Consider the following 67,741-nt stretch of genomic DNA (forward strand, 5'->3'; position numbering starts at 1 on the left):
AAATAAACTGTCTAGATCACAAGGGAACACCGAATAACCAATTCACTCACTCTAAACCAGAAAAGGTGTAATAGATCCCCATTACTGTTACCCACCAGGGAGTTTCATTTTACTTGGTACTTCAACATAAGTCAGTTAATCAATAATCCTGAACCCCAAAAGTGACATTTTTTTCCTTTTAGGATGATAACTTATACAGAAAGTATGTATTTTTAACTTACACAGAAAGTACATATTTTTTAACAGTAAAATGATTTTTCACTACATGGCATAGAAGTCTAAATAATTAAAAGCACTGATCCATAATTAGGGATAGACATGTCAATTCTGTCTAGTTTCTTTACCTGCAGTACTGTACTCATCATTTCCTTCTCCTGTACTAACTGACTCTGGTACAGAACAAAACACGGCACAAAAAGGCAGCTGAAGTAGCAGTGAGCTTCTTTAGGACAGCATTGTAAAACAGCATTTATGTCCATAGCAGTTCACAATTGGTAAATTGTAAACTTTCACAGGAAGACACTGAAGTGGAATTTCCAAGTGGACCATCTTTGCAAGTAGCTATTTCTTGGTACATCAGAAAATTGGATAAGTATGGGGATTATAGTCCAGTGGGAAAGGATTCCAGATAATTATTACTGTTTACTCAGATCAATACCTGGCAGTAAGAAAGCTAAATACAGCTGTAATAGTTTGGCTGTTTCAGAAGAGATGTTATGAATGAAGAAGAATGTGCAGAAGAACCAAATTATCACTTCAGAATTACCAGAACAAAATATAGAGAAAATTTTTTCTAGAGTTTTGATTCAGACCGGGGAGTGGGAAGATTGTGGGGTGCAACAAATAACTAATCAGTAATGCTTTTCTCTCTATCTGGATGAATTTCCTTTCTGTTAGTTTCATTTTTTACCCTGTCAGAGACCTAAACATTCTCAAGGTACCAAGCCCACCGAGACACTGCAGACATCTCTTAAGCCTATTACAGGTACCTGGTATTTTTTCTTCATTGTACATGGACAAATGCATGCAAAATTCTCTCACCTCTCTTGCCATTTCCACAATATGGAGTGAAGATCTTGAGCTGTCACTCAAGAAGTGGGGGGAGCGTGTGCAGGGCGTGGAGGAACATTTAATTCTACTGCATACTGGTTTAGGAAAAAGTCTGCAGAGGAGTATTCACACTCAGGTGCCTCATCCCCTGTCTTAGCCTGAGACATTTCACACCATCCTTTAGCAACATCAGCAAGAAATGGTCTTTAATTAAATTCAGAAGAGTTCTTCAGAGGATTCTTTACACTGGTCTTCTAATTACAACCTCTTCCCTAGTTTTGCAATGGTTTCAATTGGCTTTTCAATCACTAGTATAACTATAAAAAGTAAAACAAGTCCTCCTAATCCCATTATGATGAAAGCATTAAATTCTATTATTCATTTTTATTGGGTAGAAGCTAAACTCCCTCAGGAATCATAAAAAGTAGGTTTCTGATCTACCAGCTAAAGGAAGGTTGCTGCAGAGTCATTCCTTCAGCAGACTGATAAAGGGTATCTTTGTTTGTACTTGAGTGACAAGAGAAACATACATATTGCCCATTAGTATTTTTTTAAAAATAAATTCTTTCCTTTTAGACAGGACTATTTTAAAGGCTCTTCTGTTGTTTTGGTTTTGGTGCTGCTTTTTTTTTTTTTCCTTAATCTCTTATCAGTCTTTGAACAGTATTTAAAAAACAATGCACCATGAACCAAAATGACAAACTCAGACCAAGACACTCTCTTAATTGTCTGTTTAACATTTAGATCATCCTGCACAAAGGTAACCCATCTGCTCATCACCCTGTAACTCCAAATTGTAATATAACCTCTGCTCTATGCAGTGTCATTTCTCAAAAGCCATTAACATCAGTATTTATATTAAATAGTATATATATCAAATATATCAAAGGGTATATTTAAAAAAAACCCACACACAACAAAAAACAAACAATAAAAACTATTGCAAAGATCAAAGCCAGAACCAAGATGTAGACAGACTGCAATAGTTTCTCTTTTATTTGTCCCTAAGTGACACAAAACCAGGGAATTAACACCAAAGTAGCTTACATCCAATATAAGTTATATTGCTTCACTTCCCAGCAGGTTTTTAAACTCAACTGTTAGATGATGGAATACTGATCTATTCGTCTCTGAAACAATGAAATTTGACTTTCTTAAAAGCAGATCTTAAGCTATTTCTTGTTTCAGTGACCCTTCTTTTCATGATGAATATATTACACCACGTAAATTCTTTAATTAATATTTCACGCAAACACAACCATCTGGAAGACAAATCACAGAAACAAAGCAGTAGCTGCTTATGCCCAGAAAAATTACAGCTTTCAAAACAAATAGCAGACTGAAAAGGAAGAAGATATCCAAAATGAAAAGTAGAAACTTCAACTTCTATTTAGAATTACAAAAATGCTTGTATTTAAAAAAAACTCTTATACTCAAAAAGTGATCTACTTCCTGACTAAAAATGGGAAGAATTTACAAATCATACCAAGACTATGCAATCTTCTCTGTCATATGGCTTTCCCTCCTAGTTTTACGAAGTTCACAGTTTCGTAATGGTGCCATTAATAAAGCTGTGCACAAACACCCACTCAGTTGCTCCTCATATGCTCTAGACCTGTCACCATTTCATAGCCTTCCTCTTGGGTGCTTTTTAACAGTACTCGAGGTGAGGCCACTGCAGGTCAGAGCAGAGCAGGACAATCCCCTCCCTGGCCCAGCCTGCGATGCTGGGCCTCATGCCCCCCAGGACACGGTGGCTGCCAGGGCACTGCTGACTCAGGGCCAACTGGCCACTGACCAGGATTCCCGGGGCCCTTTCCTGGCACTGCTTTCCAGCATCTCATTTCCCAAACTGTACAAACCTTCAGGGTTACCTGTTCTAGGTGCAGAATCCAAACTTGTCAATGTTAAATTTCAGGATTGGTGATTGCACGAGTACTCTCTAACTCGCCAAGGTCTCACTGCAGGGTCCCCGCCCTTGAGGGAATCAACAACGGCTCCTCCCAATTTAGTATCATCGGTGAACTTAATTAGTATCCCTTCAAGTCCTGCACCAAACTTGTTTATATAGACAACGTAAGAGAATTTTACCAAATGTAAGTTGACTCAAAAAACACTCCAGCATTCAGAAAAGGTGCCTGTAGAACTTTATTTAAAGGATATGTTTCTACCAGTTTCCACAACTGTCAGGAGAGAAATCAGTGCTGGGAAGGCAAAGCATAGCAGGAAAAGGAAAGGAAAGGAGAAGATGGTCATATGCACAGCAACAGGAGTAAATGGAAATGTAATGCAAGAAAATAATAGAATGCTTTATTTGGGATACATCAACAGTACTTGAGAAAACAGAGCAGCTTAAAGAAGGCTCATTTCCTCTGCCGCTTTGTTCCGAAAATTAACTTGGACTCCAAGGAAAAACTACAAACACCTCTGACTGTCCAAATGTGCAGCAATAAGGGGGCTGGGGGGGAGTTTGTTCAGAGCGAGACCTACCTGAGACCGAAAGTGAGATGGCTTTGCGAAAGAAAGCGTTTTTTAAAGTCCTCTGGCAGGCACGTTACCAGAGCGCTGTCTACTGCGAGTGGGTGCTCAAAGCTAAAACCCACTATTCCACACCAAAGGGAACACAAACCCTTTGGTACACGAGAAAAGTCCACGCACACAGAGGTGTGGGGCCGTGCCCACTCCGAGCGACCAGCAGCTCCCAAAAACTGTCACATCGTGCACTGCTTGGGCCAGGTGGCACATTCCAGGCCTCCGGCACCTTGGGCCACGCCGGGACAAGCACCGGGACAAGCATTTCCCCTCAGATGAGTGATGGCCCAAGAGTCGCTCGCCCAGAGCCCACCCAGAGCCTGCCCGCGTCCCATCGCAGCCCCACGATGAGCGAGCGAGGAACTTAGTAACAAGGGACTTTTAGGGAGGTCTGAGGGAAAGAGAGGAAAGATCACACCATCTTCCAGCCAAACGATGGGCAGATTGAACCCTTCAGGACCTCAGAGGGACACCATCTTTAACTACTCTGCCCATCTCCCCAGGATCGGCCTTCCTCTCCATCCCTCTCCTGTGCTACAGCTAGCGGGATTCCCAACAGGAAACTCAGCAACCCTCGGTGGCAGACAACACAGTTCTGAAAGGTACCTTGCAAGGGATTGCTTTATTCTTCAACAGAACGAAATTTTCATTCCTTCTCCCAGCAGGCAGACCACCATTTTCCCTGTCCTCCCCTGTCCACACCATTCTTCTCCTTAGAACCACACATCCTCAGTTGTTTGCAAAAAAACTGCAGAGCATCTGTACCACTACAGGTTTAGAGGAGAAAAAGGGAAAAATAACAAGGCAGAAAGGTGAAGCAGTAGTTGATGGTTTCCTCCACAGTTTCAGTTCTTGTATTGGAGAGACCATGATATCGACTTCCCTTATCTCTAACAGGATCTCTCCCTGCAGGTCAGCATAGGAAGGGGAGACAGATCTCTGCACAAGGAAGAAAATAAAGCCTAATTCCTATCCCTCCTCCTCCGTGGCACCATAAAGATTTCAGCTGAACCAAAAACGGCCTCACTAAAGCAGCAACAGGTTAGTAACCCTCTACTTAAACAGCAGCATCTGACTTAATTCGGAAGACTAGTTCCAGTAAACTAAAGAAACACCGTGCTCCTTACTAGAGACAAATTTAACGTTTAAAGCTAATAGTGTGCAGGTAAGAGTGAAAATGACAGTATTCAGTTTTGACCTCCTACCATTAACCTTTAGTAGATGCAACAATTTCAGAGTAAGGTAATGTTGACAAAAAAACTCCAACCCCAAACAAAAAAAAAAACCTGCAAAAAATTGAAACACAGAAAGCCACCACAACATGCACAGCAGAAGGCAGAATTTCAGAACACAGTCTAAGGCTCACCATTAATGAAAACAACAGGACAAGTCACATGATCATTTATATGCCTTTACAGTCTAGAGTCATTTTCTGAAAATTGAGTATTTGTTTTGGATTCAGCTTTAATTGAGATGAAAGTTAAGCTTGACTAAAATTTTTGAAGTCTCACATAGAAATGTGGTATTTAACTTTTTTAAAATATACCATAAAGATAACATGGCTTTTAAAAATTTGCTTTAGCATATAGGCATTTATAGACTTTTGTCTATAAAGACAAGCAGAAACAATAGTGTTACAGTTTGCCTTTTTTTTTTCATTTTATTAGCACAAAATCCTGTAGTGAGTGAAAACAAAGAGAACGTACACATGTATTTAGAACATGGAAAACTCACTGCACAAATGGGAATTATTTCATTCTTCCTGTGATCTTGCCAATTATTTCTCCTCTTACCTTTAGTATTAGAACACTCTGACAGTGCTTGCAAACTACAAACCCCAATCTTACAAGCCTGCAGCACTTCCTTAAAAAAAACAACTCTGCAGTTCCATTACCAAAAAGGGGCTCAGCCTAGGTTTAAGAGAACTGACCTAGAGCACTTGAATTCCAAAGTCTCCTGCTGTAAAAAAACCATTTATTCAGTATGTGCATATACCCTAACGTTAATGCATGTATATTCATTTTTACATAGTTCAGTTAAAGTTCTTTCTATAAGCACAGACGCATTCCCATGGTTACTTCTGACCACATAAATACACCAGTTGCAGAGATTGCTTACAGTTAGTTCTTCTTGTACAAACTTTTATAGTGGCACTTGTATAGTCGGTCCAATGGCTTTGCAACACCTATACACACATAGGGACGGGTAAAGAGAGGCAAGATCTTTATGGGCCAGTGGCTGAGCTTACTGCATAGCAAGGCTGATGTATAGTATGATATCGACTGTGATAATACCAATATCAATAAATTAAAGAATTCAGATATACTGCCCATAGTATGAAAGTAAGCATTCACAAAATCAGAAAAAACACTGTTCTAGTCAGCCCGGTGACAAACAAGAAGGTGTTTGTCATAGTACAGAATCAACATGCTTTCAAAGTCCAGTATTATTAGTAGGTTATGGCAGATCGATACTTAATTGCCATGCATGGATAACACCCTCAGACATTTTCCTAGGAATTGTCCTGATTATCAGCCAGAGTGGAAAGAGATCCACCAGCAGAAGTCAGTAACTTTGTCATTTTTCTTTGTTTGGGAATAGCTGAAAGTGGTTGCTTTATTTCAACAGATGGCAGACATTTCAGTTCAGTTAGCCATGCAGTTTTGTTTCATGAACAGGATTAATCACACAGATTTATGACATCCATGTTTTTGCAAAAGAGAGCAGGTAGTTTATTTCTGATTTTAATACTTCCCTTCCATCAAAGGGGACATACCAAGAACTGTGGTCTGAAAGAGAAGTATCATGATCTCTTAAAATGAAGCCCCAGGTCAGTTCTCTAAACAAACATAATCACTAGAACAGAGCTCTACCTTGCATCCACTTAACAAACACAGAATTCACAAGAATATTATGAGCACACCAGCAAGAGCTACTTAATGGAATGATTCGTGAGACCAGCCTCAGCAAGCAAAAAGCCTGAGTTTCACAAGCCTTAATAACACTAATTTTTTCTTTTTTTGCATGACAAAAGGGTAAACTTAAGCAAAAGTGGATATTCTACAGATTAATTTAAAATAATAATAATAAAAAAAGTTGAGCAAGTGACTATTCAGTGTTTCACACAAAACTCAACTCAATTGTTTTTAAGTTTTGACCAGGCAATCAGTCAGAGACAGACTGTTAAAACAGGATTCCAAACCAAAAAACTACTGCATTTGCAATACAGCTGGTTTTAACCAGCATTTCTAACTCCACTGGCCTCAAAGTATTTTTACAGTACTTTCAGTTGTCCAACATCAGTTACAAGCCGCTGTTCCACAGTTAGGACCACTCTTCTCCTCTGAAACATACTTCAGGCTTTCAGACTACTCTTCTCTTGTTCCACAAAACTTTGGAGTGAAGAGCTGACAAGTCTATCCAAGGTCATTAGCTTTCCTCTAGACTGCATTCCTAGGTGTGCCGTTGTGAGTCACTGCTTTCATATTTGAGGTGCTTGATTGATGGTTGCAGATTCTGTGGGAGGCAACACCTACTTCGAAGACTTCATGAATGGCTTTGCGGAAGCAATGAAAATTGTAGTCTATCAAACCTATCAAGAAGGAGGGGGAAGGGAGACAAAAAACTGTGTTCAGCTTGGCATATTTACATAAACGGAGCTTCAAAATCAATATAAAATGTTACATTTAACCAATAGGTATTTTCCTACTTATTTTAGTATTAACTTGGGCTCAGAAGATTTAACAAAGTTTTATTGATGCTAGTATTTATTTGGACCGTCTCAGTTTTCTGAAAAAAAGGTACCAATTTCAAATGCAACGTGTATACTCATAATTAAACAGCAGGTAAGGGGACCATTACTCCATTCTACTTATTCCAGTAGAGCAGATGGTAGTGACAGTGATTAAAGCGGATTCACAAAATTAAAAATAAGACTTCATTATTCCTATCTCTAAGAAATAAGAAAATTCCTTCCCGAAGAAATTACACGAATTTAGTTACACAAAAATCAAGGTGACTTGTAAAGTCATACTAATATTTTGCAGTTGATAAAAAACATTAGATAAAAGCCTGTCAGCGGTGGGGAAGTCCTTACCTTTGCGCTCAAAACTCTCTTCTCTAAGAATGCAAACTAATGCCAAAAATTTTGTTACTTCCTTTAGGTACAGGACTGTTGTGTTATTGAGCTTGATAATTGCCATTGACTCTTTATCATAAGCACTTCCAGTGCCATCTTCTTTTAACCTGGAAAAAGAATGACTTAGCCCAAGGCATAATCTAACTGGCATGCATATGTAACTTCAAGACAAATACCTGTTAAATGCAGTTAGAAGAATATTACTCATACTGAACGTTGAGCAAGTGGAGAACCTGCAATGCAGGTCTTAATACTATCGTTGAGTAAGACCATTATCACACCTTAAGTTTCTCAGGAAAGCTAGACCTAAACAGAGTAGAGGCCTTCATTAGATACTGTCTGTCTTAGATGACCAGTTAAGAGCAAGCTATCAGCATGCATTCTTTTGATGTCAGTGGAGTGGCATCTCGGTGAAATTAATTTTGGTAAATTAATACAAAGGCTTCCTTAGTGAGGTTGAGTCGGAGGGTGCAACAGGACCCTTTTTGGTCTTAAGCTGAACCAGCCTGCATTTACAAGATCAGATTAGCATGCTGCTTTCTATCTGCAAGTTATTAGTGTTAGTTAAATTACTATAGAAGTAAATGATGTATCGCAAACTACTTCTACGTACTCCTGAAAAAAAAAACCAAAACAGCTACACAACCCTGGATCGATCCATCAGGAGACAGACCGTTAAATGTTGTGGTATTTCTTGGCAGCACTGTATTTTCCAGGCTACGACCACAGTTCTAAGAGAAGTTACCGCTTCTCCAGAACCACTTCAAAAATTCATTGTGAAGTATAATTCTGCTGTAAATCGTGAGACATAAGCACTATGTGCATCCCTCACTGAAAGTCACATATGCTATTCTGTTCAGATAGCAGCAAGTCTCAAAGCAGTATCACTGCAAGTTACACTTACGAGCCACGGCATGCTATTGACCCCAGTTATTTGCAGGTATTAACACACTTGCACCCACCATGCCAAACAAGATACAGCACTATTTATACTTTACATGAAACACAACTTTAACAAACATCAGACAGCTGTCTAGGGCCATGAGTGGTGGGAAAGAAACCGAGTAGAAATGTTCGATTCAGCTGCCAAATCATTTGGCTTTATTCTAATTACTTACAGAACCAATGTGCTCTAAAGACCAATCAATAGCATCTCGCCGCATGACAAAGCCAGCACGACTTGCACAGTTTGCAGCCCATTCTACAAATTTGAGGACTTTTTTTTTCCTAAGAGTATTCATCACTTACCCATATATACAGGAAACATCTATCACTACATCAATCATGTCACAGCACAACTCATATGACTGCATGTCCACAGGGGAACTGTCTGTTGCAATGTAGATTTTGCTGACTACATCGAAGAGAAAAGCTTTTTCAATGCCTGAATTCTTCAGAAAGAGAAAGAATTTGGATGAATTTTTAAAATCTCAAGTAGAATTCATAACTTTCACATTCTTAACAGCAGAAAATTGTTTAAACATAAGCAATTTAGAGACTCAAGACAGATTGAAGATTTAGAACACATAGTTTATAAATACAATACCCTTGTTCCCATAGTACATATGAACATTACACAGTTGACAAAAATAAAACTGGGGATTCTGTTGTAATTCTTTTTAGTTTATTATTTAACATATCATAAATCAGGTTACATTTTACTATGCTTCCAGAACCCACATTCAGCAGTTTACCTCTTCTGTGGTTCTGTTAATTCCAGAAGAGCCATACATTCACATCCACCTAATGGACTGGGATCAGAGATGAGATATTTCACAGTAGTATGCTGACACTTAAGTTTTATGCTTGTAGTATCTTGGCAGTTCAGATTTTGTGTGAGGCAGTTGCCACATAGTTTAACGTGCAGAGCAACTAAGTCCGCTTCTGAACTTAAAAATCCATGAAAAGTATCATATTACAGCAGTTATGGGTATGGAAAAGCACCAAGACATTTGTAACTGAGCAATTTGGCAAAGTGCGTGTGCTCATACTAAGTTCAGAAGCCTTTTGCAGTCCACCAAGTTACCACATATACACTATTGGCAGAGCTTCTTTTCTATTTATGCACCCAGAATCATTCCTTCTCTCTTCTTTCTAGTTAGTCTCAGTACCAAAGACAGTGTCCTGAGGACATCCAGACAATCCTTCTGGCATCAAGATCACACTCCATACCCTCATGGCACCAATCAAGGTGAGCATGCCCTTTATCCACTGGGCCAGTCCTCTACCAAATTTAGCAAACAAGCATTATATGGTAGCATGGGGCAACATGTCTGAACACAGAGCTCCTCTCAGTCATAATTGTTTTTTTCCATGTTGTCCACATGCCTGCAACAGACATGATTTAAATGAAACGGTCTTGTCTCGAGGGTGATATTTTATTTGATTTAAAGTATACAACAGCAAATTTCTATGTCACAAATTCTATAAGAAATGCAAACACTAAAAGAATAAAGGCAAAAGTCTCACAGGCCATATGAAATAGACAATTTAGTTCCAGACCAAGATCATATTACCAAATATGTCTGTTGCTACATTAGACTACTAAGTGCCTTAGCAAACTAATCAGTATATCCTGCAGGAAACTTCCCTAACAACTGTTATAACCAATCAAACTGCGCTTTGTCAACATTTAGAGAAATCCCCACAGAGCACGCACCAGTACAATTTAGCTGTGGTAGAGAGCTTCTAATGTAGACATCCAGGTCAGCAGAGTACACCCACATGAGTGCCACCCAAATCTCCCAAGGGCAGATCTAGCCAGCGTTCCTTGGCAGAAGGACTTGCTTTACCATTCTGCATATTTCACTCAAAGTTCTGTTAGATTAACACTTACTGATATAAAGATATTAAGTAGGTTTTCCAGGGTTGGCAGTTGTGGAATGAGCTTCTGTACCACTTTACTGAAGGCTTCAAATATTGAATGGTCATAGATACTGGTCAAATAAAAGCTGAGATGAGGAGGGAGGGCAGTGGAAGGAAAAAAAAAGAAAAAGAAGATTCAAGAATATTTCAGAATTGCAATAGAAAGGTTAAAGCTATGTTCTGTAACATTCAGGCCTGATGCCTTGGCTGGGATGCCTTTATCACAAATATGTCTGACCAATGCACAAAGAACCTAATTTCTAAGCGGCTGAAGTAACCATGAAACAGATTTCCCCCATCCCTTAGAGATGGGAGACCAAGGATAAAAATTTGAATATTCTTTCACAACACACTTTGCCTACAGAGTGCTTATTACGAAGGTATAAAAAATGCTCAATTTGATTTCTTCAAGTCCTGTTCCTGGCCTTCCACTTTGCTCACACTAACATCAAGATACTGGCTCCACAAGAATCAAAATAGCAGTAAATCCAGAGAAGAGACAGCTTGTTTTAAAGGTGTCTGTAGAAGATACCTTATAAGTGAGCCAAATATCAAGTAACAGACTAAGCCTTTAAACCAATCATGCTGAAAAGTCAGTGCTACCCAGGACTAAAAGGCAGAGACCTTCCCCCCTCCTTTCCCTGCCCCTCCAGGCCACATGTACAAATTTGGCCTGTTAGGCTGAACGAGAAGGACCTTGAATTATCATCGAGTTTATGAATAATCTGTTCATTGAAATCCGATACAGTAGCCTGCCTTATTTTAGTCAGCCTAACAGCTGAAGCTTGTCCATAAATTCAGCGGTGTATTTTTTTAACAAGAGTTTGTTAAGTAATAAGAAAATAACCAGACCTTGCTCCAGTCAGTCCAGTATCGCATCTAAAAGCCATTAATCTGCATGCATATCAGTCACAGGAGAATCACATATGTCAGAGTCTTTCACTCACCTAAGGTGAAGTTTTTCGAGCCCAGCATCCGTAAGATCATCATTAGCCCTCTGATGAATATCCCTCTGAGTTTCTATTTTATGGTCATCTGATAAACCATCAACTTTATGAATAAAAACTTCAAAGTTCATTTCTGGGTTGACCTTGTAGGCTTTTGAAACTGTAATGTGCAGTCTTGTTAAAGCTTCCATGTAGTCATCCTGTAAATCAGTTTGGGCAGGAATGAACGATAAAGCTTTCTCTCTGATAACTATTCCATTCTGCACAAGGACAAAATATTTCAGTGCAAGAACTTCAATTCTGTAACTAAATTTAAAGTCTGGGAGGAGAGAGAGAATACCCTGAAGTGTGAGAAATCCAAGCAGCTTAGATTGTCATGTCAATTAAGTTTCATTAGCTATACAAAACTAGACTTCAGAGAAAAGGTGGGTTACATTTCAGCTCCAGCAATAGGCAAGCAGCGATCTCCAAGATGGTCCTAATAGCCAGGTAATCTCCCATAGTGCAATTTCTAGGCTTATTAAAAACTGCCAGATACCCCGTAGTATCAGTAGTAGAAACTGAGGTCAGAAGTGTGCTATTACTAAATGAACTCCAGAGTAGAAGGAAGGGATAATTCCATCCACCTAGCACAGCAGGTTCTTGCTATTATTGCAGATAAGTTCAGAGTACCAGCCCCTTTCCCCTCTCTCCACCAGTAGCACATGTTCCAGTCACTTCACAAAAATAAAACCACACACCAAAAGTCAGATTGCCAATGCATCCCTTCATACGTAGCAGATGTTTTACGAACTTATCTAAAAATATGAATTACTAGCTTCTCATTCAACTCCTCTCACACAAAAAGTAAAAATAAAACTTCCTTGTGATTCTTAGTGATTTGTATTTACCTGGGCATCGATAACATATATTAGAGCACCTGTTCCTCTGAAGATCATCTCATAATCAAATGTTGGATCAAAAAAGTCCATCTGTCCAGGAAAATCCCATATTTGGAAATTCACAAACGAACTGTTGGAAATATCATCTTTGTAGATTTTGTTGGTACTTTCCAAGAACAGTGTCTCATTGGGAGACATTTTGTGAAACACCACCTGTTAAAAGAACACAAATAATAGTCTAGACTTTACCTTATTAGAAGAAATGGGTGAAAGTTTTGTGACTTGAATCTTACAAATAGGTTTATCCCTTCTAAAGCATACAGCTTCCTTGTGGTAAATAGACAGCTCCCTGCATCAGCTAAGGAAATGACCTACCCCCAACCCAAACCAAGCAACTGAGTACAGTTAAACATTTTCACAAGTCCAATGGCGAAAGACACAGACATCCCAGTTACTCTTTCTTCCTTGCAAGTCTAACACAGTATGTTCAAATTCTGTTATATTCTTATCTGGTATGAAGCAAATGTGTTAATTAAGCAACTGCAAGCTTTTAAGAACCTTTCCTTTCTAATCTTAGAAATTCCTAAAGGAAGCTTCACTTTTAGTCTGGTGTCAAGTGTTATAACACAACATAATCAGATGGTTCCTAAACAACAATAGAAGTGTACAAAAGTAACATCTCGGTTTTAGAGACCCAAATAGCTAAGTAGTGTGCCATCTATTAACAACTGAGTTAAGTTTGTTGACCCTCTCCTTTTAATTAGAGAATCACAGAATGGGTAAGGTTGGAAGGGAAAACAGTGGGGTGATCTGGTCCAACCTCCCTTTTCAAGCAGGGTCATCCCAGAGCACATTGCACAGGATTGCGTCCAGACGGTTCTTGAGTAACTCCAGTGAGGGAGATTCCACAACCTCACTGGGCAGCCTGTTCCAGGGATCAGTCACCTGCACAGAAAAGAAGTTCTTCCTCATGGTCAGGTGGAACTTCTGTGAAACTTCCCTAAAGAAACTAAGAAAGATTTCACACTACTTGGAAAACACTTTAGCTGCAGGGTGAAAAACATACTCATTGCTAGAACTCAAAAAGCCCCACTGGGATTTTAGCCTTTCCCTGTACAAACAGAACTAGCATGTAACTCCACAGCAAAGCAGCCTGTAGCAAAAGCGGTCAGTGTCAACAGTGAACACTGTGCTAAAGCAACTCAACTGTGTAATATGAAAGTTATTCCAAACATAATGTGGTCAAATACTAGGACTCCAAAAGAAAGATATTTCCTATACAGCACTTGATAATTCTGGTTTTATCAGATGTTTCATACAGTTACAGAAGTCATCCATTAGAGACCTGGTGCAACAAACTGTCAAAAAAACCTGAAAGACAAAGAACTCTACACCCAGTATAGTTAATGGACTGTTTAGTGAGGTTCGAAGTAATATGTCACCTAAGGAAAGGTTTAGGAGGCCATGATCTTAATGGGGTTTTAAACAGCAGAACATTTGTATGGAAAAGTAAGAACAGTTCTAGATACACAGTGGCTGTATTGCATTCTTAAGGGTTTGCAGCATAGTTTTAAAGCCTTCTGAAATCAAAATTTCTTTTGGAACTCAGCATCTCCCACAGAAGTGGGACAGAATTAGTAAATTCAGTTAAAAGCTGATAAGTCTCCAGGAAGCAATGCCATCATTTCCATTTCCCCTGCTTCCCAAAGCAGCACATTTCATCAGATTGGTGTCCCCCATCTGAACTCTTTCCAGGTTCCTATTACAGAGGGACAGTACAGTAAGTCCAGTTATACAAGTCTGCACAAAAGTTTGTTTTATGAACCAAAACAATCATCACATTCCCAAAATCTACTACCCTCAATTTGCTACTGAGTATTCAGAGGTTATACCAGTATGGAAAATCCAATTGTCCAAAGGAAAAAGAAAAAAGAGTTCCTCCACAGGACCATAACTTTTTCTTCTGCAAGAGGTGTCCTATTAATATTGCTCTCAGTGGAAGGCTGGAATGGTTTAATAATTCATGTTTTCCACAGAAATTTCTAGACAATCACAAAGCCAATACTTTCCACGATACAGTGTTTATCTTGCATATCCCTGTTCTCTGGCAAAGTGATCAACAACTAGTTCCCAGACAGAAGGGTTGGGTCTGGTCATGGACATTTTTGAACTAGACAGATCTAAGACCAGGAACACTGTTGATGAGAAATTTCTTGATATTACAAGAATGTCTCAAATTATTGTCACAGTTAGTTTGCTCAGGCAGCATCACAATGAACTCCTAGGTATCAGAATCACAGCTTCTATCTAATTCCTAAGCCAGATCGGTAACCAGTGGGCAAAAGATAAATCCTATGTCTTCCTATTGCATACTCAGCATCACACTATTCCTTATCTTTGAATAGGTCCTCAGAGAACTGAGGACTATCAACATTGGCCATAAAAAGTCCAAAAGCTACATCTATAAAGAGACCTGTAAAGTCTTAAAATCTATCTGCAATTTGGAGTTGCTGCTTCCCTCTAGCTTTTGGGGGGTTTTTCAACAGTCGATAATACGATAAGATCTCTAATGAGAGTCTACAACCAGTGCCGTTCACATGACTAAAAGACTTAGAAAAAGACTTTTAGTGAAATCACTGCATTTGCACATATAGTGGGATCGTTCAACCTAAATAATGGGGAATAACTGACAAGACTAAAAAGCAATGACAGCCTGGTCTGCCACTGTATTTCAAAATTTCTCACTAACAGATCCAGTCTGAAGTCAGTTTAGAACTCATCAGCTTACTGCAGTATATGGATTACCAAGCAGTCTGCATAAGATGGCAAAAAGAAGCAGATTCATCCCTGTTATACTGCAATGTCAAAAAAAAGGATTCCTTCCATAAAACCTTTACAGAAATCTCTATAGGTTTTCACATTTGCATTTGAAGCAAGTTTGAGGCCCCTAAGCCTCGAGCTTGAGAACCACGCATTTCACTAGTAACATCTTCCCATAAAAACACCACTGAAAACTTCACAGCTGGGACCACAAACATAAAATTTGCACTGAGGAACAAGGATCATTCTTAGCACTACACTTCTACTGAGCTACGTGGCAAATGAAAATAGCCAGTTTTGTCTTATTTTTATTAAGAAACACTAGTGACTTCACAAAGCTACTAACAAACCTAAGGCACTGAAACTCCTCCTAATGCATTTCCTCCTTGACTCTCGTTTGCTCGGCCTAGCGTACTAAAGAGAACCAGAGGCTGTCCTGCTCATACAAAAGCAGAAGTCTCTTTCAAAGCATCAAAAGGCATAACAAAGCTCAAGTCTTCCAAGTGGAAGCACGCTAAACACTGCACACCTGTACCGCTCACGGTGCTTTCACAGCTGTAAGAAAACACCTCACGATAAACGTCACACTAGCATCTTCACTTTTTTACTTCTGAAGCGTTAAAAGTGAAGAAATGCAAAGGCTACAACTTATGCTACACAACCTTCCTCTCTAGCGCAGACGATCAGAGTCCGTTCTGGAAAGTAAACGTCTTTAGGCAGGAGGCTCCCGTCGTTTCAACTTCGCCACACGAGCCCACAATAAAAAGTAGGAACGGCCCGAACAGCAGCACAGCAAATGAGAGATACAACTCGGCGCCAGGCGGGGAGGCGGGGAGCCGCCGGCGGCCCCTCACCTTCTGGATGGAGGATTTCCCGCTGCGCCGCAGCCCCATAAGCAGGATCCGTGGTTTGGAGTCCGCCCCGCCCGCGCCGCTGCCGGGTCCGCCTGCGCCGCCGCCGGGCCCGCCGGGCCCTGGGCCTCCCTCCAGCTCCGCCTCCTCCTCCTCTTCTCCGTAGCCGAAGTCCTTGGGGAACGAGTCCGCGGCGCCGAAGCTGCCCCCCACCAACGTCGGTTCCTCAGCCGCGCCCGGTGCGCCCGCCCCGCCGAACTGCAGCGCCATGTCCGCCCCGAGCCCGCTGCCCGCCAGCGCCCGGCCCGGAGCTTCCTCCCGTTCGCCCGGCCCAGCCCGACACGGCCCAGCCCGGCCCGGATTGGCCGCTGTCAAAGCCCCGCACCACCGATTGGCCCGGGAGAGGCGGCGAGGTGGGAGGGCCCCGGTCAGACGACCCGAGTCACCTGACGGCGCTGCCGCACGTGAGCAGGAGAGGCGGGGCGAGGGCACCGGGCGAGCACGGCCCGGGCAGAGCGGGGCGGGGGGGAGGCACCAGGCAGGAGGGACTCGCCGCAGTCTCGGGGGAGCCACACGAGGTCCCCCCTGTGCCCTGTCCCTGCTGTGGAGACAGGCTGCAGGTTCCGCTTCTCTTAAGGCGCAAAAGCAGCCCTCAGCGGGGGGGGGGGGGGGGGCGGAGGCCACCCCCTCTAAGGAAACGTTACCTTGTAAAAGCAAAGTTCTTCGTTAAACAGTCATTAATTTTAGCAAGGTTCTTCAGTTAAAGAGTCATTCCATTTTCTACTGGCAGCCCAGTACAGGCAGGCAGCTCAATTGACGTTTTATCAAACTTGTTACCGTTATTTCATTACGATCCTAAATTAAGGCTCACAGGAACCAAACTGCTTTTCAGAGGGGAGCAAATACAGTTGTGAAAAATGTAAGTCTGCATTACTGCCCTGGCACCCAACATCTCGACTCAGGAGTCCTTCATGCCCAGTTTATGGGCTTGACTAACACCTTTACCCATCTTGCCGCTTCTTTAGCAAGACATGCCAGTCCCATTACTCAGAGAACATGTTCAGCTGTGCATTTCCTATTGCATTATCCTCTCCCTATTTGCACATGGTGCAACTTAACGCTAGGGATATGTTCTATCTTACAAGTGAGCTTTCTCTCTCCTTTGTTCCAGAGGTTGGAGCATTTTTTCCTGCCATTTTTTTTTTATTTGTTGGTTCAGGGTAGGTTTTTTCTAATTAATGCTTTACAGACTTAACACAGTATTTTCCTCTCATTTACCTCTCTTCTGGCCTGTTTAGATCAACATTAGATACACTAGTAAGTAAGCAATTATTATTTCATTAGGCCTTGATTAGATTGACTTAAAAATTGTCTGATCCATCCTACCACACCTGCAAGACAATCTGCAAAACCTATCCTAAAAATAAGGAAGTTAAACTAACAGCCAGTAAATCTAATATATAAGACAACTTCATTTCCCCTTTCCTTTATTTTTCCTGTCATCAGCTGCCTTTAAAGTACCTAATTTTAGGATAGGAAACAAATGTAGCTATTTAAAAATGTATCTCTCTCTTTTTTTAATAAAGGTCTATTTTGCATTTCAGAAGAGTCATGAAGCCAATTCAGGAAAATGGGAGACAGAGCATAGGCAAAATTAGAAATCACAAGTCACACACCCCACCCTACTTGGATTTTCTACCCTGCCTAAATTTTCTTTTCACTCTTAGATGAATAAGAAAGCAGAACTCTCCCCACTACACTCCTACACGTGCCACTGTAATTGCACAGGACTTTAATTACAAGTAAGAATTTTTTATTCTGTTCAGAACTGTCCAGGTGGACAGTTCTGGATCAACTCTCCAAGGCCCAGTTGCTGACACGGGATCAGAGACACAAACTGCATGGAAATAGGTACCTCTCATACAAATCTGCATCTTCAGCACTGTGCTATGTCCATCACTTAACTATACTTGCTCGTTTTGTGCCTCTAAGTAGACACTTACCCTGTCAGCTTCAGGAGAAGCCTAACGTCAGTGCTGAGTAGCAACACAGAATGTAACTTGAAGGTCCTGCTTTAGTTTACAGTTAGTCCATCTGTGCCACGCCACCTCCTTCAGTTAAAAGAAAACCAAGAGAGATCAGCAGTTCAAACAGGACCATTGACCATAATGTGAAAATTACACAAAGCTGGCAGGCACAGTTATCTAAAAGTTCATCAGAACTGTCATCTTTTCTTAAACACAGAAAGAAGATTGGCCAGTATGCTTAACTCATCAGTTGCTGCTGCAGCTGTATGCTCATGATACTGCACTTTCTTTCTTTAAGACCATGAAGTAACAAAGTAGACAATGCAGAGTTCACACACACACATACACAATAAAGACCAGAGTTCTCAGGAAGCCCTTTATTTAGTCAAGGCATTAAAGGAAAAACTACTGTTATTCACCATGCTTCTCATCTTGAGGTGGTTCATACTGAGCCAGCTGTGGATTTAAAGAAAGGAATTCAGTTAGTTGCAACATTTCATATAACACTCTACATTAAGAAATGTAGGAAAATGTGTGGTCTGGACTTGCTCCATTTACTTTGTGCGCTTTAACTCACTCATCTTCAGTCAAGTCCATTTTCAAGTGAGGAAACAAAGTAACCCTTCTCTCAAAACATCCATTTGTCACACTGTATAACCACCCAACCATAACAAGGAGGCTGTCTAAAAGCACATAGGTTAATTTTTCACTGCTTCTTGTTCTAGGACTCATTAAGTACTTTACATCTTAAATAGCAGTTGATAATGATGACCTATAAGCTAAAAATGTTGAAGAATTAGGACCATCTCTCTGAGATATGCTGGTTTGGTTTACTCAATTTACAAATTACAGAGTGACTTAAAAATAAAAAAAAGGACATAAGAAATAAATTAAAATCAACACTAAACTGCAGCAATCACTCTGCTGCTAACAAAAACTGCTAAAATAACATTTTTTCATTCTTGTAGATTTTACTACAGATGGCTAGTACACAATCAAAAGTCAGTTTTCTTTTCTACCTGAGGCCTAACTATTGACTTCCTGTCCCTGCCTTCAACACACATACAAATACCTGACATTCTGAGCAATAAACGTAAGGAAAAAGACAGATCTTCAGATGATTGCAACAGAAGTTCTCAATAAACGCACAGATAATGGCATATATTTTATGCTAGAGGATTGCTGAAAGAAAGCTAAACAGTAGTGTTCTCCCTGCATTCTGTGTGAAGTTCTACAGGATGTCAGAATGATGGGCATTACACAGCAGAAGAAAGGGGAAAAGAAACCCACACTAATACTGGAAAATATGTAAAGTAAGAGTTATCATTTGAAAGATGAATAACGTGAAAGCACAAATGAACCCATGATTACAGAAAGGCTTACTTTCCTGGAACAAGTCTTGACTTCTTTAAAAGAGTTCTTTAAACAAAGACTCAGATTACTCTGCTCTCATCTGCCTGTCTTACTATCGGTTGCATTTTTAAGTCTGCTGCACCAAGTGAACTGCTGGTCTATTGCTACTCCCCCTAAAATTCTGCTGTTTGCCATATTTCCTAGGAAGAAATAGCAAATGTAGCTGTGAGGACTCACAGCGGGTAACAGAAGACGAGGAGAATTATTATAACAGCAAGAGGGCACTCCAGCTAAGAAATACAAAGGGGTAATGCCCAAGAATCCCTTCTCCCAGAACTGAAGTGGGGTGGCTGTCTCCTAGTAAAAAGCTCTGTTATATTCACATATAAGAGCCACCATCCATTTCCAATAAATGCACATAAACCTGTAGTGGCACATAAGCTACTGGAGTATTAAGCACCTCAAAAGTTTCTTTCTTCAGTGTTTTTAGGAAGCTCTTCACACCTCTGAGCTCTTTCAGACAGCCTACAAACGCATTAAAGAATGGTCCTGCCTTTAGCAGCACTTCAGACTCACTGCTGTTGCAGATAGAGAAATACCAGGGTCATTTTAGGTAAAAAGCATAAATTATTGTTCCCTGTGGGTCTAATAGCCTCCACTGGCGTCATCCTGACACCTGCAAGGGTGTGCCTCTGTGCCAAGTGACACAAAGTAATATAGAATATTCCTCTTTCTGTTTGCCTTTTGAAAGCCTTTATAATGGATACATGACCTGAGTTTTTCAAAACTCTCAAGGAAGCATGAGCTACATAATATCAGACAAACACATCCAGACAGGATTGAATGAGGGCATATTAGACTTGATAACCCAGACTTTCCCTAAATAAATAAAATCCCAAGTTTAGTAATATTATATGTTATATTCTAAAAGAAGTGTCCCATTAAAAAAAAATAACCCTTAACTACAATGAATTCCATCAGCATTTCTCAGCCACAAGGTTAAACAATGCAATATTTATCAGTTACTCTAACAGAAGAAAGTCAGCTGTATTCTAAGTATTAAAGTGTTTTTTTGTTGTATGATATGGAACTACAGAGTAACAGCAAGTAGAATTTTACCTTGCTTTTCAGGGTTTTATTTTCTTCCAGCACAGCTTCATATTTTTCTTTCATCTCTGCCAGTTCCAAGCGAAGTGCCTCTAATTCTGGATTCTCAGGAGCTGAAGCTCCCAGATGATGCTTCAGAAAGCTGATATTTAGATGTTAAGTATTTCTTCGGTTACACAGTATAACCACATTTTAGTTTTAACACTTACGTTGAAGTTAGCACTGCAGTACACATGACCAAAATCACAGTACACCACTGAGATTACTACAGTGCTTTTTATCCTACAGAAGGAAGTTAAAAAAATAAGAGGTTTTTAAACTCATAGCTATATTCCTTAAAAAAAACCAAACACAACCAAAAACAAGACATCAGTACAAGTTCTTCTTATTAAAAAAAACCCAAATCAAACAAAAAAGGAAATGTGAAGAAGCAAACTTCAGAAGCCACAGACACTGCAGGTACTCAAATGCTGCAGGTCTACAACTCTGTAATGGCCTATAACTTAGCTTTTTAATTGTTGGCATACTGATAGCCCAGTTCTCTTGCATCCTGTCAGACTCTCCCTTAGCTTGTAAGAAGGCAATTATTAGCCAAAATGCATCGATAAAAGCCATGTTCTCAAGGCAAGGTTTCTAAATGAGCCTCTCCAGTTCACCTACGAGTCAGAAGCAGTACTGCTATTTCACATAAGGTCTCTACAAACAAGACACAGTAGAGAAAAAGGATACTCCAGTGCACTATTTGGTTTCTCTGGCTCTTCATATAAGGCTACCAACACTGCAAACGGAAAATATTTGTCAATTGCAAGAAGTTCACGCAACTCTTAAGTTTTTGAAACAGATACCAACAGTCAGAAAGCACAACACATTTATAGCACATTTTTCCATTTAACATGATTTTCACCTGTATACTCCGACATAAACAACAGGTCTGCTGTACAGGAGTAGACAGAGCATTCCACCTAGTAACAGCTAAATATAAGTTTTCTTCATCCCTAACCCAAGTCTTTGGCTAGTCTAGCACAGAAGACAAAATGGCCTGGACAATTTTTACACATTCCACATGCAACACTAGTATTAGCTTTCATCAGCAAGACTGAAATTCTAACTATTTTGAGATTCTCTTCATGTATCATTATTTCCACTTCTTTGAACCACAGGACATCAGCAGTTCTGTAACTTTCAGCATAAAAGCAAACCTCCATCAAACATCTACAGTTACAAAACTAAATGGCTACTGTCAGAGTAGGTGACACTGATAATCTTCATGGATGGAGCCCCTAAGGGCCACAGAAGTCAGACACGAGCAGCAATACCCTGACAGCTTAAATAAAAGTAGCCATATACATGGAGAACTCAGTCACACGAATACTCAGAAAGTTCCCAAACATAACCATTCCCCACTGCCTACAGGGGCAATGTGCCAGTTCCAGATATTCAAACTATACAGTCAAACTGGTTTTAAGCTACACACTGCCCAAGTTAAAAACAAAATTAGGATGCCTCAGTGCTTGGAAGGCTTGTTTTGCCATTGCATTGGATGGTATTGCAATAGAAAAATCAAATGGTACTCACACACCAGGCCAAGAGTCTTAATGCAGCACCTATTCGCTCGACATCCTAGATCTGCTGCTCCCTCTTTATACAGCATATTTTCAATCAGAAATGGAAACAGATTTTTGCCACATACTATTGGAAGGTTCTCAAAAAGACTTCAAAAGAATTTCAAAGATGCCAAGTCATATGTGTCAAGTTTAGCATCATCATTTTCCCCATTTTGATACAGATAGTCACTCTCCAAAACATAACTTTCATTCATTTTAGAAAAAGCACTAAGCTCTACTCAAGAAAGGGTCTTAAAGAATTAAAGTGGGGTTTAAAATAACACTTGCTGTTATACCGTCTCAAGCATTTACTTTCTCTGTAGAGCTCTGGCAGAATAACAGCCCCCAAGAAATTAACCAAAAGCACGCATTGAAAGAAGCACTTTGGCCGAGAGTAAGAGAGGTCTCCGACACACCTGTGCGGAGAGAGGCACAGCCCTGTGTCCCACACGCACCTCTAACAATCGACCCGCACAGGAATTAACGCTTTGTAACTCCCAGGGCGCGTTTCCAGAGGCCCGCGGCCCTCCTCCGCCTCCCGGACTCCATTTCCAGGCCACGCCGCACCAAGATTTTCCAGGAGAGTTCTGCTGCCGCCCCCTCGCCGACTGAGGGGAAGAGGCGGACGACGAGGCGGGAGCCGGCGGGGCCACCCGACGGGCCGCCACAACACGGCCGGGTCGGGCCGGCAGAGCCGCAAGAGCTGCCCGCTGGCCCCTCACGGTCAGGAGACTTACCCTTGGTGAGCACGTCCAGCACCCCCGACTTCTCCAAGTACTGGCGGAACTGCTCCCGCTTGGAGTCCGCGGCCTGAGAGAGGACGCCCACACGGTCAGATCGGCGGCGCGTCCCGCCTCGGCTGCCGAGGCGGCTCGTTGGCCCGGGCCGGCCCCGCTTTCCGCCGCGGAAGCGGCACGAAGGGCCGAGCCGGTGTCGGTCCCGCCGCTCCGAGCGGGAAGCGGGGCAACACCGCACCCACGCCGGCACTGCCTCCTACCTTGTAGTGCGCCATCTACCCCGCACCGCACCCACCCCGCCGCGCGCCTGCGCCCTGCGCTTTAACAGCGCCAGCGCTTCCCCACCGTTACCGGAGCGACGGAGCGGCGGCACCGCCCTCGGGCCTCGCCCCTGGCCGGGCTCTGAGGGCTCTGAAAGCGCTGTCTCTCCGAGCGGCGGGGCGTGCCGCGGCTTTCGACCGGAACGCTGAGCTGTCCTGCCGGGGCTCGAGGGGTAACTGCAGCGCGCTGAAATCACAGGATCACGGAGTATTTTGAGTTTGAAGGGACCTACAAGGATCATCGATTCCGACTGTCGGCCCTTCACAGGAGCATCCCCAAGAGTCACACCATGTGCCTGAGAGTACCATGTAAACACTCCTTGAGCTCTGGCAGCCTTGGTGCCACGAGCACTGCCCTGGGGAGCCAGTGCCCAGGCACCCTCTGGGGAAAGAACCTTTTCCTGACATCCAGCCTAACCCTACCCTGACACAACTTCAGGCCATTCCCTGGGGTCCTGTCCCTGGTCCCCAGAGAGCAGAGATCAGTGTCTGCCCCTCCTCTTCCTCACACAAGGAAGTTGTAACTGCAATGAAGTCTCCCCTCAGTCTCCTCCAAGGTGAACAGACCAAGTGCCCTCAGCTGCTCCTCACACGGCTTCCCCTCAAGGCCCTTAACCATCTTTGTTGCCCTCCTTTGGACACTCGCTAATGGCTTAATACCTTTCTTGTATTGCAGTGGCCAAAACTGCCACAATATTGGAGGTGAAGCCTCCTCAGGGCAGAGCAGAGTAGGACAATCACAGGAGGGGGAAGTTGCAGCAAGCAGCAACTGCATAGCTGTCCACTCGAGGGGCTCCAAAGAGTGATATGTGGTGAAACCTTTGCATCATAAGGAAAGTAATTTGCGTTAGCCTGTTTAAAAAAACACAGAAGTAGTTATACCTGTTTATTTTTGTGAAAGTCTCTGGTATCTACTGACAGATAAAATCTGTTTATTATAGAAGTTAAAAAAAAAAAAAAAAGAAACAACCAAATGATCTTGCACCTGTGATGTTAGGGTCTTTTCATACTTCTACTCTGTGCTCTTCTGCAACGTCTTCAGTTTTCACTGGAATTAAGTTACACTTTTCTGTTGGCAAGGTGCTGTGATGAAATGAAATATTTGACCCTTGTCCAGAAAAAAAAAGTTAATAAAATTCTGCTCTCAGCAGCAGAAAAACAAATTCTTTTGTAACTCATCTTGAACAACAGAAATGCAAATGTCATATCCCATATGTAAGCATCTAAATGCTAACTTGTTATTATTTGGCAGTGGGACCGGAGTGCATTAAATACTAGGCTTTTTATTACAGAGACATTAAATGCAAAACAAGCATTAGCAGTTATCACCCACAGAATCTTATGCATTAAGAAATGCAAGAGTTAAAGCCACAGTAGCAGAATTAACTGGCCTAAATCAGGCTATACATTTATGTGCATTTCAGTATATTACACAATGTTAAATTTTACAGTGTAAACAGAATTATGTAGGGCTGTATTTATGTACACACACAGAACGATATGAGGTGAAAAGGATACCTGCTGAGAGAAATTTACAGTGAATAGTTGTAATAGTACTAATGTGTGTTTCGGACGTGGACAGGGCCAAAAGAGCTTTTTAGGTTTTCAGGCTTCTTTTTTTCTAGTATTGCACAGCTTTTCAGCCACTCTGAAGCATGGCTGTCTGGTAAGCACAATAACAATGCACCTTAAAGGATTTAATTATGCTATAACATCATGATGAAACATCTCAAAATATTTTTCCAGGACATGTACAGTAAATCCCATCCACTAGTAAAAAAACCATGTGTATACACTAATGCATCTCAGCTGTGACCACCTCACCAAGTATTTACAGCCTGTCAGTGCTGTGCGACTCAAGTAAATGTATTTCATACATAGAAAGCTCTATTACAAATGTAACATAGTATTTTGTTCATCTTTGCCTCCTTTACTATTTCAAGGTATTTCTTGGAACTTCCATTATACTGTATGGACCGGAGCAGCAAGTGAATGAATATCCTTAATGTCTTACTACCCCCATAAGAAGCATAAACCAAAATGCTCCTTCTAAACAAGTATAAGCTTTGTTTGATTTAAAAGTTTGTCAGAATTTAAGGGAAAGACAACAGAAAGGGAGTAGTTTTACAATTTGATAAACCTTTTATATGTCTTTTGACATTGTAACTGAAGGCAGGAATGTACTACTGTATTTACTTTTTTTTTCCTCTCTCTCTTTTTTTTTTTTTTTCTATTTTCCATAGTAAGCCTTCTGGTTTGTGAAATTCAAAATTTCTGATTAATAAATTTCAGTAACGTGTTTTCTGATTTAAAAAAAAAATTGCTATCTTTTTAGCGTTATGCAAAATGTCAAAATTAAAGCTCACAGCTTGTTTGCAATTCATGATGCTTTAAAAATGTAATAGTGTATTGAATTCTAATAGTAAAAGAAATTCACTTTGATTTTTCTGCGGAGGAAGTCAGTGGTGATACACTGAAGAAGAAAGTGTACCATGGAGTCAAAGAATTAGTGATCAGTATAGCAAATGTTTTGTTCTTTTTGTATTTAACACAGTTTGAAGAGTGGGATATGTTTGACATTCTGCTTTCAGACAGCTATCAAAAGTCTGAATTCTCAGAGTAAGTGGAAACATGTTTACCAAAAAGTTTTTCTGAGAGCGCCAGTGCCACCTTTAGCCTAATTTCATTTACTGGTCTTTGTAAAAGATATTATTAGACTCTAAATTTTTTCTCCTACTTTTATTCAGTTTAAATAGTATTATCAGCTGTGATTTTATGCCAGACTTCTCCTAATATGTGGACTTAGAGGGAGTATGTTTTCCTTTTTAGCTGGAAGGAGTGTAGAAGTTTATACACTGAGGTCTATGCCACATTTTCTTTACAAAGGAAGTAAAGGGACTGTTTAAAAGTTACTTAGCTACTGTTCAAAGGGTTACACAACTTTTCTATCTATGTGAAAAAGCTGGTTAAAGTTGAATGATTTAGCTACTCTTACACACAGGTCTTGCTTATGTCTCCTTGTTCAGTAATTATTCCAGCATTGATGGCTTAACTCCCACTATATTTGAAGATCAGTAGGGGCACGCCTGCTGCTGGCATTACTTGACAGTGACAGTTGCCTGGACAGAGAGTAAAGCTTAGGACTATTCCAGTTTCTACTTTGTGTAGATTCTGAGCTCACCTCCTCTGTAGAGTCAGGAGTGTCTGGTCGGCTAAAATTTTTTACGTCAGTATTGTAAGGAGTTTGGGCGTTGTTTGCACTGAAACTGCTTTGTCTTCTGTTGCTGTTTTTTGGAAGAGAATTTGTCAAAGCTCCTGCGCTCTCAACCGTTGCTGAGCAGTTCCAAGACGAACCAATTCCATGCTGTTGCCTAAAACTGGTACAAGGAAAAGTTGTATTGGGTTGCAGTGAAGTTTGAGATGGCATGTCAGTAAAGCTTCTCAAACACATGTTTGAAGCCATATCTGCATTCTGAGTAACAACAAGGAAATGTTTCTTTTCGGCCTCTTTTTGTGCATCATGTGCTTCAGTCCCAAGCTCACCAAGAAAACCCTCGTTATTATTCATGCTGGTATTTTGAGTCTGATTGTCTAAGGCATTTGTAGTTGGCCTCTTCTTTGGCAATTTATTCTCCTGATTGCAATGGGTGTAATTACTGCTGCTTTCTGTATGATTATTTTGCACAGATTGAAACAGAGAAGGAGAAATTAGAACCGGGTAGACGGTAGTGTCGGTTTGCTTTTCCATTAAAAAGGTATAACTGCTAAGTGCACAAGGAAGAGTTTTCTGAGGGGTGGTGGGTATTCCGAAAGAAGATTGCGGTATCACAGAGTATTTCTTAGACGTGTTTATGTGGAAATTGTCAGAGTCGTCCTTGTTTTTATTCTGCTCACAGAGTCCTATTCTAATTTTTCGGAATCCTAAGTGGATAATTTCCAGGATATTTAAAAGCAATGATACAGTCGCTATTGACTGCATGAATAATATAAAGACTGTCTTTTCTGTTGGTCTAGATACAAAGCAGTCAACTGTGTTTGGGCATGGATCTCTCTGACATTTATAAAGGGGATCTAGATGAAAGCCATAAAGGAGATACTGCCCAATCATAAAACCGACTTCCACTGCAGACCGTGTGAAAATATGTATCACGTAAGTGCAGAGCAAAGAGCCTCTCAGGGGTGCTTTATTTAGCTTTCTTTGATCCAATTGCCGGAGTTCTCTCTCCAGCCTTTTACGATCTTCAGTCATTTCTAATTTGGTGCTTTCAAGTTCCACCTTTACCTGAGCTTTCTTTTTTTGCCTCTCTTTTTCCAAGACTCTTAGTCTGTATAAGGCATGACCCATATACACCAAGGAAGGGGAAGACACAAATATAACTTGCAAGACCCAGTATCTTATGAGAGAGATGGGAAAGGCCTCATCATAGCACACATTTCTGCAACCAGGTTGCTCGGTATTGCATATAAATTCTGATTGCTCATCGTTCCAAACATCCTCGGTTGCCACTCCAAGGACAAGCATTCGAAATATGAAGAGGATCGTTAGCCAAATCTTTCCAATAATAGTAGAATGGATGTGGACCTCCTCTAAAATGCCTCCGAGGAAATTCCAGTCTCCCATGGTTATTCTGCCATCTTAACACTAAAATGTATGAGAGAAAAAAAGTATAAAACATTATAAAATCTGCATTCCTTCCTTAATGCATTACAAAAAAAAGTAACACTGGGCAAAACTATTGTAGCTTACACGGTAACCATAGCAACATGAACAACTGCTCACTGATAATCTGGGTATTATTTTCTCTCATCTACAAGATGGAGAACTGCATCATCTGCCCGTATCTACTTTATCTTTAAAAGATATCCTGATAAGCATATCCCTATGAGGTATTAAGCACCCTCAGACTGCATCAGATCAGTGGAAAATAAGGTACCTCGACTTGTAGCAGGATTTTAAGAGCATTAGTGATCCGTTTGAACCATCATATGATAAAAATGTAAGAGCAGTATGTTATACTTAGGACACTTATGATGTTCCAAGTCCCACATCACAGCTGAAGTTATGGTAATGTCTAATTACTGTTTCACAGTGGAAAGTGGTTATACAAAGGAACTCCAGAGGGAATAAAGCATCTCACTAAAATTTCTTTGTTAATTTAAAAAATATATTTAAGCATATAATTTTGTGCAGACAGACATTTGCTCTTTGTTTGCGGATGTCAATGATAAATAAATAGAATTACCATAATCGGTCTTGTTTCCTCTGATCTATGACACCTGCATTTAAAATAGTGAATAAGGGCCTAAGTGTCAAGAGTTACTATTTTTGGCTACAATTCTTTGAAAAATAAATGATTTATACAAAAATTCTTTACCAGCATTATGTCTGGGGATAAGCAGTACATCTGTAGATTTACCTTTTCATTGTATGTACAGCACAATTCAATAGATTTCAGTTATACTGAAAAGGAGAATAGTATCTTTTTTCAGTATTTTTTAGGAAAAAAGTGGTTTAACATAGCTTTTCCTGTTCAAATGGGATTAATTTTCACCCTGTAAAATAAGTGTTAAGAAATGAGAAGGAAGTTGGAGTCTTACGGTTGCAATACTGATGACTATAGAGGGAACTTCATGTAAAGGCAGCCTTCTAAACATGAAAATACTCTTGCAAATCAGTATACAAATAGGCAAGTTAGACATTTTTTAAAGAGAAGAAAATTAAAAATAAAATTAAAAATAAAACGTACCTTTCTTTACAAAAATGTGTAAAACTAAACATCTGCGACGTCCAATAAAAAGTTACAACCACTGCCATCTTCCATCCATCTGAGTAAATTGTTCTGGAGGCGGCATTAGCAGTGCAACGGCCAAGGACACAGCCTGCTATTAATGTGCAACTCCACTGCTAGGACCAATATGAGTTAAGAAGTATATAGGACTATAATGTTCTTTTAGGTGATTCTCATCAGTGCTCTACAAAAGTGTATTCCTGTCTCAAATGTCCTGTGAAGGGTGAATAAACTTCCTCTGCTGAGCACTCTAAAAAGCTAATCATTATATTTTAATTTTGGTGCTGAGGATCAGTCAATAGGTCATGTCCGATTTCATAGTTAAATGACAGCTTGCCTGGAAGTACTTAATCATTTTGGCAAACTAGCAGTCTACAGCCAGCCATTTCCAGGATTCTAAACCTATGTCTCTTCTATGGAGTACTTAAAGTGTGTTTCTAAACATTTTTCTGTTCTTGGTAAAAAATCATCTAAGTCTGCTGAAGTGGTCCACTGACACCCCCACACCCTCCCAGCTCCTGCAAGGATGCTGAAGAAGATACGTTTGAAAACCCTGAGTATTCAGTGAGACTGAACTACCGCGGCTGGAGGCTTACTTGTTCTGTAAAAGCTAAATGTTAAGGCGAACATTTAATGGTCTGCACACCGTGTTCTGGGATGCGTTGCCTCATTCAAAACAGTATCGCAGTCAAATAACAAGCAGGTTCGCTGCAAAATGTCCCCCCAAAGTTTTAATGACTATATTATGTTTTCTTAGTTTAGGGTCAAATGTCACAGTAATCATTAATCATTCAATCATGGAAATATTCTCTGAAGATCAAGGCCTTTTTATTCCTATTCATCAATAATGTCTACTTTGTGTGCACAATTGATTTTTATTTTCTACCGTATTTGTCTGACCCACAATGGCCAGCTAGATAATTAGAGGCACAAACATTGGTGACATGTCCTGTGGGCTTTCAGGGTAACATGGACTCAGTCCCATAGTTTTCTTTCAGTAGTGAAGTAGGATCACAAATAATAAACTGCAATAATGAGAAATCTGGACAACCGTACTACTCAATGTTGTCTTTAAGACCACCAAATTCAGAAGTACTGTTTGAAGGCAGATCAGAGATTACCCTATGAAGACTGAGGCACATACTCTTCACATTCGTCTGTTTTCTGGGCTGACTTTTGATTGCTAAGAAGACACACATGCAAATCAGTAGGTGCACATTTACGTTTTCACTTTCACAAGCAAAATTTCTGAAGATGTCCTGTCATGTATCGGGGTTTAAGGTGGTTTGGTTTTTGTTTGTTTTTTTTTTAGTTTCTGTCTGCCTTTATCTTAGTTTGCTGTTGATATTTTTTAATTCATTTCTCTCTTAGTTCCCTAGCTTCAAAAATTTGAGTTTTCTATCTACTTTTATCTAGTTTGCTGTCTCCTTTCCTCTATTAATCTCTTGGCTTTACGATTTTGCTTACATATATGCACTGCTACTGTAACTTGCTCTTTTTAGTTCTCTCTTGACTGTCTTGCTCCTTTTTGCATTTTCAAGTTTCCTTCCATGTCTACTTTGATCAGGCTCACTCTCCCTATTTTTTTCTTGCTGTTTGTCTCATTGAGTCTCCACTGCACTCCATTAAGTCACCCTTAGACTGGAGAGTGTGGGGAGACATGCCCCACAAAAGTGGGGCACAGGGGGAGCAGTAACGCCCCCCCCAACTCGGGGTCCTGGGGAAACCCCCTCCCCGGAGTGTGTCATCCTCCCCACAAATAAAGGCACCAGCCTTTATTTGATCTTGGAGGTCTTTATGGTCTTGATAGGTCTCGTGGTCTGCTGGGGTTGGGGGGACAGAGCCCCCCCTCCAAATTGGTCAGAGTCCCCACAAATGGCGCAGAGACTAGCTGAAAAATGATTGGGGGGCTGAGGGGGACCCTGGGGAACCCCCCGGCGTTGTCGCCCCCAATCGCTGCCGATGACGTCGCATGGGAACAGCCCAGGTACCTTCCTGGGATCCCCCTCCCGCCTCCCACCCAGTTGCCCCCGGCCCCCCCTCGATTGGGTCCCACGGGGCCCCCGAGGCTCCGCCCCCTCCCCCCCCCCCCTCCCGTGTCGCAACCGTGACACTGCTGGCGTTTTGGTGGCGTTTCCCTCCGGGGCGGGGCCTCCCCCTCGCCCCCCCAAAACGGTCCCCGCGCCCGCCCCGGCCCCATTTGCCTCCGGGACCCCGCGGGATGCGGCCTCAGAGAGGTAAGGCGGGGAGGGCGCGGGCCCTTTAAGAGCTCTGGGAGGGGGTGCTGGCCCTTTAAGACACCTGGAAGGGGACTCTGGCCCTTTAAGACCCTCCTTTACGGGACACTGGCCCTTTAAGAGCTACTTTTAGGGAACACTGGCCCTTTAAAACTCGCTTTTAGGGAACAATGGCCCTTTAAAAATCGAGGAGGGGAATGCTGGCTCTTTAAGAGACCGGGAGGGACACACGCACACAGACACAGACAGACAGACACACAGACAGACAGACAGACACACACACACACACACACACACTCACACGCCCTTTAAGCGGAGATGGGGGTGGCGGGGGAATTCCCGTGTCCCCTCCGCCGGATTCTCCCGGTGGGGGTGAGGGGGATCCCGCGGCGGCGGGGCCAGCGGGGGCGGGCGGTGACGCAGTGGGAATCCTCGTGACTTCACGACAGGGGCATTCCGGCCTCGCCGCGGGGGCACCGTGGGTTTGAGGAGTCCCGGGACTCCTCAAATGCGGGGCGGGGGGGTGGCCGGGAGTTCGGGTGGCGTAGGGGGTTTTGGGGGGGTGTCCCAGGAGTTCGGGGGGGACCCCCGGAGGTCTGGGGGGTACCCGGGGGTCTGGAGCGGTCCTGGGAGTTTGGCGGGATCTCAGGGGTTCAGGGGAGATCTCAGGAGTTTTAAGGGTCTCCCAGGCACTCCGGTAGCCCCCCAAATCCCTCCTTGCCCCTTCTCAGGCCCTCCCCGCGCAACTCCCCCCCAGACGGTAAAGCAACTGTTGAAGGAGCTGCGGCAGCAGCAGAGCGGGGAAGGGGCGAGACCCTCGGTGAGTCACGCCCCCTCCTCCAGGTGACATTCCCTTCCGGGACACCCTCCTCCCCCTCCCCTCGCTGACCCCCTCACTGTCCCCTCTGCCCTCCAGGGTTTGGCTGTGCCCGCCCCAAGCCCCGTGCATGGTGAGTGACTTCTGACTCTCCCGGTGTCCCTCAAATCCCATTCATTGCCCTCCCACTCCCCTCCTGTGCCCCTCTGTGGCTCCAGTTGTCCCCCTCATGCCCCCCAGTTCCCCCCCATTGCTCCCCCAATCCCCCCTTGTGCCTCCTAAATCCTCCCCATGTCCCCCCATTGCCCTCCCCAATCCTTCCCAATCAACCTCGAGCCCGCCCCTATGTCTCTTCCCCTCACATCTGGTCTTCCCTTAGGTGCCACCTGGCCCAGACCCCATCTAGTGACCCCCAAGCCTTGTGGGGTCTCCCCTGTGTCCACCCCCAGTGGCCTGGTGGGGGCCCATGGGGAAGGGGCCCATGGTCTGGAGGGTTTTCAGGTGAGAGGGAAGTCAGGGGGGCAATGGGAGGGAAATGGTGGGTACAACTGGGAGTTAAATGGGGGGCAATGGGATAAATGGGGGTCAATGGGGTGAAATGAGGGGGGAAATGGGGTCCAATGTGGGGCAATGGTAGGAATGGGGAGGAAATTAGTGGCAAAGGAGGACAGATGGGGAAAATGGGGGAGGACATCTGGGGGGAATGGGGGGCAATGGGGAGTTAAATAGGGGCAATGAGAGGGTTAAGGGGGGCAATGGGAGGGAATGGGAGAAAATGAGGGAGAATGGGGGAAATAGGAGGGCCATAGGGGGCAATGGGGGAAGCAGTGGGGGAGATGAGGAAAATGGGGGTAATAGGGGACAGTGGGGTGGCAGCTGGGTAAGGCAAAGGGAGAAAAATGGGGGGGAAATGGGAGGGTTACTGGGGCAGGATTTGGGGGTGGCCTGGTCCCAGTTACCCCTCAGGGCTCCAGGCCCCCCCCCTCTTGATCTCTGCTTATCCCCCCAAGGTTGCTGCTACCCCTGGCCCTGCCTGGACCCACCCCCCCGTGCCAAGTGGGGAATTTGGGGGCCCCCCGATGGGGAGGGAGACCTCAGACCCTGATCTTGACCCTCGGGAACTGGCGGTCACCCGTGCTGCGCTGTGGGGCCAAGACCCCTGGGATCTCCTGTGGCAGGACGAGGAGGGGGACACGTGAGGGGGGACCATGGGGGCTGTGGGGGGTACAGAGGTCATGGGGGTATGGGGGTTCTCCATGAGGGGTCAATGGGCTGGGCTCAATGGGGGCAGTGGCGAGATCCGTGGAGGGTATTTGGGTCGAGGGGGGCAATGGAAGGGTCAATGGAGGAAGCAAATGGGGGACTCACTGGGGGAGCCAGTGGGAGGGGAAATGGGGAAGTCGAGGGGGATCAGTGGAATGTCAATGGGGCCCATGGGGAGGAGAATGGGAGAGCAAAGGGGAGGCAACGGGGTGAATGTGGGGTCAATATGAGGGGTCAGTGGGGGGTGAATGGGGGGTAAATAGGAGGGTCAACAGGGAGTTCAGTGGTGGGCCAAGGGGGGCAACAGTGGGCCAGTGGGGGGATAATGAGGAGGCAATGGGGCTGTCAGTGGTGCAGTCAGTGGGGCAAGAAGGGTGCTGGGAAGCCCCCGGGGCAGTTGTGGGGTGCTGAGAGGAGCCACAGGGTGACAGATCCCTGGGGGGGTGTCTGGGGGTCAAGGGAGTTCCGTCTAACCCCCCTCCACCCCCAGGCTGCTGCACGTGCTCTGTGCAGGGGGGCTGCGGGTGGCCGCCCGGGCTGCAGCCGAGGCTCTGCGGGATCTGGGAGGGCTCGAGATGCGGGAGCACCTGGGAAAGGTGAGGGGGCAGCACAAGGGGTAAAAAAGGGGGCTATGAGGGCAGTAAGTGAGTCCTCGTGGGGCAATAAGGGGGTGGCGGGGGTAAAAGGGCAAGAATGGCGTGATCCCAGGGTTATGGGGGTAATTAATTATGGGGGTGGGGTAGTTAATTCTGGGGTAATTAATCACAGGGTTCTGTCACAGCCTAATAATGGGGTGATGGGTGAGTGATGGGGGGAAAAGGGGTAATTAGTAATGGGGTAATTAGAGGCCACTAAAGGGCTAATGAAGGGGCAGTTAATAACAGATAATTATTTAGGGGATGGTAAGAGGGTGATAAGGGGGGCAGAACAGTAACAGTGCACCAGGGTGATAATTTGGGGGTTGGGGGTGCCAGGTTCTCCCTACCACCCCTGATTCCCCCAGACCCCACTGACCCTCCCTTTCCCTCCACTAGACCCCCATAGACACCTCTTTTATCCTCAAGACCCCCTGACCTCCCCCCCAGACTCCCTCAGATCCCCATGACCCCCCCCTTCTGCCCTCCCAGACCCCGCTCCTGGTGGCAGCAACAGCGGCGGCCCCAGGAATTGTGCAGGACCTGCTAGTCTTAGGAGCTGATCCTGATGCTGCTGACCACAGAGGCCGGACAGCCCTGCACCTGGCAGCAGCCTATGGGCACCCTGAAATTCTCCAGGTGAGACCACAACCCCAAAATCCTCCAGGTAAGATGCCAAACCCCTCCCTGGGCTCCCCAAAATCCTCCAGGTGAGACCCAACCCCCCAAATCCTACAGGTGAGACCCCCAACCCTCCCTCCCCTGAGCCCCAAAGTCCTCCAGGTGACACCTCAAACTCCAAATCCTTCAGGTGAGACTGCAAACCCCATGAAATCCTCTAGGTGAGAACCCCAAACCCCAAATCCTGTATGTGAGGCCCTACACCCCCAAATCCTACGTGTGAGACCACAAATCCTCCATGTACCACCCCAAACCCCACTCAGGCTTCCTCGAATCCTCCAGGTGGAACCCCAACCCCTGCAGGGCCTGGGCACCCAGAGGGGACTCAGGGGGACCGCAACACTTGCCCTGGGGGGTGTCAGGTGTCCAGGAGGGACCCCAACCCTCAGGGCAGAACTGAAAACAGGCCCCTAAAGGACTCAGGTGTCCTGTGGGACCCGAAAAACAGCCCAGAGAGGGCCCAGGTGTCTGTCTGGGACCACCAAACCCCCATGGGGGACCCCAGAATCACCTCAGTGGGACCCAGGCATCTGATGCCCTGTTATTGGGGACCTCAAAACCCCCCAAAGGGGTCCCATGTGTCCGGGAGCCACCAAAACTGGCCCAGAGGGGTCCCGGTTGTCCAGGAGGGACCCGAGACCCCTAGAACAGACTCCACAACCCTCCCAAAGGGGTCCTAAGTGTCCAGGGGGACCCCAAATCTCTTCCCCGCCTTTCCAGGCCATGATGTCCTCGGGGGTCCCTGTCAATATGGAGGCCAGAAACTTTGAGGGTCAGTAAATCTGGGGGGGGCTGGGGTGGGGAAGGGGCTCAGGCTGGGTCCCTGAGTTTGGGGTGGGGGGATTCTTGGGAAGTCCTGGAGTCCTTTTTTGGGGGAGACCAGGGGAGGTTCAGTTGAGGGGTCCCCATTTGGGGGGGGGTTAAGGCGTTACTGATTTGGGACATCTGAGGAGTCCCCAATTTCAGTGTCTTGGAGGGGTCCCACTTGAGAGGACTTCAGCGTGGAGGAGTTGGGGGTCCCTGCTTTGAGGGGGTCCCTGGGAATCTCCATTTTTTTGGTATCTCTTAGGGGGATTCATGGTGGAGACATACCTGCTTTGTGGTGCTGGGGGTGCCCAGTTTGGGGGTCCCAGTTAGTTGATGGAGGAGCATCTGGGGATGTGTGTCTGTGCTTTGGGGGGCCCCTGGCAGGATTTTCAGTTCCAGGGGGGCTCTGTTTAGGGAGGGCCCATTCTGACCCACTTCGTTCCCCTCCTCAGGCCAGACGCCCCTGCACTGCGCTGTCCTAGCCCACAATGCGTCACTGCAGGGGGGGACAACCCCCTCGGGGGGCCCTGTGGGGGGATCCCCCACTCCCACCCTCCAGGACCGACTCCGCTGTGTCGAACTGCTGCTGCAAATGGGGGCAGACAGCAGCAGCCAGGTATGGACACCCCCAGGATATGCAGGTGCCCCCCAGACCCCCAGGTATCCCTCAGACCCCCTGGGTGCATGCCCAGCCCCCTGTGCCACTGTCCAAAGACCATTGTGTCCTGCCTCAAGGTCCCCATGAGCTGGGTAGACCCGAGCTCCCAGGCACTGGGGTCTGAGGGGGTCAGGGGGAAGTTGCAGGGGAGGTGGGACTCCCTATGGGACCCCCTCAACTCCTGTCTCCCTCCCAGGACACCAAGAGCAGCCTGACAGCCCTACATCTGGCTGTGCGGGGCAGCAACCTGGCCCTGGCCCACCTACTGCTGCGCCAGCCTGGCGCAGCCCCACGCCTGGTCAATATGAAGGTTTGGGTGGCTTGGAGGGAGCTCTGAGATGCTCTATGGGGGGCCCTAAGGGGGTGATCAGAGGTGTATGTGGGGCACCGTGGGGGGCTCTGGGGTCCCCCCAGGGCTTAGAGAGGCACTGGGGGCTGGGGGGTGGTGTCTGTGGGGGGCTGGGGGGGGGTAGAGGGGACTTTAGCGGGGTTTTGGGGGGTTCAGGGGGATCAAAAGGGCCGGGGGGGCTTTGGGGTAGCTGTGGAGGGGCTGGGGTGGCTGGAGTTGTCAGATCTTGAGGATCTCTGAGGTACCTCTCAGGGGGCTGGAGGATGATTTGGAGGTGCCCTGAGCCTCTCACGTCCCCCAGGCCCATGGGAACACCCCCCTGCACATGGCAGCAGCACTGCCCGGAACCCCCAGCCAGGAGCCCCTTGTGCGGCTGCTCCTGGCCTGGGGGGCTGACCCCAGTGCCCGAAACCTGGAGCATGACCTGCCTCAAGGGCTGCTGCCCCCTGGGCCCCCCGGAGACCAGGTGGGACCCCTGCATCCCCACCCCCAGCACCCCCTTAGCACCCTGCTGCATCCAAAAACCTCCTGCTGGTGGGGAGGGAATGCCCCAAATCACTCCTGGAACACCAAAATCCCACTGTTTTATCCCAAATCCCTCTGTTTTACCCAAAGTCCTGCTTTTGTACCCCAAATCCCATTGCTTTACCCCGCATTGGTCACAGCCAGCACAGCTTCATGAGGGGAAAGTCCTGCTTGTTGAACCTCATTTCCTTCTATGACAGGGTAACCCACTTGGTTGATCTAGGAAAGACAGGAGATGTAATCCTTTTGGATTTCAGTAAAGCTTATGACAGTCTCTCCCAGGATCCTTCTGGACAAACTGTCCAGCCCACAGCTGGATAAACACATTATGTGGTTGGCTCATGAGTCGGGCACAGAAGGTGACACTGACTGGAGTGACATCAGATTGTGACCTGTCACTAGTGGGGTTCCACAGGGCTCCATCTTGGGCCCTGTGCTCTTCAACATCATCATCTATGACTTGGATGCAGGACTGGAAGGGATACTACTTAAGTTTGCTGATAACATTGAACTGGAGGAGCCGTCGAGTCACTTGAAGGCAGGGAGGCCCTGCAGAGACATCTCAACAAATCTGAGAGATGGGCAATCACCAACTGAGTGAAGTTTAACAAGGGCAAGTGCCAGATTCTGCACCTGAGGCGGGGCAACCCTGGCTTTGTGTATAAACCCTGGCTTTGTGGGGAATGAGAGGCTCGAGAGCAGCTGCGGGAAGGGACCTGGGGGTCCCGGTCGATGGCCAGTTGGCCCTGAGTCAGCAGTGCCCTGGCAGCCAGGAGGGCCAACCTGGGAGGCATAAGGCAAAGCATCACCAGCCAGTCAAGGGAGGGGATTGTCCGGCTCTGCTCTGTACTGAGGCAGCCTCACCTCGAGTCCTGGGGACAGTTTTGGGCATCACAATATAGAGAAGACCCTGAGGTAAGGAGAACATCCAAAGGAGGCCACAGGGATGAGAAAGGGTCCAGAGGAGAAGCTTTATGAGGAGCAGCTGAGGGCACTTGGTTTGTTCAGTCTGAGGTCAGACCTCACTGGGCTCTTCAACATCCTCATGAGGGCAGGTACTAACCTCTTCACTCTTGTGACCAGTGACAGGACCCAAGGGAATGGCTGGAGCTGTGCCAGGGGAGGTTTAGGTTGGGTATCGGGAAAAAGTTCTTCCCCCAGAGGGTGGCTGGGGCTCCCCAGGGCAGTGGTCACGGCCCCAAGGCTGACAGAATGCAAGCAGTGTTTGGACAATGCTCTCAGGGACATGGTGGGATTGTTGGGGTCTCTCCTCTTGAACAGGGCCAGGAATTGGACTAGATGATCCTTGTTGGTCCCTTCCAACTTAGCATATTCTATTATAGCCTGCTGCTTTATCCCAAAATCCTGCCACTCGCCTCAAAATCCTGCTTTTTTACCCCAAATCCTGCTCTTTTACCCCCTAAATCCCACTGCTTTACCCTCAAATCCTGCTGATTTACCCTCCCCATTTTCACAATCCCTGAACCGTGGAGTCCCACCCGAGGACATTCAGGTGACACCCCTGTATTTTGGTGTCAAACCCTGGGATTTGGGGATCTCGCTGACCCCTCCCTCCCCCACAGCTCCGCCTCCTCCTGAGGAGCCGCCGCGGGTCCCGCCGGTCCCCCCCGACGACCGAGTGATGTCATAGGGGCGGGGGCTCCTGAATATGGGGGTGGCACACCTCCATATGGGGGGATTCCCCACCGTATCCGTTTTTCCTGATTTCAATGAAATTGCCCACAAATTTCTGTGAAATGAGTTTGAACCACATTGGTTTGGGGAGGGGAGGAGTGGAAGAAGGGGGGATCCAGGCCCCCTTTTCCCCCCCAGTACACTCCTCCCTCCCCGGCCTCGTTAATGGAGGTTGCTAATGAGGTGGAGGTCCCCCCCAAATTGGGGCATTTGGGGTGCAGAACCTCAAAACTGAGGAATTCTGGAATTAAATAAATATATTGTTAAAATCTGAGTCCAGTTTTTCCCAGTCCCCTCAGTCCCTCCCAGTACATCCCAGTCCTTCCTCAGTGCATCAAAAGGGGGAAAAGGGCTTTGAATTGAGGGACAAACCTTCTTTTCCATTATTTGAAGGATTAAATCGAGGAAACCCCCTTCTTTGGCACCATTTTAAGGCCTTAAATCGAGGGGGAAAACGGCAGGAAACGCGAGAGTACAAGGGCAAAAAATCCGAGGAGAAAAGGGCAGTAACCATAAGCCCCCCAAATCCTGAAGGTCACCCACCAGACCTTGGGGGGGGGGGGGGGGCCGCTGGGGAAGCTGCAGAGGGGACACACCCCTTAGAACCATCAAACCCCTCCCAGCGACCCCCAAACCATCCCAGCTCCACCAACCCACCATCAAACCTTCCCAGCAGCACCCAACACCATTTTAGCCACCTCTAGCCCCACTTTAGCCCACTTCAACCCCACCCAGCACCACTTAAAGCCCAATCAGTGCCCCTAAGTCCTCTCCTCCCCCCCGCCCCGAACCGTAAACTGCGGGGTCATCACCCCTAAAATATGAGAAGGGGACCCCAAAATGTGGGTGAGGGAACCCCAGGGAGCCGGAAAAGTGGAGGGGGAGCCGCAGTAAGAAAGCGAGGCCGGGCGGCGGGGTGGGGGGGCAAGCCAAGGTGGCGACGCCGGCGCATGCGCAGTCGTTGGCAAGACGCCGGCGATCACGTGGTAAGTAAGGGCAGGCAGGAGAGGGACCGGCGACGCATGCGCAGTGGCTCTCGTGCCGGTGCAGCGCTCCCCGCTCGAGTTAAGGGCCGGTTCCGGCGGCAGAGCGGGACTCGCGGTCTCCCGTCTCTCCCGGGGTGTGTGGGGGGGGAATAACGTGAAGATTTCTTGGAGTGAAAGCGCAGAAATTAGCGAGGAGGGACGCTAATTTGGGTAAAGTCGGTCACCGGAAGTAGAGAGCGACCGGAAGTCCTCCAAGGCCCCGGCCCGGAAGTCCGCCAAGCCCACAGTAAACATGGCGCCGCCAGGTCCGGAACGACCACACTAAAGATGGCGGCCCCTGCCCGGAAGTCCGCCAAGCCCACAGTAAACATGGCGCCGCCAGGACCGGAACGACCACACTAAAGATGGCGGCGAGAGGCCCCCTCGCGTCACAGAGGCGTTTATCCTGTTGCCGGACCTCCGCCGCGACCCGGACCCCCACCCCGCGCCCGCAGCGCCGTCTCGCCGCGCCGCTTCCCGCTGCGGGGACAGGGCGGGGCGCTCGGCGGCGCCGGGCGCGGGCGGCAGGTTCGCGTGCGGCGGCAGGCACTGGCGCGGGCGGCCCCCGTCTCAGGACCCCACGCGCCCACGCCGCGCCGCGCCGCGCCGCGCCGCCCGCTCGTTCCGCTCCGCTCCCGCTCCCGCTCCCGCTCCCGCCGTGCCCTGGAGATGCTATCGGGGATGCGCCGCCGCCTTCCCCCCCCCGGAAGCGACCCACTCCGGCAGATCCGACGGAGATCGGCCCCGGGGTAAGCTGGGCGCGTCGGAGGGGGGGCGCGGCCGCTCTTCTGCCTCTCCGGCGGCCATCGGGGACTGCAGGCCGGGGAAGCGACAGGCAAGTTGCTCGCCTCTGCGGAGAAACTTGCACCTGCGTGCCGCCGCAGGGGAGGGTTCGGATGTGCCCTGGCATTGCACACGCACCACACCCCCCCGCGGGGAGGGTCTCCGCTGCCTCGGGGACCCCGTCTGTGCTGCCGGGAGAGAGAAATCCTTTGGGAAGCTGGGCTGGAAACAGCAACTCTGTGAATTGCTCAGCTTTTTCTAGGCAAGGGCAGGTTTTAGGGAAGAAAGGCCCGTACGCGCGAAAGGCGCCGCGGGTCTCGCCAAGGGGGGGGGGGCGCGCGGCTGCAGCGCCGCGCGCGGCTGCAGTGCCGCTCCCGGCCGTGTCCGCCAGGCGGCGACTGTGAGGCAGGGCCCGGCGCTCGGCGGCGCTCTTGCAAGCGACGCCCCTGGCAAAGCGGCGCTGGTTGGGCACTGCCGGCCTTCCCCCGGAGTGCCCGGGCTGGCCCAGCACCTGGCCAAACCTCTTAGGGAAGAGGCAAGGAACAACTGCGCTTGTTCTGCCGTTTCTTTAGCCAGGGACTGGAACACAGACAAAATCAAGGGGCTCTTTGACCTGTGCAGGCTCCGAGCATTTTTCAGCCTTCCTTAGCAGGGCATTCTCACCCTCTGAAAAGCTGAAAGGCTTTAACATCTGGAGACGCGCCTGCAGCTGTGCAGATTAATGTAGTTTCTTTTAGGAAACGAAGGGGAGGTTTTCCTGTTGTGAGCCTAAATACCGAGTCTACTCTGCTTTTTCAATCAGGTGACGAAGCTTATGGAAAAAAAGACCAAAGGCCTCGAGGTGAGTACATTCTACCAAGTTCTGCTTTTCTGGCATCGGTTTGGGAAAATCCCGTGAAATTCTAAAAAGCTTCTCTCCATGTTTTCTAGTTGTTTTTTTCAGCCTTGGTGTAAGTTTCATGTAGAAAAGGGCATAGAATTATTAGAACAGACAAACTAGACTTCCTCGGGAGAGATGGAAGAAAAGTCTGCTGATTCCAGTTCTGCTTTTCTTGTCTTCCCTTCGACTGTCATTTTCTCTCCCCTGCTGTTCAAATAGGCAGCAGTTAATTGCTCTGCTGAAGAGTTTGCTGTCCTAAGTGTCTGTCAAATTGGTGCCTTCAACTCAAGACAGCACCTGCTCCTTAGTTACAAAAAGTTCCTCACAGGAAATTTTCAGGCGTGCCCATAAATCTCCTCGCTGTTTGTTTGGGAGAACAGGGTTTTCTCCTCTGTAACAGAATAGTCGTGGCATTTGCTATGGAATGCTGGTGGCAATCTAGTCAGAAGAGGACCCCGTGCTTCACTAATTTTCCCTTTTTGTTGTTGGGGGTGACTTCTTCCCAGGCATGTTATTCTTGACCCCCCGGGGCAAACGGAGGTGTCAGCGTCAGGAGCCATCCTAACTGAGGCCCTGGGAGGTCAGTGCTTTTTGTGTGACTGGACGGTGAAGCTGTCTGTGGGAATGACCTGGCTATTGCTCAGTGTAGTCCTAATTAAGGTGTCTTTTACTCCGTGTTCCCAGGCTCCCTCTTTTCCTTCGGTCGCCGTGGGTGTGCCGGACGCCTCTGGCAGGACTATCCCTGTGGCTTTTATGTCCAACGTGCTGTGCTGCGTGCCTGCAGGTAAAAAAAGCTGGGAGTGCGGTCCCTCTGCTTTGATTGCTGTGTCTCTTTGGGAGTGATTTTGGAGGGGAATCCCAGAGCGATTTGGTTTGAAGGGGACCTTCAAAGGCCAGCCTGTCTTGCGTGGGCAGGGACACCTTCCCCTCTCATCCCCGGTTGGATGCTCCAAGTCCCATCCAGCCTGGCCTGGAACACTTGCAGGGATCCAGGGGCAGCCTCGGGTTCCCTGTGCAGTGTGCTCTGATATCTCTCCACTGGCATCATGAAAAATTTTGTCAGCACGTTTTGTGTGACGATGGTAAGCGGGACCTGGGTGAAAATTGGGGTTCTCTGAGGTGCAGAGGGAAAGAATTCTCCTTTGAAGTCCAATGTAATTCAGTTTTGCACGAGTCTTGTCTGCCTTCTGTTTGAATTGCTTTCTATTCTAGGCAGTTCTTTTAAATTAAACTTTTGTGTCTCCCCCCCCTCCCCAGTATCTTGTACAAGACAGAGCTACCTTTCCTCGTGGGAACGGACTGGCCGGGCTTTGGCAATCTGGCCCCTCGAAAGACTAAAGTGACCTCTTCCAACAGGGGAAGACTTTCTGGCAAGCGGTACCAGAAAGAACTGGAGTTTCTGGAGAATAAAAGCTGGAAGCGTGCCCCTGAAAATCCCCAGCCCTGGGTGGTCAGTGGTCTGACTTGCACGGACCGGTGGCCTTGGCCAGGAGCGGTCCTGCGGGAAGCACCTTTGCCCAGGCTGTAATTTTAATTTCCCTTGGATGCTTGGCAAAGCCCCTCTGGGTGAGCCCCAGTGCCTGGCAGGAGCAGAGCGGGCTTCCAGGGAGGTATTCACCTGGTCAGCGTGAGGAACCATCCTACCTGAAGCCTCGGTGAGTGCTTTTTGGACGACTGGACGGTGAAGCTGTCTGTGGGAATGACCTGGCTATGGCTCAGTGTAGTCCTAATTAAGGTGTCTTTTACTCCGTGTTCCCAGGCTCCCTCTTTTCCTTCGGTCGCCGTGGGTGTGCCGGACGCCTCTGGCAGGACTAACCCTGTGGCTTTTATGTCCAACGTGCTGTGCTGCGTGCCTGCAGGTAAGAAAAGCTGGGAGTGCGGTCCCTCTGCTTTGATTGCTGTGTCTCTTTGGGAGTGATTTTGGAGGGGAATCCCAGAGCGATTTGGTTTGAAGGGGACCTTCAAAGGCCAGCCTGTCTTCCGTGGGCAGGGACACCTTCCACTGTCCCCGGTTGCTGCGAGTCCCGTCCAGCCTGGCCTGGAACACTTGCAGGGATGGGGCAGCCTCAGGTTCCCTGTGCAGTGTACTCTAATATCTCTCCACTGGCATCGTGAAAAATGTTGTCAGCGTGTTTTGTTGGATGACGGTAAGCAGGACCTGGGTGAAAAGGACATTCTCTTAGGTGCTGGGAGAAGGAGGACTCGTGCGGGCACCTCCAGAGACAGCGGGAACGGGAGCGTGCTGTGGAGAAGGAAAATTCCAGGGGTTGGGTGCCGAGAAATTTGTCCTTCCCTCGCCCTGTGCTCTGCACTTAGCAATGGGTCGAGTGCAGAAGTTTCCTGGGGACCCTGGGAAATGATGCTCGGTCTGCTAAGAAAAGTGGGGCCAAAGGAGCAGGACCTGGGTCTGCCAGCGTGGGAGAAACAAGGGACGGGTCATCCTCTGCCTCCAGGAGGGAGGGCAGCAGGAAAGGCCACGGACTAAAGCACTGAAGTGCCGTTCCCCAGGGAGCCCCTGCCCAGCACTGAACTTGCTTCTGCACTTGCTGTCCCTTTCCCAGCAGAGCCGAAGCGTCGGGTGCGGCTGCCGGGGGGATGGAGCTGCCAAGGACAAACTGGGAGGGTGTTTGCGAGGGAAGGGGGTAGAAGGAGCTCTTGACGTGCTTTTTTTACTTCTTCATCCCACAGAATTGCCACGAGAGGAAATACTTCAGAGGGGCTTCCCTCCAGATAAGCCCTGAAGATGCCAGGAGGTTTCAGCCGGGAGGAAAGGAGCTGTGGAAGAAAAGCAGCTAAAAGTAGCCAGTGGGGATCATCAGGTTTTCCAGCCAAGAAGAACAAGGAGAGAGATGGGGGAATCGGGTTCCAATTCCTAATGATTTGGTGGGTGCAGGAATGATTTCTGTGTGTTTTCCAGTCCCTTTGGATTCCTGAGATGATTTTAAAATGATGGCTTTAGCAATCAACTAAATCACAGATATTGTTTTTGAGAGGAAATGATGCCAAATAAATGCAGAGGGAGAGCATGGAATCATCCTGGGATCCTGGAGTGGTTTGGGTTGGAAAGGATCTCAGGGATCATCTGCTTCCACCCCCTGCCACAGGCAGGGACACCTTCTAATAGACATCCAGCCTTGCCTTGGCCGCTTCCAGGGATGGGGCAGCCACAACTTCTCTGTGCCAGGACACCTCCCCACCCTCCCAGGGAAGAATGTCTCCCTTATGTGCAATCTTTCCCTTTCTTCTCTGCAGGAAGTGGGCTGGGACAAGGGAATTGGCTCCCACGAGGCCGAGGATCAGAGCGGGCTCTGCACAGGGGATGACTTCCACTTCCGAACGGGGAAAGGCACCTTCGTGCCCACCCCTGGCAAACTGGGACAGAGTAACATCTGCCTGCTGCTGGCTGGAGTTCCCGTTGGCTCTGGGCTTTCTGTCCACAGGCCGGGGATCATGGCCAGAGTCCTTCAAACCTGGGGAACAGTGGCCTTCACACCATCCCTGCAGCCCGTCCAGGCCAGGATGCTGCCCATCGGCCCCTGATCGCAGGTGGATGTAGAAGTGATGGTGTTTAGGGAATGCTGATTGTGTTTCCCTGACTTTAGCCATGTGGTCATTAAAAAGAGAAAAATAACAAGTCTATGGAAATCCCCTGCACTTGGGAGCTTGCAGCGCTCTGGATTAAACTTGGCTCTCTAACGTTAAAACTGTGGGCGAGGGGCGGTGGCCGAGCAGGGCCAGGGGCGGGGCCGGACGGGGCCGGCCCGGGGGTCCCTTCCCCGCGGGGTCGCAGCCGCGGGACCCGCCCCCGCCCCGCGCGGCCGCTCCCGGCGCTGCCGAGGCTGCCGGGGAGGGACCGGCCTGTGCTGGGGGCACGGGGGTTCGTTCCTTGTGTTCGAGGGCGGCAGCGGGAGCGGCGCTGCGGGGCGGGACGTGCGGGAGGTGCCGGGTGAGGGCGGGGAAGCCGCGGCGGGGCCCGGGGGCTGCAGCTCTCTGGCTTCCCGACTGGCTTTGCAGACATTTGCCACCTTCAGAGGAGGCACAAATCCCCGCGGAGCTGAGCAAGGGGTGCGGGGAGTGCAGCGAGCTGGGGCGGGGCTGTGACCAGGGCAGGGTGTGCGCAGTGCCCCAAAACCAGCCCGGAACAGCCCCAGAGCCCAGAGCGAAGCGCCGCGGGATCGCGCCGGCCCCGCCCCTCGGCCCGCCCAGGCCCGCCCCCCGGCTCGCGCCGGCCCCACCGCCTGGCCCCGCCCTGCCCGCCCCCAAGAACCCCGCCGTCCCCGCTGCCCGCCTCGGTCCCCTTGTCCCGGGAGAGCTCCCAGACGGGCCGTGACCGCGGAGCTCCCACCCGCCCTTCCCCGGCCCCAGCAGCGCCTGCTGGGGCTGCGGCGGGAGGCGCGCTGAGGGAACGGGGAGCGGGGCCGCGCGGAGGGGCGGGGTCGGGCTGAGCGGGCGGGGCGGGGCCGCAGGGCCAGGCGGGCTGGGATTGGGCGGAGGCGCTCGAGTGCTGATTGGGCAGCGCTGCTGGCCCGCGGTATAGAAGGGTCGGCGGGGCAGGTGGGGGCGGTTGCGTGTGAGGGCTGAGGGTGCGGCCCAGCTGCTGCCCGGGCTGCGGAGGTGAGAGCACCTTGTCCGCTGGGTTTATGGACCGGGGGAGCTGGGGGGCGTTTAGGTGCGCGTTGTGCTGGGCAGCGGGGGCCGGGTAAGCCCGTTACCTGCCGGGTAACCCCGGGGAGAGCCGTGGCATGGCTGTGGGGCCTGTGCTCTCTGGGTGTCTCAGGTTTTGCTTTGAAATTCCAAACCCTTTCCCCGTGCAGGGTTATGAGGCAAAGACTGCTTTAACTTGGTTTTTTTGTGCTGCGTTAATGCTTTTTGCTTGTTCTGTGTCCATTTGCAGCCTCGCTCGTGGTTTCCCCTGGTGTGGAGGCGAGTTGTGCTTCCTACTGGGAGAGAGAACGGCCTTGGGAAGCTGCTCCATGACCCACAGCTGTGCCGAGCCCGGGAGTCTGTCCAGGTAAGAGCAGGGCTTATACTCCCAGTGAGGAGCTGGGGTTTGCTGTTGGAAGATAGAATGTGCCCATGCCTTTAAATGCAAGGGCAGGCAGAAGCTGGGAGGGACCCTGAGCAGGTTTGGTGGAGATTTTGGCCTCCAAACCTCCAGGTTTGGAGGCCGCCATCTTAACTGTGGCCTCGGCTAAGTTCCGGTCCTGGTGGCGCCATCTTGAGTGTGGCCTTGGGGCGGACTTCTGGGCCACGGCCGCCATCTTGGGTGTGGTCTCGGCACAGTTTTAAAAGACCTTGACTGTGGGGGAAGTGTCCAGGAAAAATGATTCCTTTTTTGCAGGGAGGCAGTTTGCAAGGACAGGTGGGTTGCTGTGCTCTCTAGCAAAAATACTCCCCTTGGGATATCCAGGGTGAGGAAATGTTGGCCATGTGTGGGCTGGAGAAAAGGTGTGTGGGTGCCTGAGTGTGACACCCGTGGGTGTGCAGGAAGGGGGTTCTGGTGCCATTGGAGCTGCCAGGGAGCCAAAAAGGGCACAGTTGTCTGAAAAAGGCAAAATGTTTTAGCCTCTGTTGACACCTGTACCAAAGGAGATGCAAATTTTCCCTTTCTCATCTGCAGACTTCACAAAGCTCCCCAGGAAAGGAAGCTTTAGATTCCTCCCCAGCTTTATGCTAAAGGTTTCCTTCCTCCTGTCTCAGCACCCTTTCTGCTGTTGGGAGAGCACAAGGTGGATGGAGAGGATCCCCAGGCATCTGCAGGCACAAGGGACTCATATAACCGCGATTTTCCTATGCCCCTCGTGAAAGGGACTTTCAGGATACTCTTGGGAATGTGCCAGCTCTCCTGCTGAAGCTTTTCTATGGAATATTTGAACACAAAGAGTAAAATCAAGTCTGTTCTGGAGTATGTTACACTTGTGCAAAGCTCCTTTCCTCTGTTTATTTTCTGTTCTGGAAAGAACAATCTGGGGTTCCTGGGCACTTCCTATTGAGTGATTCCATGAAAATAATTTTGTACTGAAAGCGGAAAGGAGCTGTCTGTGGAAGGTCAGATGTGCATGATAAAAGCTTTATGCTTTTCAGACAGTAAAGTCTTAAAATATATAGCAGAGCTATATATGGCAATGAAGAGGATTACACTCAAATGCAAGGTTTTTAAATTTAATAATTTTGTGTGCTGTGTCGGTAAGGTGCTTTTGTAATTTGTTATCTTGTTTTCTTTTCCTTAGGAGCCTTGCGTCTTTTGAGATCTCCTGATCATTTCAACTGCAGCTTGGTATTTTTTCACAGGTGTTATCCCATCCTGAGGTGAAGCTGCTCTGTGTTGAGGATGGCTGCAGACACCTAGGTTTGCAAGTAGTCAGTGGGGGGTTACAGCCCAGAGATGGAGCAAGGGCTTGGGTGTCAGCTTAGGAATTGCCAGGGGTGTTTTGAAGGTAGTATGGGTGGAAAGCAGTGTCCAGGAGCCCCCTAAATGCCTGTGAAGGCATCCACTGACTTTTCAGATGTGCCATTTAAGTTTTCCTCTCGTTCACCCAGATATTCTGCGCGATTACAGCTGCAGTCTTTGGCTGCAGGCAGTGACCCTGGGTGGTTTGCCTAAAGAGAAGGGAGACTCTTTGAGCTCTCCCCATATATCTGGGTGACTTTGGTTAGGGTTTCTTTACCATGTCAGAGGGACAGGGTGTAAAGCAGAGTTGAACAGAACAGAGGCCAGAGGAGCAGAGCAAGAAGGTGGGTGGTCACCTGACATCAGCACAAAGACGTGGCTTTTGGCTCCACGTTTAATCGCTGTGTTAAGGATTTTGTTGTTTGGGTTTGTTTTTTCTTTGTTTTCAGATGCAGAGCCCTGGCCCCAGGAGGCTCTAGGCACCGGAGGGGAGGTGATCTGGGTGAGTCCCGGTGAGCAAGGTGAGCATTGACTCCAGGACAGAAGTAAATGTCTTTTACAGGTGTTGTGGTGAATCTGTGCACGTGCTTTGTTTGTTGTGTTTTCCAGGGGTTCTGCCACCTTCTAACAGACAGTCCAGTGCTTCAGGGCCCCTGCAGGTAAGAGGTCACTGTGGAGGAGAGGTAGGTAGGAGCTACCCCAGGAAAACCATCCGTTCAGGCAGTATCTCAGTGTGTACATTTGCCTTTGGCTTTTTTACTTTGCAGAGAATGTGTGCAGCCTCAGAGGGCCACAGCCACCTGCCAGTTAGGTTTGATGGTCTTCAGCTGTCCTTGTGAGTAATCTCCTAGTACTACGAGGGTCATCAATTAAGGCTGGACCTTTTCCAGTTGCAGGTGCCATCCAGCCTGTGTTTGGCAAAGGAGGAGCATTGAGGTTGAGTCGGGGAGGTAGTGAGGAGGTGCTGGGGTCTCCCTTACTTTCAAACACACCACGTAACTTTTTTTCTCACTCCCCTAGGTACGGCACACGGTGACGGCAGCAGCCTCCGACTGGGGTCGGAGCCAGTGGCCTGAGAACCTCTCAGCTCAGGGGATGGTGAGTAGCCAATTGCGGGGTTATCTCCCACGTGCTGCTGAACTCTTGTCTCAATTCCAGTTTTCTTTCTCGTAGCCGACCGAGTCAGGGATCACAGGACCCTCTGAGCCAGCCAGGTGTCCTTCCTTTACATGGAAGATGGATTCACATCCCCAGCTGTGGGAAAGATAAGTAGAGGACTATCACCTGGAGAGGGGATGAGAGCTGGGTCCAGTTTTATGGTTAGGAGGGAGGGATTTTCAAATGAGCACAGGGGAAAGGGTCTGCCCTAACAGGCCCTTGGCACACATAGGAGGAGCAGTTTACTTTTCATCACTGGAGTAGAATGTGCAGGGCAGAGCCGTTCAGGTCTGTGTCGTGTCCTTTGTCCAGTCTGTGTTTTGTGTCTTAAAATTCACAATCACGGTGTCCTTTCTCAGAGTTCTCTCTCCTCGTTGCACCAGAGCACTTGTCGGGAAATGTGTCCTTGGAGTTTGTGTTGGACCTGGAACTGCTCTGCCCTGCAGTGCAGACTTGGGGGTAGGTGGAGTAGAAAGGAGACTTTCCAGTTAACCTGTGGATAGGCTTAGCCACTGAGGGCAGGGCCTTAAAGTTAGGTCAGTGTTTGTTTGTGCAGGCTGTCTTTGGACCCCAGATGGCTTGTCTAAGGAGAAATTAGAATTGCACAGCAGTTAAGGTCCCTCCATCTATATGGCTGACTTTGGTAACTCATTTCTATACAGTGTCAGAGGGACTGGATGTAAAGCAGAGATAAACAGAAGAGGCTGGAGGAGCAGAGTCAGAAGGTGGGTTCTCATGTGAGGTCAGAGCCAAGACATGACTTTTGGCCCTAGGTTTACTTGATCATTTGGATGGTTTGGTGGTTTAGTTTTGTTTTTTTGGTTTTTTTTTTCAAGATGCAGAGCCACCGGCCCAGCAGACGATAGGCACTAGAGGGAAGGTGAGCCTGGTGAGGAAGGTGAGCAGGGACTGCAGGACAAAATTAGATGCTTTTTTGCAGGCGGTGTACTTGTGGTGAATCTGTGTACATACTTGTTTTTCTGTTTTCCAGGCAGTGCACCGACTTCTGACGTACACTGCAACGTGATGGGGACCCTGCCTGTAAGAGGTCACGGTCAAGGGGTGTCAGACAGAAACTGCCATGGGGGCAGCAAACTCTTGGGCAGTATCTCAGTACTCACGTTTGCCTCTGGGGTTTTTTTTGCAGGAGATGTAGACAGCCTGACAGGGCCGAAGGCAACTCACAATGAGGAGATGGACACGGTTTGGTCCCCTGGAGCTGTCCTTGTAGGTAATCTCTGAGTATTAAAAGAATCAGCAATGAAGCACTGAGCTTTTCTGATTGCAGGTGCCATCCGGGTAACCTTTGGGAGCAGATGAGCATTGGAGGTGAGTCGGGGGGGGAGGCAGGAGGAGCAGGGATCCACTGCAGCTTTAGAAATGCCCTCTAATTGTTTCTCTCTCTCGCTCAGGTATCCCAGAAGATGACAGCACATTGTCCAAGTCTGGTCAGAGCCAGTGACATGAGGACCTGCCTCGGTGCCAGTGAGTAGAGGGATCGTCGGGACTGGGGCCATGTGCCACACTACTCAGATATGGTGTCTGGTTTTCTTTCTTGCAGTTGACTCCGAGTACTCTCAGGATGACAGGAACCTCTGAGCCAGCCCAGGTGCCCCTCCTCTGCATCAAAGATGGATTCACATCCCCGGCTCTCGGAAAGATGAGTGCAGGGCAAAGACCCAGAGAGGGGTTGGGAGTCGATGCAAGTATGTGCATTGCCCGGAGGGATTTTTGCAATTAGTATGGTGCAATGGGTGTCCTGTAGCAGGTTATTTGGAGACATCAAAGGAAGGGCTTACTTTGTATCATTGGATTCCCATGTGCAGGGCAGAGCAGTTCCGGTCTGTGTCACGTCCTCTGTCTCCTCCATGTTTTGTGTCCTTCGTCTCTTAATTGTGTCACATGGTGTGTGTCATCACAGGTATGGGGTGTCTCACTTGGGGTCAGCCTGGAACTGCTCTGCCCTGCTACGTGGATCAGTGGGTAGATAGAATATTGCTCAGGGTCCCACATCAACATGTCAGTTGCCTTAGTCAGTCGAGCCAATGGCTGTACGGTCCTGCCGGACGGAGCAGGTGTCCATAACTCGTGTGCAATCATTATAGCTGAGTGTTGTGGAGCTGATGGTACTTGGATAGCAGGGCCTTGAAGCTGGGTTGTCATTTGTATTCTTGTATGCTGTGGTCAGAGTTCTCACTCGCTCAGTGGAAATGAGTTCTTTGAAGTGGTTAAGGTCTCAGTGACCATGTGGGTGACCTGAATAACCCTTTGTTTGTTTGTTTGTTTTTCTTTTCAGATAAGTGCACACAGTGTACCCCAGACCGAGACGAGTTGAAGCAACCTGGGAAGAAGGTGGTCTTGGGTGTTGGATGAAGGATGTCAGTTTTAGCTGTAGGAGTCCTTTATCTTGTGCCTTCTTGGTTTTTATTTTCCAGATGGGGCCCAATCGGTCTCAAGGTGTAGCGGCTCGGCAGGGAGACAAGCGAGGTGAGAATTTTACTCCCCAGCCAAATTTGGAGTTAGTTTTAGGATGTCATCTATGTGGTCAATCTATGCGTATATGTTGTAACTGTTTAATTTTTTTTCTAGGTGATACACAACCCTCTACCCGTCTGCTGAAGGTGCCGAAGGTCCATCCTATAAGAGGTCAAGCTAAAGGAGCCCGAGATAGCCAGTATGAGGCAGTACATCAGCACAAGCCTCCATATCTGGGTTGTCTTGCAGCGACTGTCTGTCCACTTCACAGTGTGTAGCAATGCTTCGGCGTGCAGTCTGATGGGGTTTAGAGGTTTTTGGCTTTCCTTGTGAACCATCCCTAATGTTTGAGAGCTCAGTGTTTGAGCATTTACCCATTTCATTTGCAGGGGCGATCTTGGGAGCAGCTGAAGAGAGAGGAGCCTTCTAGGTGAGTTGGGGAGGCAGCAGGAGGAGCGGGGATTCACTGCAGCTTTAGAGATGCCCTCTAATTTTGTGTCTCACTCACTCAGGTATCCCGGAAGGTGACAGCCACAGTGTTGGACTCCGGTCAGGGCCTCGGTGATGGTGAGTAGGGGGATCACTGGGGTTCCAGCCCCATGCCACACTACTCAGATATTGTGTATGGTTTTCTTTTTCACAGTTGACTTCGAGTACTCTCATGACAACAGGAACCTCTGAGCCAGCCCAGGTGCCCCTCCTGTGCATTGAAGATGGATTCACAGCCCTGGGTCTTGGAAGGATAAGTGCAGGGCAAAGACCCAGAGAGGGGTTGGGAGTCGGGGCAAGTATGTGCATTGCCCGGAGGGATTTTTGCAATTAGTATGGTGCAATGGGTGTCCTGTAGCAGGTTATTTAGAGACCTCAAAGAAAGGGCTTACTTTGTATCATTGGATTCCCATGTGCAGGGCAGAGCAGTTCCAGTCTGTGTCACGTCCTCTGTCTCCTCCATGTTTTGTGTCCTTTGTCTCTTAATTGTGTCACATGGTGTGTGTCATCACAGGTATGGGGTGTCTCACTTGGGGTCAGCCTGGAACTGCTCTGCCCTGCTACGTGGATCAGTGGGTAGATAGAATATTGCTCAGCCTCACATCAACATGTCAGTTCCCTTAGACAGTTGAGCCTATGGCTGTTCAGTCTGTGGGCAGGATTGTCTTGCGATGCCCCGCTTGGGTGTATAGAGTCCCAGCTAGGTAGAGTAGCAAACAGTGTCTATGGTATGGGCATTTGTCAGGGGTCTTTGGGCTTATAAAATGTATAGGCTCAGTTTGGGGGTAAATCCAAGGTCACAGAAGGCACACTTCAGAGTCCCTTCCCTTTTGTCTTACAGCCACCCAAAGGAGACTCAGGTTCCTGGGGTGAAAGACGGCATCGGTTTTCCCGGAACTTCCGGCGACCGGGGAGAGATCGTCCGAGTGATCATCGATGGAAACTTCTGAGAGCCACGGGGAGTCCCTGCCCAATGACTTCTGGACTGCATCGTGTAGCATCATATATGTTTATTTAGTGTTGCAGGTTGCTTCTTAGGCGTAGTTATTGTATTTTACAACCAGAATAGGAAAAGTCCAGCCGCCGTTTATGTTGTCATTTGTATTGCCTTGTACCACTCTGTATCATACACTTGTGTAGTTGTAGTCGTATCGGTCCGTATCTGAACGTCACGGCGTCACATTCCGTGTGTCAGGAATTGTATATCGTTGCGCCTTTGTTTGTAGCACTTTTTATGTCGTGTCACTTGTATTGCCATGTAATGTTCTGTCTGGTATACTTCTATATTTGCAGTTGTATTGCTCTGTATGTGAATGTCATAGTGTTGTATTGCTGTGCATCAGTTAGGAATTGTATAGCTTTGTACCTTACTTTGTTTTGCTTTTGATATTCTGTCATTGATACTGCCTTGTAATGCTGTGAGGGGTGTGCTCGGGCATGAGCGGCATGCGTGTTTTGTCAGGCTTGGCAATTTGTTTCTTTTTGGAGTTTTTTTTTTTTGAGGCTCCACGGGAACCACGTTCCCAAGGGAGCGTTTTGAGCGTGTGCCGATATTCAGGGTTGGCTTGCGGCTTTGGGGTATGGTGGAGGTGTGGCAATGCAGGGGATGGGTGTGTGTAATGTAGTATTCTAACCTTGTGTTTGTTTCTCTTTCAGGATTTTTTCCACCATTTTAGCTTTAGAATAAAAAAACCCCAACCGGGTGTTTTTTTTTTTTTCCCCCCTGCTGGGGTTTTTTTTCCTAGGTCCCAGCCAGTCTGCGAGGCGATGTTCATCGCCAATGTTTGGGCACAGGCCGACCCGGGACCTGGGTTTTGTCAGGCAGGATGATTTTTTGATTTTTGAGGCTTCCCGGGAACCCCGTTCCCAAGGCAGCATTTTGAGCGTACGCCGATATTCAGGGCTGACTTGCGGCTTAAGGGAGTGGTGGAGGGGTTGGGTGTGTGTAATGTAGTATTCTAACCTTGTGTTTGTGTTGTTTCTCTTTCAGGTTGTTGTTAGATAATTTTAGCTTTAGAATAAAAAAACCCCAGCCGGGGGATTTTTTATTTTTTTTTTTCCCCTGGCTGGGGTTTTTTTCCCAGGTCCCAGCCGGTCTGCGAGGCGATGTTCATCACCAAGGTTTGGGCACAGGCCGACCCGGGACCTGGTTTCAGGCAGGCCAATTTTTTCATTTTTGAGGCTTCCCAGGAAGCAGCATGTTCCCAAGGCAGCATTTTGAGTGTGCACCGATATTCAGGGTTGGCTTGCGGCTCAAGGGAGGGGTGAGGGTGTGGTGATGGAGGGGTTGGGTGCGTGTAATGTAGTACTCTAACCTTGTGTTTGTTTCTCTTTCAGGATTTTTTCCACCATTTTAACTTTAGAATAAAAAAGCCCAAGCTGGGGGATTTTTTTTTTTCCTCCCGGCTGAGGTTTTTTTTCCTAGGTCCCAGTTGGTCTGCGAGGCAATGTTCATCGCCAATGTTTGGGCACAGGCCAACTCGGGACCTGGGTTTTGTCAGGCAGGATGATATTTTCTTTTTTGAGGCTTCCCGGGAACCCTGTTCCCGAGGCAGCATTTTCAGTGTACACCGATATTCAGGGCTGGCTTGCGGCTTAAGGGAGGGGTGGAGGTGTGGGGATGGAGGGGCTGGGTCCCTGTAATGTAGTATTCTAACCCACTGTTTGTGCTGTTTCTCTTTCAGGATTTTTTACACCATTTTAGCTTTAGAATAAAAAAACCCCAACTGGGGGATTTTTTTTTTTTTTTTCCCCCCCCCGGCTGGGTTTTTTTTCCTAGGTCCCGGCCGGTCTGCGAGGCAATGTTCATCGCCAAAGTTTGGGTGCAGGCCATCCCGGGACCCAGGTTTTGCCAGGCAGGATGATTTTTTGATTTTTGAGCCTTCCCAGGAACCACGTTCCTGAGGGAGTGCTGTAACTTGGATACTAACCTGTGTTGTAAGCTGTATTGTAACTTGTATGCTGTCCTGTGTTGTAACTTGGATACTAACCTGTGTTGTAAGCTGTATTGTAACTTGTATGCTGTCCTGTGTTGTAACTTGGATACTAACCTGTGTTGTAAACTGTATTGTAACTTGTATGCTGTCCTGTGCTGTAACTTGGATACTAACCTGTGTTGTAACTTCTGTACTAGCCTTGTGTATTTCACAAGGTCACAACAAGTCATTCAATAAAGTTGCAATAAAGGTTTGGGGACTTTTCCCCTCTTAGGGGGTTTTCCCCCTCTTTGGCTCCTGTCTTTATTTTCTGTCATGTAGTCTTTTCTGTTTTTCTCTTCCCTTCTTTCCCTTGCTCATCTTCATCTCTCTTCTCTTGCCTTCATTTCTCTTAGTCACTTCTCTTAATCTCTTCTCTTAGTCACTTGTCTTGCTTTTAATTCTCTTGCTCTCTTCTCCTCCTTTTAATTCTCTTCCTCTCTTCTCCTCCTTTTAATTCTCTTCCTCTCTTCTCCTCCTTTTAATTCTCTTGCTCTCCTGCTTTTTTTTCTCTTACTCTTTTATCCTGCTTTTATTTCTCTTGCTTCTCTTATTCTGCTTTTGATTCTCTTAGTCTCTTCTCCAGCTTTTCATTCTCTTAGTCACTTCTCCTGCTTTTCATTCTCTTAGTCACTTCTCCTGCTTTTCATTCTCTTAGTCTCTTCTGCTTTTACTTCTCTCACTCTCATCCCCTGCTTATAAGTCTTAGTCTCTTCTCCAGCTTTTAATTCTCTTGCTCTCTTCTCAGGCTCCTCTCCTGATTTTAATTTCTTTAGGCTCTTCTCATGATTTCAATTCTCTTAGGCTTTTCTCCTGATTATATTTCTTATGCTCTTCTGATTTTAAATTTTTAGGCTCCTCTCCTGATTTTAATTTTTTTAAGCTCCTCTCCTGATTTTAATTCTCTTAGGCTCTTCTCCTGCTTTTAATTTTTTAGGCTCCTCTCCTGATTTTAATTACTCTTAGGCTCTTCTCCTGTTTTTAGTTTTTTTAGGCTCTTGTCCTGTTTTTAATTTTTTTTAGGCTCTTCTCCTGATTTTAATTCTCCTAGACTCTTCTCCTGATTTCAGTTCTCTTAGGCTCTTCTCCTGATTTTATTTCCTAGGGCATTCTGATTTCATTTATTAGCCTCCTGTTCTGTTTTTAATTTTTTTAGGCTCTTCTCCTGATTTTAATTCTCTTAGGCTCTTCTGCTGATTTTAATTTTTTTAGGCTCTTCTCCTGATTTTAATTTTTTTGGGCTCTTCTCCTGATTTTAATTGTTCCTCGTTCTTCTCCTGATTTTCATTTTTCTTAGGGTCTTCTCCTGATTTTATTTCTTAGGCTCTTCTCCTGATTTGAATTTTTTTTAGGCTCCTCTCCTGATTTTAATTCTCTTAGGCTCTTCTCCTGTTTTTAATTCTCTTAGGCTCTTCTCCTGATTTTAATTTTTTTAGGTTCCTCTCCTGATTTTATTACTCTTAGGCTCTTGTCCTGATTTTAATTCTCTTAGGCTCTTCTCCTGATTTTATTTCTTAGGCTCTTCTCCTGATTTTAATTTTTTATCCTCCTCTCCTGATTTTAATTTTTTTGGGCTCCTCTCCTAGTTTTATTTCTCTTAGGCTCTTCTCCTGTTTTTAATTCTCTTAGGCTCTTCTCCTTATTTTAATTTCTCTTAGGCTCTTCTCCTGATTTTAATTTCTCTTAGGCTCTTCTGATTTTAATTGTTCCTCAGTTCTTCTCCTGATTTTCATTTTTCGTAATCTCTTCTCCTGATTTTAGTTTTTTTAGGCTCTTCTCCTGATTTCAATTTTTCTTAGGGTTTTCTCCTGATTTCAATTTTTCTTAGGGTTTTCTCCTGATTTTAATTCTCTTAGGGTCTTCTCCTGATTTTAATTCTCTTAGGGTCTTCTCCTGATTGTAATTTTTTTAGGCTCCTCTCCTTTTTTAAATTTTTTTAAACTCTTCTCCTGGTTTTATTTCTCATAGGCTCTTCCCCTGTTTTTAATGCTCTTAGACTCTTCTCCTGATTTTATTTCTCTTAGGCTCTTTACCTGCTTTTATTTTTTTTAGGCTCCTCTCCTGATTTTAATTTCTCTTAGGTTCTTCTCCTCATTTTAATTTTTTTAGGCTCCTCTCCTGGTTTTATTTCTCTTAGACTCTTTTCCTGTTTTTCATTCTCTTAGACTCTTCTGATTTTAATTTTTTAGGCTCTTCTCCTGATTTTAATTTTTTTGGCTCTTCTCCTGATTTTATTTCTCATAGGTTCTTCTCCTGTTTTTAATTTTTTTAGGCTCCTCTCCTTATTTTAATTCTCTTAGACTCTTCTCCTGATTTTAATTTTTTAGGCTCCTCTCCTCATTTTAATTTTTTTAGGCTCCTCTCCTTATTTTAAATCTCTTAGACTCTTCTCCTGATTTTATTTTTTTTAGACTCCTTATTTTAATTCCCATAGGCTCTTCTCCTCTTTTGAATTTTTTTAGGCTCTTCTCCTGATTTTAATTTTTTTAGGCTCTTCTCCAGTTTTTAATTCTCTTAGGCCCTTCTGATTTTATTTCTCATAGGCTCTTCTGTTTTTAATTTTTTTAGGCTCCTCTCCTGGTTTTATTACTCTTATGCTCTTCTCCTGTTTTTAATTTTTTTAGACTCCTCTCCTGGTTTTAATTTTCTTAGTCTCTTTTCGTGATTTTAATTTTTTTTAACTCTTCTCCTGTTTTTAATTTTTTTAGGCTCTTCTCCTGATTTTATTTCTTAGGGTCTTCTCCTGATTTTAATTTTTTTAGGCTCCTCTCTTGATTTCAATTCTCTTAGGCTCTTCTCCAGTTTTTAATTCTCTCAGACCCTTCTCCTGGTTATAATTCTCTTAGGCTCTTCTCCTGATTTTATTTCTCTGAGGCTCTTTTCCTGTTTTTAATTTTTTTAGGGTCTTCTTCTGATTTTAATTTATTTTAGGTTCTTCTCCTGATTTTAACTTTTTTAGGTCCTTGTCCTGGTTTTATTTCTCTTAGGCTCTTCTCCTATTTTTCATTCTCCTAGGCTCTTCTGATTTTAATTTTTTTAGGCTCTTCTCCTGATTTTAATTCTCTTAGGCTCTTCTCCTGATTTTATTTCTTAGGGTCTTCTCCTGATTTTATTTTTTAGTCTCCTCTCCTGCTTTTAACTTTTTTACGTTCTTCTCCTAGTTTTATTTCTCTTAGGCTCTTCTCCTGTTTTTCATTCTCTTAGGCTCTTCTGATTTTATTTCTCTTCGGCTCTTCTCCTGTTTTTAATTTTTTTAGGCTCTTCACCTGATTTTAATTCTTTTAGGCTCCCCTCCTGATTTTAATTTTTTTAGACTTCTCTCCTTATTTTAATTTCTCTTAGACTCTTCTCCTGATTTTATTTTTTTTAGGCTCCTGTCCGTATTTTAATTCTCTTAGGCTCTTCTCCTGATTTGAATTTTTTTCGGGTCTTCTCCTGATTTTAATTTTTTTAGGTTCCTCTCATGATTTTAATTTTTTTAGACTCCTCTCCTGATTTCAATTCTCTTAGGCTCTTCTCCTTTTTTAAATTCTCTTAGGCTGTTCTCCTGCTTTTATTTCTCATAGACTCTTCTCCTGTTTTTAATTTTTTTAGGCTCCTCTCCTCATTTTATTTCTCTTAGGCTCCTCTCCTGATTTTAATTCTCTTAGGCTCCTCTCCTGATTTTAATTCTCTTAGTCTCTTCTCCTGATTTTAATTCTTAGTCTCTTCTCCTGATTTTAATTCTTAGGCTCTTCTCCTGATTTTAATTTTTTAGGCTCCTCTCCTGATTTTAATTTTTTTAGGCTCCTCTCCTGATTTTTATTTTTTCACTCTCCTGTCCTGTATTTATTTCTCTTAGGGTCTTCTCCTGATTTTAATTCTTAGGCTCTTCTCCTGATTTTAATTTTTTAGGCTCCTCTCCTGTTTTTAGTTTTTTTAGGCTCTTCTCCTGATTTTTATTTTTTTAGGCTCTTTTCCTGTTTGTAATTTTTGTTGGCTCATCTCCTGATTTTAATTCTCTTAGTCTCTTCTCCTGATATTAATTTTTCTTAGGGTCTTTTCCTGATTTTAATTCTCTTAGGCTCTTCTCCTGATTTTTTTTTTTTAGGCTCCTCTCCTGATTTTAATTTATTTAGGCTCCTCTCCTTATTTTAATTCTCTTAGGCTCTTCTCCTGTTTTGAATTTTTTTAGGCTCTGCTCCTGATTTTATTTTTTTTAGGCTCTTCTCGTCATTTTAATTCTCTTAGGCTCCTCTCCTGTTTTTAATTCTCTTAGGCTCTTCTCGTGATTTTATCTCTCTTAGGCTCTTCTCCTGTTTTTAATTTTTTTTAGGCTCTTCTCCTGATTTTTATTTTTTTAGACTCTTCTCCTGATTTCATTTCTTAAGGTCTTCTCCTGATTTTAATTTTCTATCCTCCTCTCCTGTTTTTAATTTTTTTAAGCTCCTCTCCTGATTTTAATTCTTTTAGGCTTTTCTCCTGTTTTTAATTCTCTTAGGCTCTTCTTTTGATTTTATTTCTCTTAGACTCTTCTCCTGTTTTTAATTTTTTTAGGCTCCTCTCCTGATTTTAATTTTCTTAGGTTCTTTTCCTGTTTTTAATTTTTTTTAAGCTCCTCTCCTGGTTTTATTTCTCTTCGGCTCTTCTCCTGTTTTTAATTCTTTTAGGCTCTTCTGATTTTATTATTCTTAGGTTCTTCTCCTGTTTTTCATTTTTTTAGACTCCTCTCCTGGTTTCATTTCCATTATGCTCTTCTCCTGTTTTTAATTCTCTTAGGCTGTTCTCCTGATTTTAATTTCTCTTAGGCTCTTCTGTTTTTAATTTTTTTAGGCTTCTCTCCTGATTTTAATTATTTTAGACTCCTCTCCTGATTTTATTTCTCTTAGGGTTTTCTCCTGTTTTTAATTTTTTTAGGCTCTTCTCCTGGTTTTAATTACTCTTAGGCTCTTCTCCTGTTTTTAGTTTTCTTAGGCTCTTCTCCTGATTTTAATTCTTTTAGGCTCCTCTCCTGATTTTATTTCTTGTGCTCTTTTGCTGATTTTAATTTTTTAGGCTCCTCTCCTGATTTTAATTTTTTTAGACTCTTTTCCTGCATTCAATTTTTTTAGGCTCTTCTCCTGATTTTATTTCCCTTAGGGTCTTCTCCTGATTTTAATTTTTTTAGGCTGTTTTCCTGACTTTTTTTCTCTTAGGCTCTTCTCTTGATTTTAATTTTTTTAGGCTCTTGTCCTGATTTTAATTTTCTTAGGCTCTTTTCCTGATTTTATTTCTCTTATACTCTACTCCTGATTTTAATTTTTTTAGGCTCTTCTCCTGTTTTTAATTTTTTTATGCTCTTTTCCTGATTTCATTTCTCTTAGACTCTTCTCCTGATTTTAATTTTTTTTAGACTCTTTTCCTGATTTTAATACTCTTAAGCCCTTCTCCTGATTTTAATTTTCTTAGGCTCTTTTCCTGATTTTAAATTTTTTAGACTCTTGTCCTGATTTTAATTTTTTTAGGCTCTTGTCCTGATTTTAATTTTTTTAGGCTCTTCTCCTGATTTTAATTTTTTTAGACTTTTCTCCTGATTTTAATTTTTTTAGGCTCTTTTCCTGATTTTAATACTCTTAAGCCCTTCTCTTGATTTTAATTTTTTTAGGCTCTTGTCCTGTTTTTAATTTTTTTGGGCTCTTCTCCTGATTTTAATACTCTTAAACCCTTCTCCTGATTTTAATTTTCTTAGGCTCTTCTCCTGATTTTATTTCTCTTAGGCTCTTCTCCTGATTTTAATTTTTTTAGGCTCTTCTCCTGATTTTAATTTTTTTAGACTCGTCTCCTGATTTTAATTTTTTAGACTCTTGTCCTGATTTTAATTTTTTTAGGCTCTTCTCCTGATTTTATTTGTCTTAGGGTCTTCTCCTGATTTTAATTTTTTTAGGCTCTTTTCCTACTTTTAATTTTTTTAGGCTCTTCTCCTGACTTTATTTCTCTTAGGCTCTTGTCCTGATTTTAATTTTCTTAGGCTCTTGTCCTGATTTTAATTCTGTTGGGCTCTTCTCCTGATTTTAATTTTCTTAGGTTCTTTTCCTGATTTTATTTCTCTTAGGCTCTTCTCCTGATTTTAATTTTCTTAGGATCTTCTCCTGATTTTAATTTTTTTAGGCTCTTCTCCTGCTTTTAATTTTTTTAGGCTCTTCTCCTGATTTCAATTTTTTTAGACTCCTCTCCTGATTTTAATTTTTTAGGCTTCTCTCCTGATTTTAATTATTTTAGACTCCTCTCCTGACTTTATTTCTCTTAGGGTTTTCTCCTGTTTTTAATTTTTTTAGGCTCTTCTCCTGATTTTAATTACTCTTAGGCTCTTCTCCTGTTTTTAGTTTTCTTCGGCTCTTCTCCTGATTTTAATTCTTTTAGGCTCTTCTCCTGATTTTATTTCTTAGGCTCTTTTGCTGATTTTAATTTTTTAGGCTCCTCTCCTGATTTTAATTTTTTAGACTCTTTTCCTGCATTTAATTTTTTTAGGCTCTTCTCCTGATTTTATTTCCCTTAGGGTCTTCTCCTTATTTTAATTTTTTTAGGCTGTTTTCCTGACTTTATTTCTTCTAGGCTCTTCTCTTGATTTTAATTTTTTTAGGCTCTTCTCCTGATTTTAATTTTCTTAGACTCTATTCCGGATTTTATTTCTCTTAGACTCTACTCCTGATTTTAATTTTTTTAGGCTCTTCTCCTGTTTTTAATTTTTTTATGCTCTTTTCCTGATTTCATTTCTCTTAGACTCTTCTCCTGATTTTAATACTCTTAAGCCCTTCTCCTGATTTTAATTTTCTTAAGCTCTTGTCCTGATTTTAAATTTTTTAGACTCCTGTCCTGATTTTAATTTTTTTAGGCTCTTGTCCTGATTTTAATTTTTTTAGGCTCTTCTCCTGATTTTAATTCTTTTAGACTTCTCCTGATTTTAATTTTTTTAGGCTCTTTTCCTGATTTTAATACTCTTAAGCCCTTCTCCTAATTTTAATTTTTTTAGGCTCTTCTTCTGATTTTAATACTCTTAAGCCCTTCTCCTGATTTTAATTTTCTTAGGCTCTTGTCCTGATTTTAAATTTTTTATACTCTTGTCCTGTTTTTAATTTTCTTATGCTCTTCTCCTGTTTTTAATTTTTTTAGGCTCTTCTCCTGTTTTTAATTCTTTTAGGCTCTTCTCCTGATTTTAATTTTCTTAGGGTCTTCTCCTGCTTTTATTTCTCTTAGGCTCTTCTACTGATTTTAATTTTCTTAGGCTCTTCTCCTGATTTTAATTTTTTTATGCTTTTTTCCTGATTTCATTTCTCTTAGACTCTTCTCCTGATTTTAATTTTTTCTTAGGCTCTTTTCCTGATTTTAATACTCTTAAGCCCTTGTCCTGATTTTAATTTTCTTAGGCTCTTGTCCTGATTTTAAATTTTTTAGACTATTCTCCTGATTTTAATTCTTTTAGACTCTTCTCCTGATTTTAATTTTTTTAGGCTCTTTTCCTGATTTTAATACTCTTAAGCCCTTCTCCTGATTTTAATTTTTTTAGGCTCTTCTCCTGATTTTAATACTCTTAATCCCTTCTCCTGATTTTAATTTTTTTAGACTCTTCTCCAGTTTTTAATTTTCTTAGGCTCTTCTCCTGTTTTTAATTTTTTTAGTCTCTTCTCCTGTTTTCAATTCTTTTAGGCTCTTCTCCTGATTTTAATTCTTTTAGACTCCTTTCCTGATTTTAATACTCTTAAGCCCTTCTCCTGATTTTAATTTTCTTAGGCTCTTCTCCTGCTTTTATTTCTCTTAGGCTCTTCTACTGATTTTAATTTTCTTAGGCTCTTCTCCTGATTTTAATTTTTTTAGACTCTTCTCTTGATTTTAATTTTCTTAGGCTCTTTTCCTGCTTTTAATTTTTTTAGGCTCTTCTCCTGATTTTATTTCCCTTTGGGTCTTCTCCTGATTTTAATTTTTTTAGGTTCTTCTGCTTTTAATTTTTTTAGGCTCTTTTCCTGCTTTTAATTTTTTTAGGCTCTTCTTCTGATTTTATTTCTCTTAGGCTCTTGTCCTGATTTTAATTTTTTTAGGCTCTTCTCCTGATTTTAATTTTTTTAGGTTCTTTTCCTGATTTTATTTCTCTTAGGCTCTTCTCCTGATTTTAATTTTTTTAGACTCTTCTCCTCATTTTAATTTTTTTTAGGCTCTTTTCCTGCATTTAATTTTTTTAGGCTCTTCTCCTGATTTTATTTCTCTTAGGCTCTTGTCCTGATTTTAATTTTTTTAGGCTCTTCTCCTGATTTTAATTTTCTTAGGTTCTTTTCCTGATTTTATTTCTCTTAGGCTCTTCTCCTGATTTTAATTTTTTTAGACTCTTCTCCTCATTTTAATTTTTTTTAGGCTCTTTTCCTGCATTTAATTTTTTTAGGCTCTTTTCCTGATTTTATTTCTCTTAGACTCTTCTCCTGATTTTAATTTTCTTAGGCTCTTGTCCTGATTTTAATTCTGTTGGACTCTTCTCCTGATTCTAATTTTCTTAGGTTCTTTTCCTGATTTTATTTCTCTTAGGCTCTTCTCCTGGTTTTAATTTTCTTAGGCTCTTCTCCTGATTTTAATTTTTTTAGGCTCTTCTCCTGATTTTAATTTTTTTAGGCTCTTCTCCTGATTTCAATTTTTTTAGACTCCTCTCCTGATTTTAATTTTTTTAGGCTCTTGTCCTGATTTTAATTTTCTTAGGCTCTTTTCCTGATTTTAATTCTCTTAGACTCTACTTTTGATTTTAATTCTTTTAGGCTCTTCTCCTGATTTTAATTACTCTTAGGCTCTTCTCTTGTTTTTAGTTTTCTTAGGCTCTTCTCCTGATTTTAATTCTTTTAGGCTCTTCTCCTGATTTTATTTCTTAGGCTCTTTTGCTGATTTTAATTTTTTAGGCTCCTCTCCTGATTTTAATTTTTTTAGACTCTTCTCCTGATTTTAATTTTTTTAGGCTCTTTTCCTGCATTTAATTTTTTTAGGCTCTTCTCCTGATTTTATTTCCTTTAGGGTCTTCTCCTGATTTTAATTTTTTTTTTATGCTGTTTTCCTGACTTTATTTCTCTTAGGCTCTTCTCTTGATTTTAATTTTTTTAGGCTCTTGTCCTGTTTTTAATTTTCTTAGACTCTTTTCCTGATTTTATTTCTCTTAGACTCTTCTCCTGATTTTAATTTTTTTTCGCTCTTCTCCTGATTTTAATTTTTTTATGCTCTTTTCCTGATTTCATTTCTCTTAGACTCTTCTCCTGATTTTAATTTTTTTAGACTCTTTTTCTGATTTTAATACTCTTAAGCCCTTCTCCTGATTTTAATTTTCTTAGGCTCTTGTCCTGATTTTAAATTTTTTAGACTCTTGTCCTGATTTTAATTTTTTTAGGCTCTTGTCCTGATTTTAATTTTTTTAGGCTCTTCTCTTGATTTTAATTCTTTTAGACTCTTCTCCTGATTTTAATTTTTTTAGGCTCTTTTCCTGATTTTAATACTCTTAAGCCCTTCTCCTGATTTTAATTTTTTAGGCTCTTCTCCTGTTTTTAATTTTCTTAGGCTCTTCTCCTGTTTTTAAGTTTTTTTGGGCTCTTCTCCTGATTTTAATACTCTTAAGCCCTTCTCCTGATTTTAATTTTCTTAGGCTCTTCTCCTGCTTTTATTTCTCTTAGGCTCTTCTCCTGATTTTAATTTTCTTAGGCTCTTCTCCTGATTTTAATTTTCTTAGGCTCTTCTCCTGATTTTAATTTTTTTAGGCTCCTTTCTTGATTTTAATACTCTTAAGCCCTTCTCCTGATTTTAATTTTCTTAGGCTCTTTTCCTGATTTTATTTCTCTTAGACTCTTCTCCTGATTTTAATTTTTTTAGGCTCTTCTCTTGATTTTAATTTTTTTAGGCTCTTTTCCTGCTTTTAATTTTTTTAGGCTCTTCTCCTGATTTTATTTCCCTTAGGGTCTTCTCCTGATTTTAATTTTTTTAGGTTCTTCTGCTTTTAATTTTTTTAGGCTCTTTTCCTGCTTTTAATTTTTTTAGACTCTTCTCCTGACTTTATTTCTCTTAGACTCTTGTTCTGATTTTAATTTTTTTAGGCTCTTCTCCTGATTTTAATTTTCTTAGGTTCTTTTCCTGATTTTATTTCTCTTAGGCTCTTCTCCTGATTTTAATTTTTTTAGTCTCTTCTCCTGTTTTTAATTTTTTTAGGCTCTTTTCCTGCATTTAATTTTTTTAGGCTCTTCTCCTGATTTTATTTCTCTTAGGCTCTTCTCCTGATTTTAATTTTTTTAGGCTGTTTTCCTGACTTTATTTCTCTTAGGCTCTTCTCTTGATTTTAATTTTTTTAGGCTCTTCTCTTGATTTTAATTCTTTTAGACTCTTCTCCTGATTTTAATTTTTTTAGGCTCTTTTCCTGATTTTAATACTCTTAAGCCCTTCTCCTGATTTTAATTTTTTAGGCTCTTCTCCTGATTTTAATTTTCTTAGGCTCTTCTCCTGTTTTTAAGTTTTTTTGGGCTCTTCTCCTGATTTTAATACTCTTAAGCCCTTCTCCTGATTTTAATTTTCTTAGGCTCTTCTCCTGCTTTTATTTCTCTTAGGCTCTTCTCCTGATTTTAATTTTCTTAGGCTCTTCTCCTGATTTTAATTTTTTTAGGCTCCTTTCTTGATTTTAATACTCTTAAGCCCTTCTCCTGATTTTAATTTTCTTAGGCTCTTTTCCTGATTTTATTTCTCTTAGACTCTTCTCCTGATTTTAATTTTTTTAGGCTCTTCTCTTGATTTTAATTTTTTTAGGCTCTTTTCCTGCTTTTAATTTTTTTAGGCTCTTCTCCTGATTTTATTTCCCTTAGGGTCTTCTCCTGATTTTAATTTTTTTAGGTTCTTCTGCTTTTAATTTTTTTAGGCTCTTTTCCTGCTTTTAATTTTTTTAGACTCTTCTCCTGACTTTATTTCTCTTAGACTCTTGTTCTGATTTTAATTTTTTTAGGCTCTTCTCCTGATTTTAATTTTCTTAGGTTCTTTTCCTGATTTTATTTCTCTTAGGCTCTTCTCCTGATTTTAATTTTTTTAGTCTCTTCTCCTGTTTTTAATTTTTTTAGGCTCTTTTCCTGCATTTAATTTTTTTAGGCTCTTCTCCTGATTTTATTTCTCTTAGGCTCTTCTCCTGATTTTAATTTTTTTAGGCTGTTTTCCTGACTTTATTTCTCTTAGGCTCTTCTCTTGATTTTAATTTTTTTAGGCTCTTGTCCTGATTTGTATTTTCTTAGGCTCTTTTCCTGATTTTATTTTTCTTAGACTCTTCTCCTGATTTTAATTTTCTTAGGCTCTTGTCCTGATTTTAATTCTGTTGGGCTCTTCTCCTGATTTTAATTTTCTTAGGCTCTTCTCCTGATTTTAATTTCTCTTAGGCTCTTGTCCTGATTTTAATTTTTTTAGGCTGTTCTCCTGATTTTAATTTTTTTAGACTCTTCTCCTGATTTTAATTTTTTTGGGCTCTTTTCCTGCATTTAATTTTTTTAGGCTCTTCTCCTGATTTTATTTCCCTTAGGGTCTTCTCCTGATTTTAATTTTTTTAGGCTGTTTTCCTGACTTTATTTCTCTTAGGCTCTTCTCTTGATTTTAATTTTTTTAGGCTCTTGTCCTGATTTTAATTTTCTTAGGCTCTTTTCCTGATTTTATTTCTCTTAGACTCTATCCTGATTTTAATTTTTTTACGCTCTTCTCCTGATTTTTATTCTTTTATGCTCTTTTCCTGATTTCATTTCTCTTAGACTCTTCACCTGATTTTAAATTTTTTTAGACTCTTTTCCTGATTTTAATACTCTTAAGCCCTTCTCCTGATTTTAATTTTCTTAGGCTCTTGTCCTGATTTTAAATTTTTTATACTCTTGTCCTGTTTTTAATTTTCTTATGCTCTTCTCCTGTTTTTAATTTTTTTAGGCTCTTCTCCTGTTTTTAATTCTTTTAGGCTCTTCTCCTGATTTTAATTTTTTTTAGGCTCCTTTCCTGATTTTAATACTCTTAAGCCCTTCTCCTGATTTTTGTTTTCTTTGGCTCTTGTCCTGATTTTAATTCTTTTAGGCTCTTGTCCTGATTTTAATTTTTTTAGACTCTTCTCCTGATTTTATTTCTCTTAGGCTCTTCTCCTGATTTTAATTTTCACTGAATTACACAAGTAAATTTTCAAGCCACTCAGCAGTTACAAGCCAATTATCGAATTTTCCAAAAAACCTGCAGTAATAAGTGCAGTTATAAAACAAAAAAACCTAATAAGTCAAAAATCGCATAGCAACACTGCCACCTGGTGACATAGAAAAGGAATTGCACATATATTTCACATGAAATGCTGCCACCTGCCGACAGAAAACTGGAACTGCATTTTTAAAAAAAATTCATAACTGCGCCACCTGCTGACGGAAAACAGGAACTGCATTTTAAAAAAAATTCATAACTGCGCCACCTGCTGACGGAAAACAGGAACTGCATTTAAAAAAAATTCATAACTGCGCCACCTGCTGATAGAAAACAGGAACTACATTTAAAAAAAATTCATAACTGCGCCACCTGCTGACGGAAAAGAGGAACTGCATTTAAAAAAATTCATAACTGCGCCACCTGCTGAAAAAAACCCGCAATTGCAACTGGAAATTAATCGAACTGCTGCCACCTTGTGGACAATCATTGAACTGCACATAAAATTAATTTTTAATAAAAATTAATAAAAATACATAAAAATTCACCGAAATAACACCACAAACACACCTCACAACACAAAAACAACCACCCAAAAAACCCCCATCAACCGTAGGCTTACACCTATCCTAAACCCTAACCCTAGACCTACCTGTAAGCCAAACCCTAGCCCAAACCCCACAGCTTCCCCGAGGGGAAGGACTACGCCTAG

General features: G+C 44.5%; 4 protein-coding genes and 3 long non-coding RNA genes across 13 annotated transcripts; 4 read left to right on the plus strand and 3 right to left on the minus strand.

Moving 5' to 3' along the window:
- Positions 1-3,623: 3,623 nt before the first annotated feature.
- Positions 3,624-16,424, minus strand: RRAGC (Ras related GTP binding C). Its single transcript, XM_051770911.1, has 7 exons — positions 16,088-16,424; positions 12,423-12,626; positions 11,533-11,732; positions 10,557-10,671; positions 8,969-9,111; positions 7,679-7,827; positions 3,624-7,174 (listed from the first exon to the last, which is right to left on the minus strand). Exons 1-7 carry the CDS (start codon positions 16,352-16,354, stop codon positions 7,023-7,025), a joined length of 1,230 nt encoding a protein of 409 aa, XP_051626871.1. The 5' UTR covers positions 16,355-16,424; the 3' UTR covers positions 3,624-7,022.
- Positions 16,425-18,473: 2,049 nt separating this feature from the next.
- On the minus strand, positions 18,474-23,259 carry MYCBP (MYC binding protein). Its single transcript, XM_051770912.1, has 5 exons — positions 23,173-23,259; positions 22,913-22,985; positions 21,301-21,349; positions 20,584-20,713; positions 18,474-18,567 (listed from the first exon to the last, which is right to left on the minus strand). Exons 1-5 carry the CDS (start codon positions 23,185-23,187, stop codon positions 18,523-18,525), a joined length of 312 nt encoding a protein of 103 aa, XP_051626872.1. The 5' UTR covers positions 23,188-23,259; the 3' UTR covers positions 18,474-18,522.
- Positions 23,260-25,848: 2,589 nt separating this feature from the next.
- Positions 25,849-29,422, minus strand: GJA9 (gap junction protein alpha 9). Its single transcript, XM_051770909.1, has 2 exons — positions 28,980-29,422; positions 25,849-27,874 (listed from the first exon to the last, which is right to left on the minus strand). Exon 2 carries the CDS (start codon positions 27,851-27,853, stop codon positions 26,291-26,293), a length of 1,563 nt encoding a protein of 520 aa, XP_051626869.1. The 5' UTR covers positions 27,854-27,874; positions 28,980-29,422; the 3' UTR covers positions 25,849-26,290.
- A 1,711-nt stretch (positions 29,423-31,133) lies between these two features.
- LOC127462365 (NF-kappa-B inhibitor delta-like) lies at positions 31,134-39,757 on the plus strand. 2 transcript variants are annotated; one of them, XM_051770916.1, is made up of 12 exons: positions 31,134-31,258; positions 31,990-32,078; positions 32,175-32,208; positions 32,455-32,576; positions 33,086-33,270; positions 33,829-33,934; positions 34,466-34,612; positions 35,375-35,426; positions 35,914-36,077; positions 36,316-36,429; positions 36,770-36,934; positions 38,577-39,757. In XM_051770916.1, the coding sequence occupies exons 1-12, from the start codon at positions 31,243-31,245 to the stop codon at positions 38,634-38,636; spliced, it is 1,254 nt and encodes a 417-aa protein (XP_051626876.1). In that variant the 5' UTR covers positions 31,134-31,242; the 3' UTR covers positions 38,637-39,757. The 2 variants fall into 2 exon arrangements, with proteins under 2 accessions (XP_051626876.1, XP_051626875.1); XM_051770915.1 differs by having other exon boundaries at positions 36,770-39,745.
- Positions 39,758-45,853: 6,096 nt separating this feature from the next.
- On the plus strand, positions 45,854-47,147 carry LOC127462363 (uncharacterized). 2 transcript variants are annotated; one of them, XR_007900426.1, is made up of 3 exons: positions 45,854-45,930; positions 46,271-46,387; positions 47,077-47,147. It is a non-coding gene; the product is annotated as an uncharacterized LOC127462363 (long non-coding RNA). The 2 variants fall into 2 exon arrangements; XR_007900425.1 differs by having other exon boundaries at positions 46,997-47,139.
- Positions 47,148-47,593: 446 nt separating this feature from the next.
- Positions 47,594-49,526, plus strand: LOC127462367 (uncharacterized). 3 transcript variants are annotated; one of them, XR_007900431.1, is made up of 6 exons: positions 47,594-48,111; positions 48,217-48,288; positions 48,377-48,426; positions 48,535-48,602; positions 48,788-48,865; positions 48,941-49,526. It is a non-coding gene; the product is annotated as an uncharacterized LOC127462367 (long non-coding RNA). The 3 variants fall into 3 exon arrangements; XR_007900430.1 differs by having other exon boundaries at positions 48,535-49,526; XR_007900432.1 differs by lacking the exon at positions 47,594-48,111 and having other exon boundaries at positions 48,173-48,288; positions 48,535-49,526.
- Positions 49,527-49,588: 62 nt separating this feature from the next.
- LOC127462366 (uncharacterized) lies at positions 49,589-55,275 on the plus strand. 3 transcript variants are annotated; one of them, XR_007900429.1, is made up of 7 exons: positions 49,589-49,650; positions 49,762-49,823; positions 49,917-49,973; positions 50,073-50,254; positions 50,338-50,846; positions 52,404-53,700; positions 54,735-55,275. It is a non-coding gene; the product is annotated as an uncharacterized LOC127462366 (long non-coding RNA). The 3 variants fall into 3 exon arrangements; XR_007900427.1 differs by lacking the exon at positions 54,735-55,275 and having other exon boundaries at positions 49,917-49,966; positions 52,404-53,259; XR_007900428.1 differs by lacking the exons at positions 52,404-53,700; positions 54,735-55,275 and having other exon boundaries at positions 50,338-51,256.
- Positions 55,276-67,741: the final 12,466 nt, after the last annotated feature.

The sequence above is a fragment of the Manacus candei genome, unplaced genomic scaffold, assembly GCF_025592945.1.
Source record: "Manacus candei isolate 608988 ecotype Guabito, Panama unplaced genomic scaffold, ASM2559294v1 h1tg000127l, whole genome shotgun sequence".
Taxonomy (NCBI): Eukaryota; Metazoa; Chordata; class Aves; order Passeriformes; family Pipridae; genus Manacus; species Manacus candei.

What these genes read in the sequence shown, in the direction of transcription:
- RRAGC (XM_051770911.1), bottom strand. Translation starts at nt 16,354, where the DNA reads ATGGCGCTGCAGTTCGGCGGGGCGGGCGCACCGGGCGCGGCTGAGGAA. An exon ending in CTCGAAAAACTTCACCTTAG is followed by an intron (nt 10,672 to 11,532) that starts GTGAGTGAAAGA and finishes TCCTCATCTCAG; the next exon opens with CTTTTATTTGACCAGTATCT. An exon ending in AGAGAGTTTTGAGCGCAAAG is followed by an intron (nt 7,175 to 7,678) that starts GTAAGGACTTCC and finishes CCTTCTTGATAG; the next exon opens with GTTTGATAGACTACAATTTT.
- GJA9 (XM_051770909.1), bottom strand. Translation starts at nt 27,853, where the DNA reads ATGGGAGACTGGAATTTCCTCGGAGGCATTTTAGAGGAGGTCCACATC.
- MYCBP (XM_051770912.1), bottom strand. An exon ending in GCTGGACGTGCTCACCAAGG is followed by an intron (nt 21,350 to 22,912) that starts GTAAGTCTCCTG and finishes TTCCGTTTGCAG; the next exon opens with TGTTGGTAGCCTTATATGAA. An exon ending in AAACCAAATAGTGCACTGGA is followed by an intron (nt 20,714 to 21,300) that starts GTATCCTTTTTC and finishes TCTAAATATCAG; the next exon opens with CTTTCTGAAGCATCATCTGG.
- LOC127462365 (XM_051770915.1), top strand. An exon ending in GGGAAGGGGCGAGACCCTCG is followed by an intron (nt 32,079 to 32,174) that starts GTGAGTCACGCC and finishes TCTGCCCTCCAG; the next exon opens with GGTTTGGCTGTGCCCGCCCC. An exon ending in CGCCCCAAGCCCCGTGCATG is followed by an intron (nt 32,209 to 32,454) that starts GTGAGTGACTTC and finishes GTCTTCCCTTAG; the next exon opens with GTGCCACCTGGCCCAGACCC.